The 58036-nt window shown below is 32.1% G+C and overlaps 1 protein-coding gene across 1 annotated transcript; it reads left to right on the top strand.

Annotated features, from left to right (window-relative positions):
* The first annotated feature begins 24173 nt into the window (after positions 1–24173).
* Positions 24174–39805, top strand: LOC134254615 (P2Y purinoceptor 1-like). Its single transcript, XM_062737146.1, has 3 exons — positions 24174–24324; positions 37454–37526; positions 38601–39805. The coding sequence occupies exons 2-3, from the start codon at positions 37490–37492 to the stop codon at positions 39599–39601; spliced, it is 1038 nt and encodes a 345-aa protein (XP_062593130.1). The 5' UTR covers positions 24174–24324; positions 37454–37489; the 3' UTR covers positions 39602–39805.
* The last annotated feature ends 18231 nt before the right edge of the window (positions 39806–58036 follow it).

Below are 58036 nucleotides of genomic sequence, written 5' to 3'. Positions count from 1 at the left end.
TTCTAGTAAAACTAAAAAGCTAGAGATCAATTTAATGTAGAGTCTTTTGTCAATCCTGTGGTAATTAAAGCTTCTAAAAATTTACTCAGTAGCTTTATTGTTTCACTTCTTTAAATGATCATGACAAGGATAATTGACGAAGCAGTGTTGCTGAGCAAAGCTTATGTAAATATCGCTTGCTCTTACACTTTGGTCTTTTGTAGTCAAAGGGTTTTTCCGTAACGGCGCAATTTATTGAACATTTTTTCTCCGATGTTAAGTGTGCACTTTAACGGTTTCATATATAACACAGATTACCGAAAGGTGTGGGCAGTGAGAAATAGCGACAGATCTCATGTAATTGAACCCTGGAAGAACCAGAATATGGTCCCCAAGATGAGCAAGCATCCCCTGTTGACCATCATACTCGACAATAGTATTTGATAAGATATCCGCAATCAAATTGTGTATTTTTCTCATCATTTTTTTCCTACTTATAACATTATCCCATTTAGAATATGTGCGGAGGAAACACGGACCGGACCACCAAAACATCAGAAGTGGGATCGGTGACCGGCGGAGTAAGATCCCATGCTATCTGATCACTTGCTGTGTGCTCCTTATATCTAGAGTCTTAAGTCTGTCTATCAATCTTTCATTTTTGGTGATCTTTCGAAAGGTTCTTAAAATATGACTTAGTTTAGAGTAAATTCTAAAATCTTGATAAATTTCTGCAATTTTATCAAAATTGTGTTTGAACCCTCAATTTTTTGAAGCATAAATGTCTTTAATGTTTTATACGTGCGTAAAACAATTAATTAGATATATGTCATCAAAAAGAATTAACAAACAAGAGGCCCATGGGCCTTATAGGTCACCTGAGCATTATGCAACAACCTTCCAATGACTGAATTTGATTCATGTTTTAAGCCAGATGCTATAACATTCAGAGGCACCATTGATCATTATAACAATACATTTAGCAGTTGCTTAGTTTGGTTACTTGATACCCAAAGGCAGGGTAGGGGAGCAAAAAATGCATGTCAACTAATCAGTAGTGCCCCTTTCACACATGAACCCCTGACCCTTAGGCCTAGATCCACACATTGCACAATTTTTAAAAAGGCATCCTAGCTTTTAAAAAATATTTGATTAATACCAAGGAGCAGATTTCAAACAATTCATTCATTTTCAATATATACAAGTACACCCCCCCCCCTCCGTCTATGGTATCCCTGACCCAGGGGCCTTGAAATTCACAATTCTGGAAGATTAGGACCCTTGCTCATCATAACTATATAGGTATGTTCACCTGCGTAATACCTAGGTGCAGAAAGGAAAATTTTCAAAGAATTCATGTATTTTCACTATAATATCAATAGAGCCCCGCCCAAACACCAGAAACCCAACCCTGGGGCCATAAAATTCACAATTTTGAAGGGGGAATCTTGTTCATCATTACTATATACTTAGTTTATTTAATACCTAGGAGCAGAGAAAAAAATTCAAAGAATCCATATATTTTCACTATATAATCAATAGAGCCCCGCCCTAACACCAGAACCCCTGACCCTGGGGCCATAAAATTCACAATTTTTGTAGAGGCACCCTTGCTCATCATAACTATGCACTTACTTAGTTTATTTAATACCTAGGAGCAGAGAAGAAGATTTTCAAAGAATTCATGTATTTTCACTATATAATCTATAGAGCCCCGCCCTAACACCAGAACCCCTGACCCTGGGGCCATAAAATTCACAATTTTGGTAGAGGCACCCTTGCTCATAATAACTATGCACTTAGTTTATTTATTTAATACCTAGGAGCAGAGAAGAAGATTTTCAAAGAATTCATGTATTTTCACTATATAATCTATAGAGCCCCGCCCTAACACCAGAACCCCTGACCCTGGGGCCATTAAATTCACAATTTTGGTAGAGGCACTCTTGCTCATTATAACTATGCACTAAGTTGGTTTATTTAATACCCAGGAGCAGAGAAGAAGATTTTCAAAGAAATAATGCATTTTTACTATATACTTATTTAGCCCCGCCCTAGCACTAGAACCCTTGACCCCAGGGCCATGAATTTCACAATTTTGGTAGAGGACTCAATGCTGATTACAATCATGCTAACAGTTTGACTGCTTGATGTCCAGGAGTAAATAAGAAGATGTTTAAAGATTGAATTAATTTTAGTGGTTTTGGCACCACCCCTCAGGCCCCAGGGGGCAGGGATCATGAAATTCACAAGTTTTGTTCCCCTTCACCCATAGATGCTTTGTGCCAAATTTGGTTGAAATTGGTTCAGTGGTTGCAGAGAAGAAGCTGAAAATGTTCAAAATGTTAACGGACGACGCACGACGCACAGACGCACGATGACGGACGAAAACAGATAGCAATAGGTCACCTGAGTTTACTCAGGTAACCTAAAAAGACTGAGATATGATGAAATTTTTTTAATGCCTTTTTTCTGTGCATTTAGAGAAAATAACAAGGTGTTTTTATAATAAAGCTAAAAACTATCACCGTCACTTAATCATGGAAATAATTATTGTCTGTAGAACTTCATGGATAATCATATGTATCTGTATTCCCAAGGGATTTTCAATGAAAAAACAAATAGAACCAGACAAATACGTTGGACAAGTTTATGAAGCAATTGATAATATAAATAAGCTAGTATGTTTTGTCCAAGGACAAAGCTGATGTGGCTGTCCTTATGAGAGATACACATCAATATGTCGTCACCTTTTGGAATGTTATTAAATTATGCGGCTGATTTATCATGTAGTCAATTTTTATTACAGAGGACATCAAATAAATGAACACTGTTTACTTAAGCCAGGATATTGTACGTTGCTTTCAGAGCATGTTAGAGAAACATTGCATCGCAAGGTTGGTCCAGGTTTAATCATATGTTTGACGAAGACTACCTTCAAAGTTTCCCTACTGATCGTGAGAGAGTGACATCAATATTTTTACAGCGTACAATATTCGAAGATAAAAAATGGAATAAAACTAAAGCTTAATGGCTATCCTCTGAAGGATTCAGTTATGAATTTGATATCGTTAATGATTGTTTCAATAAGAAATGAGTTCTTGTCAAATAATTATGTAGCCAGTGATGTCCGAACTTCTTCACCTTGCACATAAATCATATTTGCTTTCTTCGTTTCGCACATTACTTATTGTGAGTTTTATTAAGGAAGATTTTTTTCTGAGAGTTTGATCACAAGCATCAGGCATACATAATTTCTAAGTTCACTTATGCACAATCAATGGATAAAATGACAGGATAATCCCAGAAGATGGCAAGGACATCAATTTGTCAATATTCCACGAACTGCGTGTACTGTAAATTTAACTCATTATAAATAACAAAATGGATTTTGGCATCCGTAGAACAAATTCGCATATAAGGCGATACATTTCATAGCTTAACACTAACAACGTGATTATTTCACAGTTTCAAAAAATTAGAAGTCGATCTTTTTTAGCCGTCAGGTTTGAAATGTTCGTTTAATTTGACGTCTTATAAAATTTGAATAAACACGTTGTAAAAGGTGATAGTAGAAGTTTCGGCAATATCCAGTTTTTTTATCTGAAGATCTAGACCTCTTATGTATTTATTTTGACCTACCCTGCCTAACTGTGATACTGAAGAACAATTGCTTTATTACACAACCTATTTTATAAGGCATTATTATATTATTATAACGTACCATTATTATATTAAATTAAATATCTTTTCCATAAGAAGTTCTGAAAATAAACAGTTATCGAAATTTTAAAAAATCTAGCTACAATCAATACAACATGCATGTATCACGGAATTGAAAATAAATCATAGTTTATAAAATCGCTATAGATATGAAGGAAAAAGAATTTGGAAGATGTGAATATGAATGGCACATCCAAAGGATAATGTACGTTGGTTTGAGCCAATTCAGGGAGAAGGGACCAAAGCGATTGATCTTATTTAAAAGAGGTCTATTTAAATATGTTAGGTCCTTAAAATTATTAAGTTGAAACTTGTTAGAAAGATTTTTTACGCATTTAAGGATTATATAAACCGTTCAGCATATGTACATGTAAGTCATAAAGGTTTTTCCGAATAAGCATAAACTTAAAATGCATCTCTTGTACTGAATAAATCTTGAATGGAAAATGTCATGATTCTTTTCTAATCTGAAAAAATGATCTTTGTAAATCTAAGCTACAAGATCAAATTATATGGAAAATTGTATTTAAAAACAGCGCATTCATGTCACTCATTTTTTTCTGCTACATTGTAAACGTAAGCCTTTTTCGTAACTTGTTCTATTGAAAATAACCTCAGTAGGTACCTCTCTCTCTCTCTCTCTCTCTCTCTCTCTCTCTCTCTCTCTCTCTGTGTGTGTGTGTGTGTGAGGGTGTGTGTGTGTGTGTGTGTGTGTGTGTGTGTGTGTGTGTATATTACCATTCTCTGTCGCATCTTTTTTTAAGATCAGTAATGTGAGTAGTTCGTAGTCATATTTAGAATAAAAGGAATAACCTAGGAAAAGGTAAAAAAAAAATATATCGAAATAAATACAACCAAGGGTTAGACTGTATTTGTGTAATTGCTAAAATTTATGAAACTTAACATCAAATTATTTGTCAGCAGCCTGCCATGGTTTAAAGTTCTGTTGTATGCAGAACATGTTCTTGCATGAATTATATTGCCAAGTAAGGAGATTTGACGATGGAAAAGCCTGCGTCATTATAATTATGTAATGCAGTTAATGTATATACTTTGCCTTTATTGTCTTATTCAGTAAAACATCTAAATTTGAACCAAATGTGATATACTTTTTAGTGTTATTCATTTTGTGTTTAAATTGAATGAATGAAGATAATTTTCTTTATCATCTCAATTCCTTATTTACGGTACTTTTTCTTAAATTAAGCTTATATCTAATGTGTTCTAAGGCTATATATGTACTTCCTATTGTAATTTGATATTAATCAGAAAAATAAAATAGTCGTAAAAGTAATATATAACAAATAAAGAAGTAAATTGGGGTGGAAAACATGGTTGTTCATGCTATGTTTGATATAAATTGAATATTTATTCTCCATCATTTATGTTTTGAATTTATCAAAAAGATTTTAATAAGATGAAATGTAAAGATGTATCTTTTTACATTGAGCAGGAATCTATGCAATTACATGTATATTAGTTTTCACAGATGAGAAAGTCTAGAACATATTAAAAGGGGTCTCTTACTTCAATGTAATATCTGTTCTGTTATGATATTGATTTCTATCGCCCATCAAAGGTCACTGCAATGCTGGTTCAGTTAACTTTATTCATGTTTTTTTTTATCTATGAATATACTGGCCACTTCTTTTGTTTTCATTATCTCAAACAGCATATTGAAATTAGTATAAGGCCAGAACAGATAAATTTCTTTTTATTAATGAGAAAGGAACTTGTTTCTGCGATATATAGAGTAATTGCTATTCCTTCATTTTCTGCATCCTCTCTTCCTGGAATTAACGAGTGCACATGGAAACGGAAAAAGAGGAGAATATTTCCCAGGAAAATAATAAGGACAGAAATGATAATACTAATTGACAAAGATCATGATTTAAGTTCTTCATTTTTGTAAAGCAATTATATATAGCACCTTGTGATTCCTTGTATTAAATACGCAATTTTATTTTTTTTTAAATAAGCAAATGTTAATAAACTTTTCCAGAGTACCATATAAGATTTGGTGCCGAGCGATCAATAGCATAATAAGATGTGTGTTATAATATGTTGATCAAGAGTCTTAAAAAAAGATATAATAAAATATTACTGATAAACATACAAAATTTTACAGTATTAAATCTGTGTGTTTGTTAGAACTACTTTGTACTTACATCTGCTTGTATATTTTTTAATGTATGCTCAAACTATTTCATTTTACATTTTAAGAAAATTTTTCTTTGTTAATAGTTTTTTTTTCTTGCGACAGGAAGTTTATTAACATACAGTAAAGTAATGTTATTCAACTTAATAGATGTTTGAATTTTATAAGTTCCTCGCGAATTTTTTGATTTTGTATTTCTTAAAAAAAATCTTTTTGCTCACAGAAAAATAAAGAAAATAAAACATTTGATTATATAAGTGATGTTACTAATTTGTTAAAAAAAATTATCGGTACAAAGAATTTTTCTAAGTTACATAAGCATGAGACGTTATACAACCATTCCTTTAATATAAATCAAGGACCATAGACAACTTTTTTTTCAGTTAGACAAATTTCGGTAATTTCCGCATTTTTGGATTGATTATCCACATAATTACATTGTTCAAACCAGTCCACTTGTTGAAGTTATCTGAAATTTATATTGAAAGATACCGAGGATCTTTATACGTACAGTCTTCATTACACTAACTGTGTTATTTGTTGCTTTATTTGCAAATTTGTTGTCAATTTAGATATATCATTTTTCTTCATTTGCTGAGAGTTGAAATATACCATGAAATTGAAATAAAAGACACAACAGAATCAAAAATATTATGATCATTTTCACAATTTCTATATATATTTTTACTAGAGATGAACTTTGATGATATTAATTTTGAAAAATTATCAGAAAAGTGATGTAGACGATGGACAAAGCTGACTTAATTGCAGTTGTTTTTACATTGAGTAATTAATTTGTCCTTAAGGCAGGATTCTTCTCACACAAAAAATTAATGAAATTTTCACAGAATCAAGAAGTCAATATTATTAAGAGATGGTATCAGTTAGCTACATTTTGACCGTTTTATATTAGAGTCAAAGTCAGGTCAAGGTCATTACCTTTTCCCTGGACATTACGAATAAAAATGACTTCATCCAATCATGTGATACGGTTTTCTATTTAAGGTCAAGATCTAGTAAATGAAAGATGCCTACAGATTTATCAAATTTAAGAAATAAATTTCTTTGATGATGCTTTACAACTTAAACTTGGTCAATAAGGTGTTTCGGAGCATAATTTGTAGGTAAACAAGCTGAAAAACCATATTTTAAACTGTCATTTTCAATGAAAAAATAAGAAAACCAGTCATAAATACGGGAGTTTTTTTTTTCATATTTGACAAAGTAAATGTATCCAAATTGCCTACAGTCTCTTAGAAAATGGTAATTTCTATCTTCATGACCCCATCTTTAATATAATATCAAATTTAATATAGGTATCGGGATTACTTTTCATATGATTTCAAACTTTTGAAATGTCATGAAAATACCCTATTTTCTACATAATTCTGCTAAAGCTGTAAAGTACGGGAAAATGAAAGTTGAAATTGATTATGACGTCATAATGGATCTAGCACCAAAATATTAGTCTAAAGTCATTCACTAGATCTTGACCTTAATGTTAAAAGATACTACCATATAAGGTCTATAAGATGATATTACCAAATTGAAGCAAATAGTTTAACAAAAATAGATTTTGGCTAATCCGAATTTTCTCTATTTTTCTTAAATTTTTAGGATATTTAAGTTATTTTTATACGCGCCCTATATTTAAATTTTTCTTATTTTCACATATGGTAAAGAAGTCATATAGAGATACAAAATGATATAAAAACAAAAATTTTTTACCGTTTAATAAAAGAGTAAAAACACTTTCTACGGATTTTTGGCTCATATCTGTACTTAGATCGGAAGCTTTGAAAAGCTAACATAATTGTAGTCTGTTTGGAAAATCATATTTATTTGATATACTTTAAAACTATAGCCCCTTATTATTAATTTAGCTAACATTTGAAAAATACTTTAAGTCTTTGATTGTGTAAAAATATGACTAAATTCATTGTTCTATAATAATTTTGAGAGGCAGAAAAGAAGATATTTTCATACGCCACCATTCCGCCAAAAATATAGTCCCTGCTAGTTTTCAAACACAGTTTACCATTTCTGTTTAAAGTTGTACAATTGTGATGAGGAAAGAAAAAATTGGTGCTTTAAATCTCATTCACCTAAATATATAAGACATATCAGCAAATATACATTGAATGTTTCATCTAGTCAGAAATCCTACCTTTACATTCCGTAAATCAGTTATGAAACATAAGATTTGCACTTTTTTGTTGGCTTAAATTTCGATTTCATCGTGAAAAAAAAAATCAGCACATAAATAAAAACGTTTTTATTGATAAAAAACATAGATATATGTGAAGGTGGAATAGAGTGGTCAACACCTTTTTTCTTTTTTTTCTTTTTTCTCGAGACATTGAAAGATATGTCTCTAAAGACTGTCAAAGAGATATCATTTTTACACCAACTTCAGATTATTTGTATAGAGTCAGAAATCGTTTGAGTGAAGAACATTTATTGATGATTAATTGCAAGATATAAAAACCTGCTTCGATCCATTTATGTTATATTTTGCAGCAGAGTGTTTGTGAAGTTTCTCCTTCACAGCAAGAAATAATTTGTGAGAAGTAAAAGATTCGAATTAGTAGATAATTTACTGGACTGTACAATGAAAATCTAAAATGTGTATTGATGAGCTCAGGAGGAATATATTTTGAAGAGGAAGAACGAGAAAACATAGGAGGATTTATATATTCAATATTTTGTAACTGAAAAGTGAATTTGTAATTTAAAAGCTAGAATAAAAAACAAAATAGCAATGATGATGTTAATTACTATGAAAAATAATTCAATCAGATACAATGAATTTTTAATTTTCTGATACCAAATTAAAATATAATTTCTTTTTTTTTGTTGCAAAGTATTTGATTGTTAGCAAATGCAATATAGCTTGAAGTACGTTGACTTCTTCGTACAAATTCTTAGGCCATTATTTCACAATGAATTTCTATGGATTTTTCTGTTTGTCTGATCTTGACAAGGAGCATATGACGGTACAATGGACTTTAAAGCTTTAAAAGTGTTTTATATTTTTATGTAAAAAAACATACTATTACCGGTAATTTCTCATAACTGTATTAATTTTTAATAGATAAATTTTGATATATTTTCACGGGTTAGATAATAAGCTATCAATGAGGTCAAAATAAAGAGATTATGTTTTAAAAGATTGAAGTTCTAAAGACTCAAACTGGTTTATGAATAATGATAGAAGGATAAATAAAATAAATTGTAACCTGATGTTTTCTAAGAGGTTTTAAATAAAAATATAGTTTGATATAAGGTTCCGTCTGGTGACCTGCTCAAAAATAACTGTTTTTTTGTTTTGGTATAAAAACAATTACTCATACAATAAATATTATATTAGAAGTGAACTGTTGGACTTTCTTTCTGTTCTATTATGAATTGTTTATATTTAAAAACTTGAAATTATGTTGGATATCATAGAAAATATAGGTGAACCATGTAAGTTACGTGTAATGTTGGAAACCTCTAACAAAAGAGGCAGAAAACAATGATCGATGACCGGCAAATATTCATTGTCCCAAAAAGACGACTTTAAAGTCGAAATGAAATGGTACTTTGTTTAAATTTCGAGACACAAAGGCGTTTTCTCGCTTAGCTAACATGATGATTCCTTAATTCCAGGTCCCTTAGAGAAAGGGAACGTTGCGTGAATTAGTTTCGGTGTAGACAGAATGAAATTAAAACAGTACGCGGGGACATCACGTTGAGCAAAAGAAACATTTTTGATTGCCAACACGTTTTTCAATTTTAGCATGTCAAGCATTTATTGTCTACTTTTTTTTTTCATTTGAACAACATGTCTTTAAATTTTAAAAACGGCTTAAAAAACATTATTTTTTAAAAAATTTTAATAAGAAAGAATGAAAAAACATTCATATACTTATCATAATTTTTTTCATGTCTAATTTTAGACGTTTTGCATGTCGAAGTAAGCGACATTTATCTTTTATTGTCGGCCGACCAATTTTGTGTCCATTCATAACGTGGCCAATTTTTTTTTTCATTTGAACAACATGTCTTTAACTTACACTTTTAAAAACGGCTTAAAAACATTCTATTTGAAAAAAATTTAATCAGAAAGAATAGTGAAAAACATTCTGATATACTTATCTCTGTTTTTTATATTTTTTTTCATTGAACAGTTTGTAAAACACATGCACTTTGATGCCCAATTTTATAAATCAGCCGTTAAAAAAAGAAATAAATTTATTTTTTAATTCAAGGACATGTGACAGCTAAATAGCTTGCATATGTGACTGAATTTTGGCTCAAAGTGTAGCTCACTCTGATCAAAAATATATATTGATACAGATGCATGGATATATTTTTTTTGAGGAAATAACATACATAAGATGCTTGAATATTCTTTGCTGCTTAGATATGCGCCATTTGTCGTTTTTATACAATTCCATACAAAATTTTGCACACATTGTAAAAAGTGAGTCACAATTTTATAATATTCTGCCACTTTGCCTTGCAAACATTACTCGTGTCACCTATCTGAATATAGATCTATGAAAAAATATTGCTGATTTCTCAATTTATTTATTCAAGTCATATTTTTAAAAACTTTAGTCACCATCGTCTTAAAATATGCACTTTGAGGCCCAATTCTATAAATTAGCCATTAAAAAGTAATAAGTTTATTTTTTAATTCAAGGACATGTGACTGCTAAATAGCTGCAGAACTCTAACTCTCCGAAAAAATATATATTGACAGACCGGAGAGCTACAGTGCCACCCATTGAAAAAACTGTATCTTTATTGCGCAAAAAAAAGTGCACTGTTTCTCAATTTATTTTTCCATATTTTTAAAACTGTCATCTCAAAATATTATTAACCGTGTGTTTTTAACATATTCTTTCACTGTTTCCACAACAAAACACTCCTTATAATTGTTTTTGATAGCCCTCCTGGCCCTGAATTTGAGATCATTGAAAATTTCGCCTTTTTATACTACCATTTTTGTTTGCAAGATATTCGGTCCAGCGTGTTTCGTACAGATGCAAAGTACGAGAGTAATTGATAGAGGAGTAAGGACATTTTTAAAATCTAGTGTTGTTTTTTTTTTCATTTTGCAATAAGCACTTTTCTGTGCGCAATAAATATACAGGTTTATTTTACATGGATGGGACTGAAGCTCTCCGGTCTGTCAATATTATACATTTATTGACTATGTTCTAGGTCAACATGCGTTTTGTCGGACTTAAGAACCAAACTATCGGCCTCAGGCAGACAATTTGGTTCGAGGGTCGACAAAACGCATTTTGCCCGAGAACATAGTCAATAAATGTTTTGTTATACCTTTCATTTTAATTTTTTTGAATACATGTAATCTGTACTGTCTTCCGTTATGAAATCTCAGGTCCGTCATTTTTGAACACCAACGAATGAAAAGGTGATTAAGCTCCGCCCATTCTGTGACGTAAGCGGTCTAACATCTCATCGACCGGTCCAACATCGATTTTTTATGCCTGCTCAGCAAATCATTAGAAATGTTAGACTTTTTTCGTATAGATTTGTATAGGAACAAATTTTTAAAGGTGTAACAAATATTTTTTCGGAGAGCTACAGTTCTGCAGCTAACTGCTTAACAGATTTTTTAATTCCAGTAAGTTTTTATCTTGTATACGAATGGAATAGACAATTTAAAATTATTTCTTAAAAATCTCAGTTTTATATGTTTTGGATTCATTTCATGGGGAGATGCACTCAGTCACACCTCATGCTTTGTTATATAGGCAACAATTTATTTTATCTTAATTAATAAAGGTACATTTTCTGTCGAAAGAACACAGTGGTTTGTTCCACGTTCATATTAAGTAAATTGAATGACTAATTTGTCTATGCACCTGCCTGCATGAGTCCCGGCTTTTAACGCGGTAATTTAGGACGAGGCCCGACCTACCTCTGAACCTTTGTAATCAATTATTTTTTGATAAGAGATCTTTGAGTTATTATAGTACGTTAAAGTAATTGCCAGCTTGAACATTTCGCTATTCAATGAACAAAAATTACTAACTTAAAGGGATCCTTACTTTTGTAAAATAAATTGTATACTTACTTTTGTAAACTAATATAGGCGTTAGCTACTAGTATCTAAAGCAGGCTATAAGAATGTTTGTTTTTTATGAAATGTATGGATATAACAAACAGTATTCAAGCCCAAATACAAATCAGGAGCGGAGCAAACACGGATTTCTAAAACATCAAAGGTGGGATCAGGCGCCATGGATGAGTAAGTATCCCCTGCCTACCGGTCAAATCCGCTGAGTGCTCCTAGTGAGCTTGTTAACGCCATATTTCATGAATATTAAAACATTTTACCAACTCTGATATTTAAGAGGTCTGTTTTTGCGCTGCTTCAGATTTGTATCATTTAAGTGGTCTTCTGAACCTGAATATATCATGATGATCACCATATCTCCCTAATGTTAAAAAAAATTGGAAGTATTTTTTTTCATCTAATTAGTCTCTTCCATTTGGGATTTTATGTGTCTTCTTCATTCATTCCATTCAGGCAGTCTGCCCCAGTTAAGTTAGTGTCCGGGCAATTATTTAACGCTTTTATGGATTTAGCTGGTTTTCAGTGTGTATGATTCTTTATGATTTACGTATCAAGTTTGATGTTTTTTCAATAACTATGATTTTATCGGAATCAAGACCCATATCAGTAGAAAACTCATTAAAACTCATGTAATAATCTCCGTTTGCTTGTTAAAAACACATCCACCATGGTATCTGACGTTAAGTGAACCCTTCTTACAATGTATATCAATTTATGACATTGACTGTTTCTGAAAAGAAGTATAGATTTTTTGTTTAAAAATGTATTCCCGTCATTATCACAACCTTAAACTTTTAATTAAAACATACATCTATCAGATAGATTTATTCTTGTTTACTCGTTATTTCTTTGGCAACTTTGCACGGACATTGGCTTAATCAATTGAAAGTCACTGTTTTAAGGTTTGCGTGTTAAAAAGACTATTTCTGCGAAATAGAATAACGATTCTTAATTGTTCAGTTTTTTAAATGTTTGTTTCATTTATTGCAGTTTTCTTTTGGTTGTTTTTCGCTTTTTTAATATTGAAGATTTTGAAAAAAAAAAAATGCTCAACCAATGAATTTAATGAACATATTTACATCATACTTTTTCTATTAATCAGAATATAGTAACTGCACAATAAAAAGACCGAAAAATTGTAAAACGGTTGTTGTGCACTCTTATATCCCTAACAAAAAAGTACTATAGTAAACTATAGTTTACTATAGTTTACTATAGTTAATCAAAGTTCCAAAGTTTTCACCATAGTAAATCAAAGTTCCAAGGTTTTCACTACAGTAAATCAAAGTTCCAAAGTTTTCACCATAGTAAATCAAAGTTCCAAAGTATTTTTTTCTATAGTAAATCCAAGTTCCAAAGTTTTCGCCATAGTAAATCAAAGTTCCAAAGTTATTTCTATAGTTAATCAAAGTTTCAAAGTTTTTACTATAGTAAATCAAAGTATCAAAGTTTTTGTATTTTGTTTTATTAAGATTTTTATTATTATTAGTCTGTTTTAAGGGGGATGATATTGGTTTGCTTAGGCTGGTTTTGTTGTTCATCTTAATTTAAATATGCAAAGTTATTAATTTAAATTCAATATTTACATTTAACAGTAGAAAAAAAATTATCTGAAGTTAAGGAAGCAAATATTTTGATTCTAAATGACGGAATTTTTATCTTTTTATAATTTTCCCCCATAAATAATAATAAATATTGCTTATTTATCGGTGCAAGAGATAATTTGTACATTAAAATTCATTTCTTGTGCTTCGTTCTTTTAGGGAACAGGTCGTATTTTTAAAACGTTCTCTGAAACTTTAAGGAATCTTATTCTTGAAATTTCTTAAAATGTTCTGAATGGGAAGCAGAAACATAATTCCAAGGGTTTTATAGTACATAATCAAAGTTCCAAAGTTTTTACTATAGTAAATCAAAGTTCCAGTAAATTAAAGTTCCAAAGTTTTCACTATAGTAAATCAAAGTTTTTCAATATAGTAAATCAAAGTTTTTACTGTAGTAAATCAAAATTCCAAAGTTTTCACATAGTATCAAAGTAAATCAATGTTCCAAAGTTTTAACTATAGTAAATCAAAGTTCCAAAGTTTATACCACAGTTATTCAAAATTCCAAAGTCTTTACCATAGTAAATCAAAGTTCCAAAGTTTTCACTATAGTAAATCAAAGTTCCAAAGTTTTCACTATCGTAAATCAAAGTTCCAAAGTTTTAACTATAGTAAATCAAAGTTCCAAAGTTTATACCACAGTTATTCAAAATTCAAAAGTCTTTACCATAGTAAATCAAAGTTCCAAAGTCTTCACTATAGTAAATCAAAGTTCCAAAGTTTTTACTGTAGTAAATCAAAGTTCCAAAGTTTATACCATAGTAAATCAAAGTTCCAAAGTTTTAACTTTGGTACTATAGTTAATTATAGTAAACTATAGTTAACTATAGTTTACTATAGTATTTTTTGTTAGGGATGTAACATCTTGTGATTTAGTTATTTTTCTATAGCTAGAAATATATGTCTAACTTACTAGTATACTCAAAGACGCCTTTCTAAGGAGGAAATTCTTCAAAATCATAGGTCAGTTTTGAATATTTTTAATATTCCTACCATTCAGAATGAATTTGAACTATCCATATCTATATTGGAACCCAAAACTTCATAAAAATCCCTACAAGGATATATATCGCGGGTTCCATTAAATATTCTACCAAGCCTCTTTCTTTTCTTTTTTTTATAAAATATTAACAGTAGTGAAGGAGAAACATCAAGAGTACTGTGCAACAATATACTCAAGTGGTGGTGTAAGCCAGATATGGATCTGAACATTCCAAGAAACGTTTGGAAAATTTGGCATTACAAAATTTAAACAAAATCAACAGCATATATACTTACGAATTTTCAACTTTATATACAACCATTCCCAACTATAAATAAATATAAAGGCTTTTTTTTATACCATTGACGCTGCTTTTTTCATACAAATAGAACTCATAAATTATTTACTTTGTAATTGGTCATTTGTAAAATTATTTTGTTTAAAAACATCCAATTGTACCCAAGAATCAGATACTGTTTAAGTTTGCAATATTTGTTCTAAAAGATTTCGAATGAGTTGCATGATTCTCACAAATTTATGAGCTATGAATTTGTATGTCCAAAGTTTCAGTAACATTTTAAACCTAAGTGTTCTAGTATTCTCATTTGTACATAAATATTCATGTCAGAACTCTCCCAGCTCTTACCATTTTATAAATTAAAATATCAAGACTGTGGTCAAGTTTATGAATTATTTTAAGTAAATTGTTAATTCAACTGAAAGCACTCCACTGATAATCTTAAAATTCAAATATGTGCAAAAGTTGCAGAGTAAACACAAGTATATAGACTGAATATTATTATATACCAATTTATTTTGTTAACTGGCAAGTAAATCACCATTAAAGCCTTATTTAGGTAACCTGTCAGAAGTAGCAAGTAGGCGTAATTGAAAAATATTGCAGGATTCAGTTAGGCCTACTATTTCTTTCACAGAAAACTACAATACTTACCATTATCTAAACGAAAACATATTCGTCAATAAGCAGTTAACAAGAATGATCAATCCTTGTACTAAATGATCAATGATCTGTCATTTTCCTCAAATTAACAAGTCTATTTCCCTTATTTACCCAAACCCCAAATTTAATTTTTTTTTCATACCCCAAATGAATAAAATTATCAAATCCTTGCTACTAGTGAAAATAGCCTTAGAGGTGAAGAGTGCAAGAGAAAGAATAAAATTGATTAGGTGTATAAATCCCAGGGAATACATCCATGCCATGTCCTTAAAAATGCTAAAGCAAATACCCATTTCCCTTGAATAGATTGTACTGTGCCAAATTTATTGTCCAACATGTGCACCAAGAAAAAATATGAGCTCTAATATGAGCAACTGTCCTACCTTTGATAGCCATTGCATTTAATAAAGTTTATGCAATTGCCAGAGGAAACAAGGGAAAACTACAAACTTGAGAAACTCTGAATATAAGTAACTAGTACTTTTGTAGTTGGAAATAAAGCATAAGCTTCGTCCTGTTGATTGATTGTGTTGTTTAATTTGGAGGACAGTATTTTAGCCAAATCTGGAACTTAAACCTCAAAATTCTAATGCATTCATGATATGTTTGATGGATGATGACAGCCTGATTTATGGTCAACATAACCCTTAACCTTACTGAATTTTCCATTTTAACTATAAAGCTGGAACTGTTACATCACTGTTGTCGAGCCCCCTCCCTGTTTCTTGTAACATATCTTTTTTTTTAAAAATCCCCCTGTATAAACTAGAAATGTTCAACTGAATAAATGCTGCAAGAAATAATAAACACCAACACCGATTATAATGTTTTGATAAAGTTTTCTGCTACCCCCCTCCCCCTCCCCATTTCTTTCTTTAATTTTTTTAAATGATTTTTTTTAAATTAATGCGCGATTAATAAATATTACAACAAAAATTCATAAATATTCATAAAGCATAACCAAGTTTCAATAAAAATTATGCCACATGTAATGTCATGTATGTTGACATTAAATTTTTTTAAATCCGCGCCAAAATCGTGTATTTCCCCGAAAAAGCATAATCCATCCATGCATCTAATCATCAAATAAGATATTTGTCGATAATAGCGAGCGCAGTAGCGAGCGTCGCGAAGCTCGTGAAGCGAACTCAAGCAACATGTATCTTCTGCAGTAAGTTTCTTTTTATTTGAACAAAATGTTTTTAATTTAAACTTTTTTTTAAAAAAGGCTTAAAAACGTTCTTTTTGAAAATTTTCATTCAGAAAGAACAGCAAAAAACATTCTGATATACTAATCTGTGTTTTTGAAAAATTTTATCAACTGTATGTAAAACACATGCAGTTTAAAGCCCAATTTTATACATAATCCGTTAAAAAATTAATAATTTTATTTATTGTTAATTCAAGGACACGTGACTGCTCAACAGATTCTAGTTTTTATCATGCAAAGGAATAGAATAGACGATTTGAAATTATTTTAAAAATATCACTTTTACATGTGTTGGATTCATCCCGTTGGGAGATGCACTCCGTCACACGTACCTTATGCTGTTATATAGGTAACACTCATTTTATCTTAATTCTCATATCTTATCTTTTATCTTGATAATTAAAAGTACATTTTACTGTCGAAAGAACGCAGTGGTTTAAAAGTACATTTTACTGTCGAAAGAACGCAATGGTTTGTTCCATGTTCATATTAAGTAAAATTAAATGACTAATTTGTCTTTGCATCTTTCGTTGCATGAATCCTGGCTTTTAACGCATGCAGTCGTGTAGGACGAGATCCGACCTACGTCTGAACCTTTGTAATAAATTATTTTTTGATAGGAGGTTTTTTAGTAATTATGGTGCATTAAGATTATTGCCAGCTTGAACATTTCGCTATTTAATGAAGGGATCCCAATAAGTATTTCTATGCAAAATAAATTGTACTCACTTACTTTTATAAACTTATATAGGCGTCAGCTTTCTAAAACAGTCTATTAGAATGCTGACTTGTGCTTTTTATTAAATGTATGAATATAACAAACAGTATTCAAGCCCAAATACAAATCAGGAGCGGAGAAAACACGGATCTCTAAAACATCAGAGATGGGATCAGGTGCCAAGGTGGGGAGAGCATCCCCTGCCTACCAGTCACATCCGCCGAGTGCTCCTTGTGAGCTTATTATCGCCATTTTTCATGAATTTCAAAAGAAATTTCTCACCTCTTACATTTTTAAGGTCTGTTTTTGCTCTGTTTCAGATTTGTATTATTTGAGTGGTCCTATGAACTTGAATATATCATGATGATCACCATATCTCCCTAATGTTAAAAAAAATGGAAGTATTTTTTTCATCTAATTAGTCTCTTCCATTTGGGATTTTATGTGTCTTCTTCATTCATTCCATTCAGGCAGTCTGCCCCAGTTAAGCTAGTGTCCGGGCAATTATTTAACCTTTTATGGATTTAGCTGGTTTTTCAGTGTGTATGATTCTTTATGATTTACGTATCAAGTTTGATGTTTTTTCAATAACTATGATTTTATCGGAATCAAGACCCATATCGGTAGAAAACTCATTAAAACTCATGTAATAATCTCCAGTTTGCTTGTTAAAAACACATCCACCATTGTATCTGACGTTAAGTGAACCCTTCTTACAATGTATATCAATTTATGACATTGACTGTTTCTGAAAAGAAGTATAGATTTTTTGTTTAAAAATGTATTCCCGTCATTATCAACAACCTTAAACTAATTAAATTACATATATCTATTCAGATCGATTTATTCTTGTTTACTCGTTATTTCTTTGGCAACTTTGCACAGACATTGGCTTAATCAAATGAAAGTCAGCCTGACAATACTGTTTTAACGTTTGCTTGTAAAAAAAAAAGACTAGGCCTATTTCTGCGAAATAGAATAACAATTCTTAATTGTTCATTTTTTTTAAATGTTTGTTTCATTTATTGCAGTTTTCTTTTGGTTGTTTTTCGCGTTTTTAATGTTGAAGATTTTGAAAAAAAATTGTTCAACCAATGAATTTAATAAACATACATACATCATGCTTTTTCTACATGTATTAATCAGAATATAGTAACTGCACAATAAAAAGACCGAAAAATTGTAAAACGGTTGTTGTGCACTCTATACTTATACTAGTATACAACATCTTGTGATTTAGTTATTTTTCTAAAGCTAGAAATATATGTCTAACTTAATATACTCAAAGACGCCTTTATAAGGAGGAAATTCTTCAAAATCATAGGTCAGTTTTGAATATTTTTAATATTCCTACCATTCAGGATGAATTTGAGCTATCCATATCCATATTGGAACCCAAAACTTCATAAAAATCCCTACAAAGATATATCGCGGGTTCCATTAAATATTCTACCAAGCCTCTTTCTTTTCTTCTTAATAAAATATTAACAGTACTGAAGGAGAAACATCAAGAGTACTGTGCAACAATATACTCAAGTGGTGATGTAAGCCAGATGTGGATCTGAAAAATTTCACGAAACGTTTGGAAAATTTAGCATTACAAAATTTACGAATTTTCAACTTTATATACAACCATTCCCAACTATAAATTAATATCAAGGCTTTTTTTATATCATTGACGCTGCTTTTTTTAATACAAATAGAACTCATAAATTATTCACTTTGTAATTGGTCATTAGTAAAATTATTTTGTTAAAAACGTCCAATTGTACGCACAAATACTCTGAAGTTGATATTGAAAAGATGCTCGAGTTTCTGATTGACATTAATGTCTATGTCTTCCAACAAGATATTTGAATTTCCATGAGTACCAATTGAGCCCTGTCATTAGCAGACCTATTTTTGTATTCATATAAAGCAGAATTTGTCAATAATTGTAAACATAAAAAAGGGAAAAGATGCCGTGGCCTTTTAACTTGACATTTAGATATATGGACGACGTATTGTCAATTAACAATAGTTTTTCCGTCTGATGTAATTTGAGCTAATTTTCACATAAAATTGACTTTTTTAAATCGTATCCCCCCAATTTTCATGGTCTTTTCTTTTCATGTATTTAAGATATCTTTGACCAATCTGCTTAAATTCAGCAAAAGTTTAAGACTTTAAAATAATTTTCTTGCTCATTAAATTTTCAATGCCAGAAAAATTACATTTTGTAAGCAGAGAAAGGTCAAAGAATTGATTTTGAGAAGAAATTTGAAACTTTTTCTAAGTCACAATTTTAAAGTGTCTTTTTAAAATAGCTTTATAGTTTATTTTTTTTCCATGCTTTATTTAGAGAAAATTATTGGAGGGAAAACGTCGAAGTTGTAATTTATTATTAAGACACCAATTTCAGTGTAAAAAGGTCATATTAAATATACTGTAGCAGCAAAAGAAGCATATTTACCCCCATTTTTTTTATTTGATTTTTAATTAAGTTATGTGTGAAGAAACTAAAAATAAACTTGACAAAAAAAGTTTAAGACTAAAAGTCAGGAGCCAACCTCGTCAAATCATCATTTCGTTATTTATTTGGACGATACAATGACCTTGTCAGCAAATACAATTAATCATTAAGTCAAATGCAGAGTGACGTTTTTCATACTTATTGAAGGCCATTGTACACACTAAATTGTCGACAGATTTTTCCGGTGGGGGGGTCGCTTTCATAACAAGGAGCATACGACAGGTTCGACCTGTCGGCAGGGGATGCTCACTCCTCCATGGTACCTGATCCCACCTGATGTTTTGGAGGTAAGTGTTTGCTCTGCTCCAATTTTGTATTGTTTAAAGGACTTTTGAGTTTGAATACTGTTCGTTTTCCCCATATATTTCATGTATTAATATTAACAAATGACAATATTGATGATGTGATTTTAATCAATGAATGAATTCTTTTACTATAACCATCTGACCTTTGTTTACCCAAAACCTCTTAGATTCTTATCTGATCGCTGTATTCCAAAGATTTAGAGTTTTGAAAGTAAGCAATGAAACATTCTAGGAAATATATATGTAAAACATCGGTATCATTGCATTGCCTTGGCTAATTGATTGTCAAATTAGGTCAAGGGTCGACATTGATGAATTGATTATCAACAAAAAATGTTTTGTCTCATTAATCAAGGAAAACTATTCCTGATCTTGCTCAATTTGACGAATATAGTTGTTCAAAGATTTCTGTTTTAAATTGATTTAGCACATAACTCTAATATTTGTCGAGCCATCTAATCTAAAAAAGTAATGTTAGTTCCGTTTATAAAAATAACATACATCCCAACCATATTAATCCTTTGTATAAACATCTTTCAGTCTTTTAAAAATTTCGCAATTAATTCTTCGAATATTTTTTCTCTCTCAGATTTTATTAGTATGCACATTCTAAATTTTTGTAATCCATCTTTATGAAAGGTTCCTAACTTTTGCGATTATAGGCTTTGTAGACATTACATTTTGATCCTTTGGATAAACCTATTACCAGGTTAACTATCAGGATCAAAATAAGAATCATTTATGAAATACTATTTAGTGCCTTAATCCGTATATCACTCCAATATTCTCTTTTCATAACGATGCTATATCTTTTTATTGCTTCATTTAAGGTACCTTATATACCTTATATCATTAAAGCATAAATGTAGCATAGCTTATACCCATCTCAGCTATTCAATTTCAATCTACACAGAGAGATATTTAAAACATTATATTGCTTCCAAATCACACAGAGAAATTTATTGCAATACAGCTTCTATTTTTTTTTATTTGAATAATTCCCATTCCGGTTTTTTTTTTTCAAAAAACAATATTTTATACAGAATTAATTTCTCATATAGCCTATAAGTTGAAATGCAAATTAATATAATAACATTTCCACTTGAATGTGATTCTTTTGCGTTTTATCATAATTTCATTGAATTCACAGGTGCTAATTTAAAATTAGATGTTGCATATATGAATCACAATAAAGCTAAGTTTTACTGCAGGCAAGACATACCGGTACGTACAAACTTTCAGATCTCAAATATATATTAATACATATATAATACGTATGTCTTGACACAAATCATATTTTTATGTTTTTTTTGATCTCTTCTCATTCGTCAATTTAATCACTTTTAAAATATACAGATAGATTGATTCATTGTATATTGTTTAACGTCCCTCTCGAGAATTTTCACTCATATGAAGACGCCATCACTTGCCGGCGGAGAGCTGCAAAATTTGTCCTATACCCAGCACTCAGGGCCATTGAGCAAGGAGGGATCTTTTTTGTGCAAGCACCTACTGCGACACGGGCCCTCTGTTTATATGGTCTCATCCGAAGGACCGATCTCCACGTCCCACAGTGGGATTCGAACCTGCGACGTAAGAATCAACTCTTTACTTCTCGACTCTAGAAGTATGCTCCAACCACTGCGCCAAGCGGGCGACTATGCATATAGAAACTACAAATTGAAACGATTGCTTATATCCAAAAGTATGTCATGCATGTAAAAACATTAGGGTGTAGACTGAAACAGTAGCTTCACGTAATTTTGCTTTGTGTTGTTAAATTCTTCATTTTATTAACCAGCGGGAAAATCAAATGTATTTTCGATGAAAAATTCTTTAAGTACTCATAAATTCCCTTTTTGTTCTCTGTAATCTATTATAAGACAAAGACCAGATGAAGGAAACGCTTCCTCTCTCACAGGAACGAAATAATAAAGTATTCACCAGTATTAACATTGGGATATCCCTGTTTGACGTTAACACCTCATTACAAAATCCACAGATTAAAAAAAATCCTCACAGAATGAGTTCCATGAGCATAATTATTATTAAAATATGATCACACACATTGTTATTAACCGATTTAACGTTTTGGTTGAAGGGTCTATTAAAAGTTTTATAAAAGCAAATGAAACAAGAGACACGTGATCTACATAGTACATGGCTAACCAATTTTACATTCTTCTTGCAATTGCCAGGCACGTTATTAAAAGGAGGCATCTGAAGAAAAAAATATAACAAACAAAAACGGAGGAAGGGTGTTCACAACTCTAAACTCTTTTGAGGGGCGTGGGGTGGGAGGAATGTACAATTTGTCATATACATAGTTTTGAAAATTTTAATTGCAAAAATTAAATTCCTACATAACAAGATTCTGCATAGAGTATTCAATGAAAAGAACGAACCTCAGACATCTTTCCCAAATGACGGGTGCTTGCAGATTTATTTGAAAAATTGTCCCTTTATTATTAAGATATGATAGATGAAGTGCTGATCATATATTTGAGTCAGAGCAAATGCGTACCATTGTTTTCAAATTATTATATAGTTCTCTGTTATCATGAAAATAGTGTTCGTTGAAATCAAATATATACCATTAAAAAGAATTCTAGTAATGAATTTGAGAATATATAGAATACTTTTGTACCAAATCTAATTGAAATTAGTACAACACTGTAGAGGGAGTTGTGATTCGAAAGAATATCCCAGAAATTTATATTTTTTGTAACTATGGTAACACCATTTATCGAAATGAAAATCCAAGATTAAAAATTATCATTCTGATACATAATGGACTAATTTGGAACCATGTCTTAGTTAAATAGGACCAAACAAATTGGTTCTTTTTATTAAAAAAATGGTTTAAAGACAGGCAGAAAGACGCCGGACACCCATACTAAATACTAGTACTCCACAAATAGAGTGAACTATTAGTATGCAGAGATAGAACAGTGTTCAAACTCAATAGTCCATTAAACATTACAAAAGAGGAGTAGAGCATACACGGACCTCTAAAACATCAGAGGTGGAATCATGTGCCATAAACGAGTGAGTATCCCTTACAGACTGGTCACATCAGCCGTGTCCTCCTTGTAATGATCGGAAAATAACGGGGAAATCCGTCGACAATTCAATGTGTAAATTGACAAAACTGTTATTCCAATGCTAAACTAAGATTCCGTATAAATGCATTGAGGCCACGCCAAGCTAGCTATTTGTCCATTTTACATAATGATATTTGTTTTCTTCACATCAGTATACTTGTATATCATTCTTTTAGATTTTTAAAACGATATTAGTTGTCTTGTGTAAAGGATTTTTTAATTTTTTATATATGGATTTTTTTTATAGAAAATGAATATAGCTTTTCCCTAGATTCGATTCTATGTTTAAGTTAATTGCAGTTAAGTTTTACAGTGAATTTAACATACTTGATTCAATCCATATTAGAAAGACCTTTCTATGATACATTTCTTCAGTTCTGATGCTTAATACTCACAGGAAAAATACCAGTAATTTCAAAGAATTAAGTTTATTCAACAATTAATGTATGTTGAAAAATTTAGTTAAAACTGGATAAAAGAAAGAAAATCTGTAAAAAGTCAATAAATGTTAAACTGATCAAGCACAGAGGGATGGATAAAAAGACAACGGACCTACTTCGATCAAAAAGCTCAAATCATGAACAGCCTAAGGCTCTGGTGAACTAACTTTTCAAACTGACGTGGAATTTATCATGTCAATAGAGTTCCTAAGCATCCTCCGTCACGCAGTGTAGGGGAGTGATAGACAGAATCACCGCAGCAGTTTGTGTCTGTAATCACTGAGAGCAGGAAATAATTATAGAGCGCGGGAAATAATCCCTAATATTTACCTGGACAATTTGATCCGTTCACTCCTGTGATGTGAAGTAGACAGACACGAACTTTGTATCTTTAAAGTTATATTGTATATATCTTTCAACATTCCTATGGTCAGTCAAAGACTGTATGAATATTGAATAGTGTTTTTATCTACTGACATGCTTCTACGAAGGATAAAATATGGAATGATGATGGAGTAAATACAGTTTCTTGTAAGTAATATTTACTTCACATAATATTATATTTTATTATTTTTCGTAAGAAATTTTAATTCATAGCTCTACCTATTATATGTATATTGTTTTAATATATAACAGGTAAATTAACAGGTAGGAATCAAACCAAAGGATAAACTGTTCTTTGTAAAACAAGTGTCTTCTCAGCATTTTTTACTAGAATTTTGTTTTGATTGCACTTTTATCTAATTTGGATTCGTCTTTAGGAATAAGTATTAATTGACCATATTTTCAGTTTCAATGTAAGTTATATTTTTGGCTTATTATAAACAAATTATCAGTTTTAATTCATGTTGTTGATGCTTTTTTGCTTTTCTACTGTAAAAAAGGACTTCTGTAGAATTTTTACGATTTTCCAACTCACAAAAACCTAACTAAGTACATTTCCTGTACAAAGAAAATCTGCATGCACTTTTACAGTTTTAAATTTATTTAAAGTTTAATCAATCCAGAACTACTTTACTTTCATGAAATGTAACAGCTTGTATGAATACAGAAACCCAAGTGTTAAACACGACAGCTGATAGACTGCTAACAGATAAATCTACGTTTTAAAATATACTTGTATTATCAAATTGTACAGAGAAAACTATTTTTGAATCACCTTTGCTTTTACTTTAAAGTATTACATGTATACCTTAAATTCATATTGAAATTAAATAAAAGACATAGAGAAACCAGGAAGATAAAAGGATAGTCCTTAAAACTTTAAGATATTGGAAGTGTTTTAAATTTGAAAGAAACGAAATGTAAATTTGCTTAATTTACTTCCTGATGTTACTTCTTCTAAGAACATTAAAATGTATCAGCACTCTAGACGTTTAAAAGAGCTCTGACAGGGCTCCATTACTTGACAAGGTATCTATATTAATGATAGGTATTAGAATGAAATAGACATAGAGAATGATCAATTATTAATCTCAATAAAGCCAAAATCACTTATAACGAATGCAAAGAGGAATAATACGGCAAAGATTCCTAGATACATGTATTTTACAATTTTTAATACAATATATGTAATGTATACTACTCTATTTTACATCTATCTGTTGATGGAATCTAATACGTAGTTGGAATATGTAACCCCTGTCGTTCGATTTACTCGAAATAAGGCCCGTACATTTAAAAGTAGACAGAATATTCAATGGAAAAAAATTAATTTAAAACCGAACGACTTGCAATACGTATGAAATAAGTCAGTCGAATTACTACTCAGTGATAGGATACTATAAACCAACTTTTATTCGCGACGACTTTATTTCGCGATTTACCAGGAGTAAACTAGTTTACCACGATTAATATTCGCGACCAAGCCTTTTTGGTCTGTTGTTCATAGACACAGAGACTTAAGAACCGGTTTGCGGTGAGAAATATTTGCGATGACGAGACTCTTGCGAACCTCGCGCGAAAATTTCTCCCACACGAATAAAAGTTGGTTTACAGTATACACATGTACTAACATTAGCTAACAAGGTCGTTATAACGTCGGATTCCTTGTATCAGCTACTCACATGTCAGTAGCCTGTCTTTATTTAAAAATCGATAGAACATGCTCGTGAAGCACATACAAGCTGGAGACATTTTAAAACACCTTATGCAGGTGATAGTAGGATATTACTACACATAAAAAAATGATAATGACAGAAAAAATGCATTCATCTGGTTTATCATATACAATTAAGCAGACAGAAAAACATCCAAATACTAGTATTAAACAGATGTGAATATACTGTGTTGCCTTTTATTTCGCTTTCACTGGAATATATCGAGTTGACATATGAATAAAAGTGACTACATGTATTGTTAAATAATAAATGACGAGTTGTAGGCCACAAGAACCAATTCTTTGTATGTAAAAGTTTTTAAATGAAAGAGTTTACGTCAAGTCATATTAATATCTTGATCACAGGACCTGGATAATCGACTCAGAGTAAATTAGAAACATAGGATATTAAACTTTAATAAATCTTCTCATTACCAGGTATGTAAATAATTGCAGAACAGGTAACGAGTACTTTATGCAAGCAATAAAATTCTCGCGGATATTAATATCTTGCTGCAAAAGTTTCTCCCAAAGATTCAGGGCACGATGTAAATATAGAAACTAATATAATACATGTGAAAATTTTGATACATGTAGACAATTTTCCAATAAAGATATGAAACAATTGCTAGTCCCTGATATTTAGCATTGTATCCTTTTTTATTATCGTAATGCATAAAAAATTGTGATTCTTCATGTGTTACAATGGTACTACTGTTCCCCTTACAAATAGAACAAATATATACATTGACAAAGGAATTACCTAAAAAAAACATAGCAAGCCCAAGTATTTTTGAAATATTTTCCTCAATATTTATTAGCTTTCTTCCCTAAAAATGGCACTGCTCTTTTTATTAGGCAAATTATGTTACAGTATCATTACAACCAAGCTTTATGATAAATGGCATGACTTTAACTTTTCAATGGTCAACTTCTCATATTTCTTCATCGCTTGCAAACGGGGGTAAATATCTCACAATTGTTATAATACGCAAGAGCATGCTCTAAGTGGGAGCAATTTCTGAAGCACAGTAAGTAATTGACTATCAAGTATCGTTTAAAGTCATCATTTCGTAAGCTCTATGATCGATTCAATGCCCTTGTCTGCTAATACGATTAATCATTAATTGAATTCTTACCGACGTTTTTCATACCCATTATATGGCCATTATTTACACATTGTCGGATATTTTCATTATTTTCCGACCATGACAAGGAGGACATGACGGATGCGACCGGTCGGCAGGGGATGCCTACTCCTCCATGGCACCTGATCCCACCTCTGATGTTCTGGGGTCTCTGCTTCTAATTGTGTTGTTCAAAGAACTTTTGAACTTGAATTCTGTTGTTATCTCTATATATTTCAAACATGTGACGCTGCAGATCAGGATCTGGTTGCATGAACGATAGTTAAATTAACTTCAAGTTAATGCCGTAACAAACTGTTAAATTTTTAACGATAAGTTACATGTACATAACTGTCAGTTAAATTGTTGTTGTTCGAAAGTCAATTAAAGTTTAATTAGTTAACTCAGATTTAATTGATGTTTTATAGTTAACTCTCTGTTAAAATCGTTCGACGCGTGCACTTCCCTTACCTATGGTGAAAGATTACTGACGTCATAATTAAAATGACGTCAACTTGTAAATGTGAATTTGCTAAGGAAAATTTACTTGATATATGTTATCCTTTTATCAGATATTGTTTGATATATTATTACAACTTAAGTAGTTTCTTCTAGCATGAATTAACATTGAAATTTCAATTGACACGCAATATAAACAATACAGTTACAACGAATACCCTGTACATGTAGTTTTTTTCTGTATTTAATTCTAAGACGAGGCGTTGAATTTGAAACTAAAAATAATATTAATAATGAAAAACTCTCTAAAAAGGGGGAAAGGAACACCCTACCCTTCTTCATTTTTTGTGCATGGGGTTCATGAAATAAAAGTTTTTATCGACTTACATGTACACGTATCAATATATTGATACAGCCCTAATAATGCAATCATGCCTAAATTGAAATCAGGATCAAATGTGTGTTTTGCTTATGTCAGACATTTATATTATCTCTGATTAAGTTCTTCCTTCAACGCAAACAAGTTTTGAAATGATAACAAGTCGAGAATTTTGATTTTAATGTGTAATTAAATATTTAATGTACCTATGTAACCTAAGTTAAATCTGTTTGTTAAATCACAAAATTAACTAAGGTTTAACTGGTAGTTAACTTTTGTGCAACCGATTTAACTCGCTGTTAATTTAAATTTCACGATAATGCAAAGTTAACGGCTAATTAAATTTAACTATCGTTCGTGCAACCGAATCCTGACCATTTTGATATTTAACGGCCATTATCCTAATTCCAACCAAGATTACGGTAAATTCTAACAATTAGAAGCTAATAATTGTTTTCTTTCCAATGCGGTCACTATGTCTTCTACCAATTAAATGATTAGTAGATATTTAAGAAGTATTTGTAAGTATCCGTGAAGCATCCCTCCTGTTTTGTGCAGTCTTCTAGTTTGACCACTGAAGTTGTGATGGATATAACAGGAAACTGTGAGTTTGTATTTTGATGCGTTACATGTAAAAAGGTTGCGTTTTATTGTAATCTAAAATGAAAATGGCTTTTTCGCACACGTTTAATCTGTTCGTTATTAAATATTAAAAAATGTCCCAGAAACAAGCTCAGAAGTCCATTTAAAACAATACAATTTAGAATCAGAGCAAGCGCAGACCCTCAGACCATCAGAGGGGGATCAGATGCTTCACGTAAACGGAAAAATTATTGAAGACAATTCAGAGTGAAAATAATACCCTATAAATTCGTATGGAAATCTTCAGTAAACATCTGACTTAATGATAGACTGTACTTGTTGACAAGGCCATAGTATCGATCATGCTATTGTCGAAAGGTTGATGTTTTACAAGTGTTGATCGTCTTTCCAAATCAAATAATATAACTTCATGAAATATTTCAGTATGGTTTGCTCTACAAGAACATATTTACAATGTTTCCTCATTTTCTATCTAATGCTTAGTTATATAGGTACTTTTCTGTTTCTTTTTCATTTCCGTATAATTCGAATCTTAATTTTATTTATTGATTCCCTATGTTTTGATTGGACGAGAACAAATTCAAGAAAAAGTTTACACATCGATGAATTTTTCAATCAGAACTACTTTCTTGACTGTTGTTAAAACAATGAAAACAGATACTTCTACTCCGTTTTAGTTAAATTATGATTACAAGAAACTGGAAATAAAAAATGAATGAATGAATGAATGAAAAGGAGATAAACAGGTCTGACAGCCGGGAATATTATGTTTATGTCACTGTCGGATCACGAGTGTTAATTTTAAAATATCGCTGATCATGATGTCATTTTCTCGACGTTCCATATCAGCTCAGTTGGTATCGTTGTGATAGGGAAAAGAAACGTACCTCAGACTCTTGCCTTTTTAGCATCAAATTCATATATTTACATCCTACAGATCCCATATTCTCCCTAAATCTTATAGAACGTTCGGTCTGCAAGTTTCGCTATGACGTTGTCGTTAATGTCAACATGGCCATGGCCAAGGACGAATTATTCTGGAGAATACGCGTATTTACGATATTTGTTGACTTACACAACATTCAATGAGTTTTTATAAGTTTATTTTATTGATTGTTTTGACAATTTAAGTTGGATTTTATCGATATTCATCTTGTATACGTTTCTTTGCGGCATAAAGTATTCCTACGCCGTACAAAATAACGGATTGTATGGCGGCCTCAAAGAGAAATAATTTTAATAATTTAAAAAATTCGTAATTGGAATTATAAGAATTAAACGTTCTTTTTTCAGAATTTATCGATGTGTAAACTCTGCCTTTTTACTCACAAACTTTAAATAAAAGTGCTTCGCACTTTTATTCAGTTTGTGAGTAAAAAGGCAGAGTTTACACATCGATAAATTCTGAAAAAAGAACGTTTAATCCTATAATATTCCACTTCTGTTGTCATTAACCTTGTATCATTGCCTTAATATAACTACTCTATATAATATCAGAACGGCATCGAGTTTTTTTTTGTTTTGTTTTCAAAGCAATTAAAAGCTTTTTACAGAATTTGCAGTAAATCAATATTATATTGACACGTTGTTGCACAATCTTTGGTTGCTATCTAAATGGTATTTACTCAACATTATAAATATTAAAGCTGCAAGCTCTAATTACCAAACATTTAGCTTACTAATGGTGAAAGAATTTTCTAGACACAGATTAAAATCTTGAAAATCTGTCCTCTTTGAGAACTCCGCAGAACACCTTTTAATATTTATATTTTTTTTCCTTATCAATAAATATTAAATTTTTTTTTTAGTTTTGGTCAAAACTTTATTAATCTCTTCGATGAAAAAAAAACAATGTTACAAGACGAATAAAGCGTTATTTCTTGAGTGGGAAAACAAAAAAGAAAAATGCAGAAAAAGTTGATTTTTTTCTTTTGTAAACGTCAAGTATAAGACATTGCTACTTCAGTTAAATTTTTCCTATATAAAACTGTGTTAAAGATATGTTTTGTTGAGTGGTAAGAAAAATTGATGTTTGACCTCTTAGCGACATAGTGTACTTGTCGATGAGACATCAGACAGCTATGTCTTTTCATGTATTTTGGGAATCATCTGTATTCTATTACTTACATCAATCGCAAACATGGATATCAGCGCAATGTCAAAATAAAAAGCATTGCTGTTGAAATAATAGAGAAAGCGAACAGTATTCGAGATCATAAGTCCAATAGACAATACAGAATTGGAGCGGAGCGAACAGGGACCTCCAAAAATCAGAGGTGGGATCAGGTGCCATGGAGGAAGTAGCATCCCCTGTCGAGAGGTCATGCTCACCATGTGCTCCTTGTCATGATCTGGTAATAACAGAAAAATCTGTCGACAATTGAATGTGTAAAAAATGGCCTAACAATAAGTATGAAAAACATCTGTCAGCATTTTATTCAATGATAATTGTATTTGATGACAAGGTCATTGTATCGACCATAGAACTTGCAAAAGGAAGACTTTAATGAGACTGCTGATATTCTTGTTTCAGCTACCTGTTCGTCAATTATTAACATCGTCTGAGAAATTGTACATACCTAGAGCATGCTCTTGAATATCAGATGAACTGAGAGATATAGACCCCTGGAGTTTGCAGGTGATGAAGATACATTGCTGCATAAGTAAGGGGATTTGACGAATAAAAAGTTAAAGTCATTACGTTTAGCATAAAGCTTGGTTGTTAGATTACCATTAATGCCCTTTTCAAGTAAAATATCCAAATATGAAACAAATGTATCAGACAATGTGGTATCTTTTATCTCAAGCTCACCGAGATGTATCGTATCGACATAAAATGGAGGGATGTTAATTGACAATACGTTGTTAATATATCTAACTGTCGAGTTGAAGGCCACAGCAAGTGTTTTCTTGTTTTTACGTATATGATTATGGACAAACCCTGCCTCATATGAACACAAATAGGTCTGCTAATAACAGGGCATAATTTGTACCCATGGAAATTCCAATAGATTGTAAATGTATAATTCATAATAAACAATGTACGGGTGGCACTCCATTTCTGAAAGGTTATAATGGTGAGGACTGATGTTTCTTCTTTTAAGGAATAAAATACGACTTGTACATTACATGAACCATGTTATCTCTGAATTGCTACAACGATCCTTTAATTGTAAATCATATCAATGCTTATGGTGATGTTTGCCTGTTATTATATTCCAACCAATGTCCATACTTTACGTTCTTCAAATCAATTGACGTTGACATGTTTGCGACCCTACGTCGTTTCAAAATATGGAACTCGAGAAGTAATTATATTTAGCATCTTCGGTTATGATACAGATAACTTGATAAGTAATACACTTGGGTAAGAACATGTTCAGGTCAAAGTGAGAAACTTTTTTTTCTGAATGCGCCCCCAGTGCTCCATTAATAGATCTGCATCTTAATCCGCCAGAGAAAATCAAAAACTTTTGCACCCAAAATAACGTGGAAAATGATGGCCGTATGCATATTTATAGAGTTGATATTATAGGCAATTGAATATCAAATGCGGATAAAAGTTCAATTCTTATGTATATTGATAACATGATGAATTATGAGCTAAACTACATTGTGTCGAGTTTTATATTAATAAGGCAGAGAAGGATAAAAGGTCCAAATCCTTTCGAGATCAATGCAATTGTCTTTATTCTCTCAAGTTTTTCTGGAAATTTAAATACCTGTGACTTAAATTATAAATAATCTATATAATTTAACGTTTCAGAATCAAAATAATAAATTTACATACATGTATAAATTATATAATTATCAACGTTTTTATATTCAGTTTCATTTCTTTATCTTTTTTCAAGAGTTCCATATTCAACAAAAAATAACATGAAAGATAAAAATACACTCTGCCAGTTTCTTTTCAGCAGATTTCGTTATATTAATATTTCATCAAATATTCAAAGAAGTGCTTTTAGTAGCTAAAACATCCCCAAAAAATACTTTTAATGAAAATGATATGTTTTAATACCACAAAATGCTTTATTCGTTGCATGAGATTTAATACTCATGCCTTACTGAAATCATGCAGCTTAAAATTGATGAAAAGAATACTGCTAGTGATTATTGAAGAAATGTTATATAATCTCTGCTTAGACAATTAGGTAACAATACCAAAGCTAATACAAGGCTATAAATAATCATTAACCATCAGCGTATACTGTAAGCCACTAACGGAAACACCCTTTTCGTGCAAATTAAAATCGCTTGATTCTTTCATATAGTCCATAGGAAATTTCAGTAAATGTGTTCTTTCAGAAAAAAAGCTGTTTGTGACTAAGTGATCCCTTGGCCAGGTATTTATAAAGTTTTTGTGTTTCAAAAAAGTACAGGAATATTCATACATGTGTTAAGACAATCATGTCCCGTTTGGCTCTATTTCAGAAATAAGTGCTTTTGAAAGGTGATTATTCCAACTTTAAAGTTGGAAATTTCAATTTGTAAGTTGGAACTTCGATTTTAAATTGTTTTTCCAACTTTAAATGTGGGGGGGGGGGTTAAACTTTAAACTTGAAAATTGCAGTTTTAATCTTGGATTGTACGACTTAAATTTTGATTTTTTCAACTTTAATTATTATGATTTATTTTTAATTTAATTTGAATTTTTCTTACCCTTTCTTTTTTTTTTTTATGTCTTCGCCTTTCCAACGACCTTTCATAAAACGTTCGATTTTAGTTTTATATTTTTGCATTTTCTTTATTTCTCTATGTAACTTTAAGATTACTTTATAAAGGATAAAACTGCATACAGCTCTGTGAATGAGAGCATTTAAATCGTACATTGTTTATAGGTTAAACATATATAAAGAACAAGGGATGGTTTCCATACAAATCTTGCCCTGTGATTTTCTAAAAAATGAAACTGGTGTAAAAGATGAATTCTAATGCTTTCTGAATCAGTGAAATTCCATGCAGAAAAATCATACAAACCATTTTTCTCACATGTATTTTGAAATACTAATTGTGACGCTATAAACATGTGCATTTTCCGGTATTTTCTTCAAAAGTTGCAGAAGACGCCAATTTTCAATAGATTTTCTTTCAGAAAATGTTGTCCACATGCATCGCCCACAGAGATTTTAAGATATGTGATTTTTTCATTGTTTTTTTTTTCACAACATATCAAAAAATAAAAGTAGGTGACAGCTGTGGACACTATTTTCTAAAGGAAAATTACCCTTGAAATTGGCTGATTTGAGGCTTTTTCTGTTAAAAATACAGAAATGCATCACATTGATTACGTCATATTTGCAGAATGGTAATCCTTTGTGCCATATTCTTTCCTGATTTATCACAGTCATGTACTTTACTAATATTTTAGCCAGTTTTAAGACTTTTTGATGACATTACATTTTTAGGGCACAATAAAGCGAAAACCATACCTTCTTCTTTGTTGAAAATAGGTTTCAACAAACGAGAGGGAGACTTCTGTTTTTAAGCTTTATACTTTCACAATTGATCAGAGTGAAAAAAAATTGAAGAAACATCAGATTTCTTCTTCGATGCAAAGGCATTTCAATGTATATTCCCACTTATTAACAAAGTGAATGAAAATCAACAATATCACGCGAGATGAAATAAGTGTATTTAAACAGGAAACTTGCACTTGCTAATAAGAAAATCTGTCTTAAAATGCACCAGTAAGAAGTATCCATTTTATTTTTTTTCTCTCGGATTGATCCTCGGAGTTTCCATTGATTTATAAAGAAATTGAATATTGTGAGCCATTTTTACAGGTTGTTAAAAAGAGCAACATACTATAGTAGCCTTTGAAAATAGAAATCATTTGACCTAAATATTTCTTCCTTGAATTCTCCTAACAGCAAACTTATTTTCCGTGTTACCTAATAAACTAATTACGTCCAGGGAAGCTTACACAATTTGAAATAGTTCGGGATCTTTAATCAGGATGGATCAGTGGATAGAAATCAGAGGCACAACCACATATTTGAGATAATCAAAAAGAAAACATCAATGAGATTTCGTAAAATAAAAGCTATGTATTACTACAGAATCCTATCCACAGGGAGTCTAGAAAAATAACAATGTAAATGATAAATTTTTATAGCTTCATGCTCGAAAAAGCAAGGATTTTTAGTACCCTGAGCAATATACTGCTCCTGATCTGAAAATGTCACTGCTCTCTGGACATTTTTGTGATTCAAATGTCATTACACAAGGGCATGTTAATGGGAGCAAACACACCAAAAGGGACATCTGTTTCTATTCTGTTGTTAATTCTTACAGATGACAGCATTAGTTTCATAAAATACCACTTAAATGATAACAATTCAAAATGATTTTTATTGAACTACATGTATTTGGTAGATTTAATGCCAAACGTTATCACTCGGTCTATCTAAAATTCTAATTAAGATAGGGACTATGATTCATTAGAATAAATAAGGGTAATTCAAATGATTTACAAAGTAATAGGAAAATATACTTTATACATCATATTCATCAGTGTTAATAAATAATACAAAGTTGAGATTGTGAACAACTGTCTCCGAAAAGGCATTGAAAAAACGTAAATAGATTTTATTTCCTATCTAGCTTGTAACACGAGCTTTGATTGGTTACAAAGTCGGGTGTAAATATCCGTGCACCCGACTTGAGCCGGGTGTAAATAAAACGTGACGTCACAATGTATACATTCTCCATGATAAAAGCTAAAAATCATGTTTACAAAGCATTTTTATGGGTACAAAGGAAATAAATTCGTTATCCAGGTCCAATCAAGGGTGTACGGTTATTTACCCCGGGTTGTATTCCATACACCCTTCGGCCTTCGGCCTCAGGGTGTATGGAATACAACCCGGGGTAAATCCCCGTACACCCTTGATTGAACCTGGATAACTAATAGTATTCACGTCTTTGCCTTTTGATCATAGATCTTAGTTTCCTTTCTTTATCCTTTTGAATGTTGATAGCAATTAATTTCCAGAATTTTGAGCATCGTTCATTATTTACCATGTTTACGACCATTATAATCCTTTGAAAGCTAGGACAGCAAAAAAGTCAGATCAATATTTTATGGTTCCAAAATAGGAAGCAAAAGGGAATGAATAGGATATCATTGCTGAATGTGCTAAAATCTATATTAGGCCATCACAAAAACTAATCAACTTGCTCAATAGAACGACTCTTTTTTCATGATTCCAGAAAAATGATGGTTATAAAACACGGCATGTTATTTGCATAAGAAAGTGTACTGTTCTGTCCTAATTTGCCGACTGTTATATTTATTTTAACTTTTATGCATAAAAATGCCTGTGTTCATTCGTTCCTCAAGCATTTTTATGTCATACCGGTTGTTCATGTTTATTTTTTCTTAGTAACCGTTTCATTTCTGAAAAAAATGCTAAATTCTAGGAACCGCCGGGATCGGTTCACTTTTTTCATTTTAGGTATGTCACTATGAAAAAAATCTCGAATTGGACGTAAAAATCATCCACTGAACATTATCTGTTAACAAGACTATCAATAAATTGCAAAACACATGGATTAGCTCCTCTCTCAGTCATATATAAATTCTTTTTATCAGTTTAAGGACAAACGCAATGTAGTTTGAACTTTATTGGCTTCTTCCTTAGAGTTGAAGAGTTCCACTAAATAAAAGACCTGTGTGCAATACGTTTAATGTCTATATATGGTTTTGTAGACCTCTTCTAAAACAAATTTGAATAAAAAAAATGTATTTCGAATTTATGTTTAGTAATCTTTGTAATTTTTCCTTTGAATAATGCAAGAATTTTCATCATTTGATACCTGTTCCAAACTCCTCGTAACAAATGCTGATTTTTTGGCTAAGAACATGTAAGAGTGCTATGATTTCAAATTTAGACTATCTTTAAAAATCATCAGTAGGTAGAGTACGCTAAGTATGTACTTAAGGTTCCAAAACAAGACAACAATACACTGTTACAAATATTAGAGTTATTCCGTACTAAATCTACAAGTTTGCATCTACAAGATATGTTTTATCAATTTTTGTTAACTCACTTTCTAACTTCGTATATACTTTAAGCTGGTACAGCATTATCTGTCTCATCATAAACAACATGTCCATTTTCAATTGATAAAATCAGAACATTATCCTAAAACTTTTTTATACCCCCCGCTTGAAAAGCGGGAGGGTATATAGTAATCGGTAATTCCGTCCGTCTGTACGTCTGTCCGTCCGTCCGTCCGTCTGTCCGTCTGTCCGTCCTTCCGTCTGTCCGTCCGTCCGTCTGTTACGCTTTTGGGTACCCATCTCTTATCCGCAACTCCTCTCATACCACTGAATGAAATTTGATGAAACTTTCACAGAATCTTTATTACATATTGCCATTGTGCACCTCCTATTTTACTTTTTGATCCGACACATATTTTGGGTTTTCCGGCCACAGCAAAACATGGACTTTGCCATTATAACTATATGGAGGCGGGGGGTATCATTTAGTGAGCTCATCGCTCACAATACCTCTAGTTGTTTTTTTTATCTTGACCATATTACGGAATTTATACATTCATTCATCGGTATTTACAGATTTGGGTTTTTTAGCGAACCAGTCAAACAACAACTATATTTTTATATTTAGTATATGATTAATTTATAAATGTATTTTCATTTTTGGCACGTTTTTAATGATTTGATTCGAACATTCTACACATGTGTAATAATGTATTCAATACAATAGTTCACCCTTTATTCTACTTTAGTATGCTGTGCCATACTATGTTAAAACATCTTCTCACCATTTTGTTGAAAGGAAAAACTTTCAGTATCAGTGTAAAAAATGGGAGACTAGGCAACTTTTGTCATTCAACGAAGCAGGACCTTTTGTAGGTTTCCTGGTATTGTATCGATAGTACGTATAAAAGTTTCGCTTTACTTATATAAGAATTGTGTGCTGGATTGGAATTTAAGCTTGTGTATATCTGCTTTTTTTTCTATAGGTGAATGCGCTACGCGTTTCAGAAGAATCCTATGCAATGCAGTGGAATTTAACAGATAATACGACATCTTTATGTAAGTTTTTATGGTCATTTCTTTATCCTATTATGATTTGAGAAAGTGTGTTTCAATCAAGTTTACAAGAAACATATTGACGCAAGCGTCAAAAATCGGCCGCAAACCAATTAATTGATTCTTTCATGAAACAATTAGAAACTGAATTTTCATATTTATCTGTTAATTAATATATCCCTGTGACATTAAACATTTGACTGCGACATTCCAGGATTTTCTTCAGTACATATTACATGTACATTGCTACATGTACTATGTATAAGCAACTTACTCATCGTCCTCTGCGTCCCTGCACGCAGTTTATTTGGTACAGACGAACTCTGGAGCAAGTTTGATGTTAAAGTAGGTTTTTACATTTAACCATTAAAAGTTAAACTAACGTTTAAACTTACCTAAATAAAATCGTAACAACTGTGTGGGGCTCCTCGCTCGCTCAGAGGATGTTCCCCAAACTCCCTCTAGATCCGCCACTACATTTATTCTCTATCTTGTTTTGGTGTGAGGTGTGGCGGGAAAAGGCTTGGCATATTGTAAAACGCGATTTATCCTTGTCTGTTGGAAAAAAAAATCTAATATTCTGTCTGATAATAAATTAAGATTTAGTCAAATTTTTGAAAAAATTCCGTATTAAATGTACACTGTATGTTTATATTTACACGTCGGTTTAAATTATATATACAACAAATCCTGCTGAAGTAGAGAAAGTAAATTTGTTTAAACATGAATATAACGCGGTCTTTGCTTTAGACTATGCCCAACATGTCTGCTTATTTCTCCGCACTTCAGTCTCGTCGGAGTTTGTCAATCAGGATTGGATAAAACATTTAACCCATTTTTTTTAATAAAAATTTTATTTTATGATTATATGCGTTTTTTGTTAAACATTTAGACACTCTTTCTTAATATTCTATTTCATGAATGTTACATATTTTTTATTCAAATTGTTCTAACTCCGCAGAAACGCACGTCGACCTAAAACTTTCATATCAAATAACCGACCGCCTCCTGGCGGCCGGTAATAATACTTATAGATATGGTTAATAATAAATTTATCTATGACAATTTTATTTTCAGTGAATGTGCCGGAAATACCAATATGGGGATTCTGGGTAAAGCAGATTGCGACCCCGATTATCACTGTAGCTGGACTTATCGGAAACAGTCTATCATTCATGGTTATGGGATGTTCAAAAAGACTGCAAAAGAAATCGTACAGTCAGCTTCTTTGTACGCTCGCCATCTTCGACAGTCTAAACTTGGTGATTAATCAAGTTGACCTGATTGACGAAATGATTTTCTACAAATCTGGAAGTAAAACCAGTCTTTATGGTGACTTTCCAAACAGTATATGTAAATTATATAACTTTTTAAAATATGTATTTCTTCTTGTGTCTTCATGGTTGGTCGTTTGTCTTTCAATAGAGCGCGTACATGCCGTATGTTACCCATTTAGACGGAAGTTCGTCCATCGCAGAAATAGTGTAGCAATACTCGTATCTGTAACAACTGTTATTCTTTCCTTGTCGCAGATTTTTCGGATTCTATTTACGGAAAATGTGAACGGGATATGTACGGCAATAGAGGAATATTTGACCCTTTATGTTTATCTCCATCAGTATGGCTATCATTTGGTTCTCCTTTTTGCTCTTCCCTGTGCCATCGTCATTTCCTGTAACTTTGTTGTTATTCAAGAAATCTACATCATTCGAAAAAACGCGGGAAATGGCCGCCCGCGATCTTTAAACAGTACAAGGAAAGCTACCACCATGCTATTGTTAATTGGATTTGTGTTCATTATCACCATGCTGCCCCAGTTCATTTGCACCAGCATCATCTTATACTATACCGATGAGAGCAGACGTCATATTGGACAATACATTATTATAAAAATGAGACCCTACATGGAGTTATTTGCTGTCATTAGTTATACGAACTACTGTATTAACTTTGTTATTTATGTTTTGTGTGGAAGATCATTCCGGCGTGAATTAAGGCGCATCTTTAAACGAACTCGACGCGGAAGTTTCTTTGGTGGAACACGGACAAGAACTAAAGAGGAGGTGATAAGGTTATAATGATATGCACAATCAGCAGGATAAAAACATCTGATGACAAATGTACGCTTCTACAGATAAGCGTGACGATTTCCCGTTATAGGAACCATGTGTTGGGTGTTAATCACGTTAATCACCAATCGGAATAGGAAGCTGCATGACCCTACATATAAATATATTGTAGAAATCAAGAGAAGCATGGGTTATCCATAACGACTCGGTTAATACCGGTATGTGCTTCCAGACAAGATCAACTGAGTACACATGACAGTTGGAATGATTGATGAAACATGTTTAATTGCTACAGATGTTTGCTTAAATGAATAAGTGCCATGAAGTTCAATTGCATTGTTATTGTTATAACGCAGAATATGTTTTGTAATATTCTATTGAAATGTTGCTCTAGAAAGCTCTGATCCATATGTACTTTTTGTTTTATTAATACATGTATATGTATCAGTACTGTTTATGATTTCAATTAATCTAAACAATCACATGATGAAAATGCACGTTGAAGCTTTGTTTTAATTTTATAAAAGAAATCCGTGACAAATACATTCAGTGAAAACTGAAAAAAGTTTCAGATTTCTGTTGTGTAAAATATGACTTCATGATCAATTTTCGACTAAAACAAAGACATTATTTAGATACAAAGTTCAATACTGGTATATTTCAGGTAATGAATTAGCACTAATTGCAGCAATAAAATACACAGGTGTTTCTTTAGAATGGCTCCCCATTCTTTCTAGGTGATTACATTCCACACTGTATGTTTGTTCAGTCACGTAACTTTGAGTTGTTATTGTAATAAAAAAGTTATCGAAGCTAGACCTGGTGACTTCTGGCTTAATACGACGAATTTAAGCACAAATAATCCAGCATAATTATGTTTAAAATAAACAACCGGCAAAATATAAGAGATTTTTTATCGAAGATGGTATAAACGAAGGGCATATATTTATTGACTTAAGAGTAATGAATGCATCATTATTGGATTTTTTTAAGAATCCGAAAAGTTACAAAGCAAAAAGGATGTTTTGTATACCATTGCTGATACAAAATGCAATTAAGGTACAAAAATAAATCATGTTATCTTTTGGGCAATCAGAATCATAGTTGTGACACTAATTATGAAAAAACGTTTTCAAAGATTAAGATTTATATATCAAATTCTAATGAGTTATTGGTTTTAAAAATAAGCAATGATTCATAGTCCTTTACCTGTAGAGATAACCAAATACGATTTTTATTTTCAAATGAAAATAAATCATAAAGGTTTGTTTATTTTTTTTTAATTACTGAAAAATATAACAAATGATACACGTATCAGCTGAAAAACTATTAGAAAAGGTTCTGTTCATGTACTGATAAAAAAAAATCTGATAATTTTTCATTATTTCTTTTTTCTGTTATTTGATTATTTTTAAGAAACAATTGCATTTTATTCCTATTTGTATTAATAAACAAAAGAATCACATGTTCATTCATATCAATGGAATTCTAAACATCTATGAATCTTTTTATAACTTTCAGTTGCGATAAAGTTTGTTACAATGTACATGCAATTAACATGTCTCTCCGCGCTATACTTTTCCTTTTGATGTTTGATGTGCTCGTAATTGATGTGGAAATTTCGTTTTCCTTTGTTTACGATGCCTCCCTTTCTGTTGTTTCAGTGTCCTGTTTTTGTTTACCTAATGCAAATTGGTCACTCCATCTGTTCACATTGTTTATAATCTCTCTTTATGTTGACCACTAAGCACTGAAAAGTTCTTTTTTAAATATCAAAGTGTTATCGAGGGTATTGCAACCAAATTGCTCTATACTTTTAATTTCTCTTTAATCTTCAATTAATCACATAACTTAAAAAGTTTTCCGTATACTTCAAATGCTAGACTTTAGAAATAAGCTTTAGCTAATATTATTGTTATTTTTAATTATATTTTATCATTGATATACATATCTCTACCAATTTATTTCCTATACAAAAATTAGATTGTTACGTAATGTTGACGTCACATTAATTAAACAAAATTTTGAATTGTAGCATAGCATTACTCTATAAACGGGCAAATCATTATCCTCGATGTGTTTGTTGACGTGAATTACAATATCATTACAGGCATAATTCCATTGTTATGTTCCCCAAACGAAGTTGGGGAACATATTGTTTTTACTCTGTTTCTTATTATGTTCCCCAAACGGAGTTTGGGAACATATTGTTTTTACTCGGTTTCTTATTATGTTCCCCAAACGGAGTTTGGGAACATATTGTTTTTACTCGGTTTCTTATTATTATGTTCCCCAAACGGAGTTTGGGAACATATTGTTTTTACTCTGTTTCTTATTATTATTATTTTTTTTCTTATTTGTTCTCCGGTACTTTTTTGTCCGCGAGTGTTCTCAGAAACTGTCCACCCAACTGAGCTAAAAGCTTTTTAGGGTTAATAGGTGTGAAGTGTAGGTGTGCGGAACGAAGGTCATTTTGCGCGCATACGCCTGCACGTGCGTGCGCGTGAAATGAGTGAATTGACTGATATACTTAATATAGCTATAACTTTTACATTTTTTGATGAAATGCTTTGAAACTCATTACATAAAGATATATTAATAGTGTTAATAATATGACACTGTCAAATTAGTCTAGGTCACCTACACGTTTGTTGCATCGATGCATGGTCTCACACCAAACGTCTAGGAGCATTCCACTATAAATATTTTTACTTCATAACGAGGCTTATCCAGAATTTGATAAAGCCTGTGATTGGTTGAACAAAAATAAACATTTGACAGCAGAGTTTTGGCTGATCTTAGAATCGACTTTCCTTTAAAAAACATCACAGAAAGTATACCTGGAGAAATTAGCAAATAGGTTTGACATATTTGCAGTGCTAGCTACGGGTTATGGGAAGTCACTGTTATACGTTATTTAACCGAAAATAATGCTTGAAGTTGAAGATAAATTACAGTGTGCCGTATTTATATAGGTCATTAGTCATCTGGTAAACACAGTGCGTATGCGGGTGTAGGAGTTTGCAGATGACATAATAATCAGTCTAAATGTTAAACTACACACTTTCTAATCACTTGCTGAATTTAAAAAAAAAAGAAATGTATAGAATATTTGACAGTATATGCTTATTTACTTTTTACATTTAATGACTTTCAGCGGAGTCGCCATATAAATTTAGAGTTAACGTTCTTTAACAGCGCCGCCCCGTGGTGAAAATTTTATCTACAGTATGCTCCAAGGCGTTTGAGTGGGGGGTCAAACGACTTGCGTGACCTAGGCTACTGTCAAATTAGCAAGAAATCACGCGCATGCACAAGCGCTGCAATCTGATTGGTTGAAACAAAAATCTCAATATCTCTTTTGTTTTTCGACGAAATGCTTTGAAATTTTAAACATGGTCATGAATTAGGATATCCTACAACATAATATAGAAAAAAATTCATGAAATCACGCGCATGCACGTGCGCTGCAATCTGATTGGCTGAAACTTTAAATTGCTATATCTCCTTTGTTTTTTGACGAAATGCTTTGAAATTTAAAACATAGTCATGCATTAGGATATCCTGAAATATAATATCCAAAAAAATTCAAGAAATCACGCGCATGCACGTGTGCTGCAATCTGATTGGCTGAAACTTTAAATGGCTACATCTCCTTTGTTTTTTGACAAAATGCTTTGAAATTTAAAGCATAGTCATGCATTAGGATATCCTGCAATATGATATACAAAAAATTTCAAGAAATCACGCGCATGCACGTGTGCTGCAATCTGATTGGCTGAAACTTTAAATGGCTATATCTCCTTTGTTTTTTGACGAAATGCTTTGAAATCTGAAACATAGTCATGCATTAGGATATTCTACAATATGATTTAGAAAAAAATTCAAGAAATCACGTGGATGCACGTGTGCTGCAATCTGATTGGCTGAAACTTGAAATGGCTATAATTCCCTTGGTTTTCAACCAAACAGGATTGGATTTAGAACATAGATATATATATATATATAAGGGCCTCCTACAAGAAGGTATGGTCAATAATGCACGTGCACGCACATGCGTGCACTTGGAATGAGTGAAATTAAAAATACACTTGAATTAGTGATTTTTAATACTTTTTGACTAAATGCTTTAATATGTAACGTACATTTAAATATATAGAAAGTGTAGACAAGATTATATAATCACTACGCACGTGCATTCACATGGGCAGGCGTGCAATGTTAAAATTTGAATATAATTGGTATCCTTTTGGGAAAACATTGTTAAAGTAAAAAATGCACAGATGGTGTCCTATTTAATAAGGCTTACAGGGAATATGGCACCAAAAGGGAGTTGGGGAGCGTTTGGGGAACATCTGTAACGGTTCCCGTTACAATTAGCACTAGTTATTATTATTATTATTCTTTTTTTTCTTCTTTGTTCTCCGGTACTTTTTTGTCCGCGAGTGTTCTCAGAAACTGTTCACCCAACTGAGCTAAAACCTTTTTAGGGTTAATAGGTGTGTAGTGTAGGTGTGCGGAACGAAGGTCATTTTGCGCGCATACGCATGCACGTGCGTGCGCGTGATATGAGTGAAATGACTGATATACTTAATATAGCTATAACTTTTACATTTTTTAATGAAATGATTTGAAACTCATTATATAAAGATATATTAATAGTGTAGATAATGTGACACTGTCAAATTAGCACGAACTCACGTGCATGCACGTGCGCTTCGCTCTGATTGGCTGAAACAAAAATCCCAATATCTTTTCTGTTTTTTGACGAAATGATATGAAATTTAAAATATAGGCATACTTTAGGATGTTCTACCATATGATATATAACAATTGTCTTGAAAACACGCGCATGCACGTGTGCTGCAATCTGATTGGCTTAAACTTGAAATGGCTATAACTCCCTTGTTTTTCATCCAAACAGGATGGGATTTAGAACATAGACACATATTATGGACCCCTACAAGAAGGTATGGACATCATGCACATACAGGCACGTGCGTGCATGTGCGCTTCGTTCTGATTGGCTGAAACAGAAATCTCAATATTTTTTCTGTTTTTTGACGAAATGCTATGAAATCTAAAATATATACATACTTTAGGATGTACTACAATATTATATATAACAATTATCGTGAAAACACGCGCATGCTCGTGCGCTGCAGTCTTATTGGCTAAAATTGTAAATGGCTATAACTCCCTTGTTTTTCAACCAAACAGGATGGGATTTAGAACATAGACAGACATAACAGACTCCTACAAGAATGTGTAGTCCTCATGCAGCGCATGCACGTGCGTGCACATGAAATGAGTAATATTAAAAATACACTTAAATGAGTGTATTTCTTACATATATGTAATACTTCTGGATTAATTGATTTGATATTAAGTATATTAAAATATACAAATAGTGTAGACAAGACGATATGGTCATTACGCACATACATTCAGATGAGCACGCGTGCAATGCTAAAATTTAACATATTTTTTGTATTCTGCTGGGAAAACGTTGTTCTAAGTCTAAATCGCATAAAGTGTGTCTTATTTAATAGCGCTTGCAGCGAATATGGCACCAAAAGGGAGTTGGGGAGCGTTTGGGGAACATCTGTAACGGTCCCCGTTACAATTAGCCCTAGTTATTATTAAGGTCTTCCGACTTCCTTCGGAAGACCTTATTGTTTTCCTTCTGTTTTCTAGTATTATTATTATTATTATTCCACTTTTCGTAGTACAGGTCATATCTCCGCTGTGCGTGGTTCAATTTGAACGATTTTTTCAGGAATGGTGCATCATGTTAATATCTCCAGGGGTGTCCCTCACTTTTTCGAAATTTACTTCCGTTCGCGTTTTTTGGGGAAATTTGTATTTTTTAAATGGAATTTTGTCGCAAAAAATTCTCGAGAACAGTAACAGATATAAAACTGAAACTTACGGACATGATAGAAAATCGAATGTAGATGTGCTGATCGACCTTCATTTTTCGTCGTTTTGACTTCCGGTCGCAAACGGAAGTGAATTCTAAAAGTCTAATTTTTCAACTTTTTTGTTTTCCACTATTTTTCTTTGGAAATCACAGGGTTGATAGAGTATCTTTTAAGAACTCTAAATATGTTTTCAACATTTTCATGCGTGCATTTATTGCAAAGATATGACCAATCCAAACTTTGTCTCACTGTCGAGGGTTCGAATCCCGCTGGGGGCGTTGCAATTTTTTTTTCTTTGTTTCTGTCTTTTTTCAGTTGCATATGTCTTTTCTTTCTTTTTTATAATGTATGGTAGATTTTGTCGATTTTTAAAAGCTATATTTTGAGATATTTTGTGGAATAACTAATAATCACGATCTATGTTGAGAGACTGCTGTCAATGAAAGTAAACGATAAAAATACATTCTGAAATCTATTTCATGGCCTGACGGAGCAGAGATTTCTAACGAAAAGTCAGGCGGAAGACCTGCTTGTTGCCCTAGCAACAAGAACGCATCTAGTTATTATTAAGGTCTTCCGTCTTCACGGAAGACCTTATAGTTATTCTACTGTTTCTTATTATTTTTCTTATTTTTTTTCCAAAATTTTGTGCACGCGATTTCTCAGCAACCATTCAATGGATTTCAATGAAACTTTCAGAAATTATGCGCATTAATATGAACTTAATACATCTGGGAGGAAATTTGATAATTCGCTTTTGGTGCCAAGTTATGGCCAGTTTCCTGATTTTAAAATGCGATTTTGTCGCGCACTTTTATCGAAAATGGCTGAGAATATGAACTGGAGACTTATCTAAGAGCATAGGGCATGGTTATTAGATGTGCGTAAGCCCAATTTCCTGCGTCGTCGGTGCTTCCGGTCGCTACCGGAAGCGAATTTAAAAAGTGCATTTTTTAATTTTTTTTGTTTTCAAATGTTTTTCTACGATTTTAATTATCTTAAAAGTGACTCTTATGCGAATGAGAAATATGTAATTTGTTTAAGGATTGAAAAGGGCAATCTCGAGATATTTGCATTTAAATATTTGAAGCGGTGTTTTCAATGGCTGAATACGTAGCGCGTTGGATTGTCACGCGAGCGACCCAGGTTCGCTCCCCCGAATATCCGAATTTTTTTTTTATCACTTTTTCATCTCAATTTTTGGTGTTTTTAATTCAGAATCGGACGGAAGACCTCTCGTTGCTCGCAACGAGTTTCATATCTAGTTATTATTATTATTCTTTTTTTTCTTCTTTGTTCTCCGGTACTTTTTTGTCCGCGAGTGTTCTCAGAAACTGTTCACCCAACTAAGCTAAAACCTTTTTAGGGTTAATAGGTGTGTAGTGTAGGTGTGCGGAACGAAGGTCATTTTGCGCGCATACGCATGCACGTGCGTGCGCATGAAATGAGTGAAATGACCGATATACTTAATATCGCTATAACTTTTACATTTTTTAATTAAATGATTTGAAACTCATTATATAAAGATATTTTAATAGTGTAGATAATAAGACACGGTCAAATTAGCACGAACTCACGCGCATGCACGTGCGCTTCGCTCTGATTGGCTGAAACAAAAATCTCAATATCTTTTCTGTTTTTTGACGAAATAATATGAAATTTAAAATATAGGCATACTTTAGGATGTTCTACAATATTATATATAAAAATTGTCATGAAAACACGCGCATGCACGTGCGCTGCAATCTGATTGGCTTAAACTTGAAATGGCTATAACTCCCTTATTTTTCAACCAAACAGGATGGGATTTAGAACATAGACAGATATAATAGACTCCTACAAGAAGGTAAGGTCATTATGCACGTACGTGCACGTGCGCTTCGTTCTGATTGGCTGAAACAAAAATCTCAATATCTTTTTTGTTTTTTTGACGAAATGCTATGAAATCTAAAATATGTACATACTTTAGGATGTACTACAATATGATATATAACAATTGTCGTGAAAACACGCGCATGCACGTGTGCTGCAATCTTATTGGCTAAAACTGTAAATGGCTATAACTCCCTTGTTTTTCAACCAAACAGGATGGGATTTAGAACATAGACAGACATAATAGACTCCTACAAGAAGGTATAGTCCTCATGCACGTGCATGCACGTGCGTGCATGTGAAATGAGTAATATTAAAATACGCTTAAATGAGTGTATTTTCTAATACTTCTGGATTAATTGATTTGTTATTAAGTATATTAATATATATATATAGTGTAGACAAGATGATGTGGTCATTACGCACATGATTCAGATAAGCACGCGTGCAATGCTAAAATTTAAATACATTTTGTATTCTTCTGGGAAAACGTTGTTTAAGTCTAAATTGCATAAAGTGTGTCTTACTTAATAGCGCTTACAGGGAATACGGCACCAAAAGGGAGTTGGGGAGCGTTTGGGGAACATCTGTAACGGTCCCCGTTACAATTAGCCCTAGTTATTATGTTCCCCAAACGAAGTTTGGGAACATATTGTTTTTACTCTGTTTCTTATTATTATTATTTTTCTTCTTGGGAAAATTTTTTCCGCGAATGATCTTGTAAAGTACACATCCGATTAAGGGGAAACCTTTTTAGGATAAGTAGGCATGTTATGTAGATATGCGGAACGAAGGTCATTTTGCGCGCACGTGCTTGCAAGAGCGCGCACGTGCAACACGTGAAATGACCAATATACTTGGAATTGCCGAAACTTTTACATTTTTTGATGTAATGCTTTGATATTTAGAATATATAGACATATTATAAATGTAAATAAGATGACATTGTCAACATGCCATTTTGCGCGCACGTGCTTGCAAGAGCGCGTACGTGCAACACGTGAAATGACTAATATAATGGATATAGCCGTAACTTTTCTATTTTTTGATGATATCTTTTGAAATTTATAATGTAAGTATATATTAGTAGCGTAAACAAGTTGACATGATCAAAAAAGCAATATCTCACGCGCATGCACGTGCACTTCGCTCTGATTGGCTGAAACTAAAGTCTCTATATCTTTCTTGCTTTTTGACGAAATCCTATGAAATTTTGAACATAGCCATGCATTAAGATATCCTACAATATGATATATAGCAATTATCATGAAAACACGTGCATGCACGTGTGCTGCAATCTGATTGGCTTAAATTTTAAATAGCTATAACTCCTTTGGTTTTCGACCAAACAGGATGGAATTTGGAACATAGATAGATATAATGAACTTCTACAAGACGGTATGGTCACAATGCACATGCATACACGTGCGTGTACGTTCGCTGTAATCTGATTGGCTGAAACTTTAAACAGCTATATTTTCCTTGGTTTTCAACCAAACGGGTTGCGATTTAGAACATAGATAGATGTAAGGGACTTAAACAAGAAGATATGGTCACCATGCTCATGTATGCACGTGCGTGCACATGAAATGAGATAAATCAAAAATACACTTGAATGAGCGTATTTTTTAATACTTTTGGATTAAATACTTTAATATTTAGTATACAAAAAAATATATAGATTGTGTAGACAAGATGATATGGTCATTACGCACATGTATTCACATGCGCACGCTTGCAATGCTAAAATTTGAATGAACTTGGCGTTGTTAAAGTCTTAAATGCATAGATTTTGTCCTATTTAATGAAGCTGTTACAGGGAATATGGCACCAAAAGGGAGTTTGGGAGCGTTTGGGGAACATCTGTAACGGTTCCCGTTACAATTAGCACTAGTTATTATTATTATTATTTTTCTTCTCGGGAAAATTTTGTCCGCGAATGATCTTGTAAAGTACACATCCGATTAAGGGGAAACCTTTTTAGGGTAAGTAGGCATGTTATGTAGATTTGCGGAATCAAGGTCATTTTCCGCGCACGTGCTTGCAAGAGCGCGCACGTGCAAAACTTGAAATGACCAATATATAATGGATATAACCGTAACTTTTCTATTTTTAGACGAAATGTTTTGAAACTCATAATGTAAGGATATATGAGTAGTATGCACAAGATGACATGGTCAAAATAGCAAGATCGCACGTGCAAGTACGTGCGCTTCGCTCTGATTGGCTGAAACTAAAGTCTCAATATCTTTCTTGTTTTTTGATAAAATCATTTGAAATTTTGAACATAGTCATACATTAGGGAGATCTACAGCCCGTAATAAAAGAAATATCATGAAAGCATGTGCATGCACGTGTGCTTGCAAGAGCTCGCACGTGCAACACGAGAAATGTCCAATATAATTGATACAGACGTAACTATTTAAATTATTGATGATATGCTTTAAAACTCATATTAGAAGTATATTATAGAAGCATAGACAAGATGACATGGTCAAAAAAGCAAGATCTCACGCGCATGCACGTGCGCTTCGCTCTGATTGGCTGAAACTAAAGTCTCAATATCTTTCTTGTTTTTTGACGAAATCCTTTGAAATTTTGAATATAGGCATGTATTAGGATATCCTACAAAAAGATATATAGCAATTATTTTGAAAACGCGTGCATGCACGTGCGCTGCAATCTGATTGGTTTATGCTTTAAATAGCTATAATTCCCTTGGTTTTCAACCAAACAGGATGGGATTTGGAACATGGATAGATATAATGGACTTCTACAAGAAGACATGGTCACCATGCACATGCATACACGTGCATGTACGTGCGCTGCAATCTGATTGGCTGAAACTTTGAACAGCTATAACTCCCTTGGTGTTCAACTAAACGGGGTGGGATTTAGAACATAGATAGATGTAATGGACTTCTACAAGAAAGTATGGTCGCCATGCTCATGTGAGCACGTGCGTGCACTTGAAATGAGTAAAATCAAAAATACACTTGAATTAGCGTATTTTTTAATACGTTTGGATTAAATACTTTGATATTTAGTATATTAAAATCTATAGATTGTAAAGACAAGATTATATGGTCATTACGCACATGCATTCACATGAGCATGCGTGCAATGCTAAAATTTTAATGAAATTGGTACACTTCTGGGTAAACGTTGTTAAAGTCTCAAATACATAGAGTTTGTCTTATTTAATGAAGCTTATAGGGAATATGGCACCAAAAGGGAGTTGGGGAGCGTTTGGGGAACATCTGTAACGGTCCCCGTTACAATTAGCACTAGTTATAAATTGCATTGGAAGATTAAGAACATGTCCGCAACAGGTATTTTTATTATCTTGGTTTAGGTTTTACAAGCTATCTTTAACGATCATTTTCAATTATGGTCGTGGTAAATATTTTCTCGCTTGTGTATGTACATGAACATTTGTTAAAGTAAGCAAGTGTAAATAGTTCACAAGAAGATGTTTTGTTATTTGTCTCATTAAAATTACCAAAATTCATTTTACTCTGAAATCAGTTACATGTATATAATTAAAAAAAAGGTCAGATTACTCGTTTGCTTACAACGTTATTAAGACACATTCATTAAAAAATCGACTTTTATGACTTATTATTTGTTTATTTGTTTAACGTCGCTTTAAGAGTTTTTTACTCATACTGAGATGCCACAACTTTCCCCTCAAAGAGCTGCAAATTTGGAGATACCCTCAGCCTATTAGCCTTTTGGGTAGTACGTTTTTTGTCCCAGCGCCTCCTGTGATATGAGATCTGTGTTTATACGGTCTCATCCAATGCACCGGTTTCCGCGTCCTGCAGTGGGATTACTTTTCGTTTTAAGAATCAGATTGATAAACATCTATATATAATTTAGTTGCAACTTCTTCTATTAATGAACAGAGTGAAAACTCAGTAGGTGCATTTAACAGTATTACAGATTTCACTGATCAATAACCTTTTGATATCTTTTATATGGCATTTTCTGCTTGTGTAGTCTTCCTGGTACAATCTAGATCAATACGGTAAGATGCATCTAACAGACAATAATGTGGAGTTAAAATTCCTTTGCGTGTCCCGATGTATAAATTTCTTATAATGACCATATTTCTTTGGAATTTCTCTTTTACATTGTTAAGAGTTTCCTTTACAAAAAACATGATTTTTTCTTGTTTTACGAGACATTGCACTTCATTTACCTAATGCCCTCTCGTTTGTGCCCTAATCTAGGCATGGTGTTAGATTCTACATAACGGACTGAAATTTCATAATCTTTATTGACTCAAAACCTCAAAGTATAATTTTCTGATTAGAGTACAGCTGTAATGGTTTGTACGTATAAAAAAGAAAGAAAAAAGTAGATCTTCGACTTAAAACTTTGCAACAGCAATAAAAAGAAATATCAAATATGTATTTTATTGTAGTCTACTTCTTTGGCAAGTCAAACCAAAACTATAGCAGGAGTAGCGTTTTGAGAGTAAGTTTTCACATTAATTTCTAATTTAAATTGCCATTGCAAAACAGTTCAAAATCTAATACCGATGCATAAAATTATGTGTCTTATTGTAGTCTACTTGTATGCCAAACTATAAAGAAATCAGACCAAAACTGCAGCAGGAGTAGGGTTTTAAAGAAGTTTCACAGAAAATTCTATTTTTAGTAACCATGACAACACCATTCATCAAAATCAAAATCGGATATCTAACAGTACTCTACTTGTTTGCAATTGCCAAGTTATATTAAAATCCGACCAAAACTGTAGGAGTAGTGTTTTGAAAAATTGTTAACAGACAGATCTAGACGGACAGATAGACAGACAACTAGACGGACAACGAACATTTTACTATCGCATCAGCTCTAATGGTCTCTGACCAGTAGAGCGTATAACGAGTAAAAAAGAGAATAACATACTACTAGGCATTTTGATTGTAAATTACATTTCCTTTTCTGCAGTTTAGAGAAAGTCGTGATATAAAATGCATTCCCTTTATTGACTTACTCCCTTGCACCTGATCCGATCTTTGCAATTTCTAAGGGTTTGTGTTTATGCTCTATTCACAGATTTTTTTTTTAATAATTCATATATTTTTTAAATAAATCTTCACCTTTTCTTATTGAATTTTATCAATTTGGTTAATTTGGTCGTTTATTATTTTTCATTTGAATCCTTGCGAATCATTCTCAATGTGTTGTCATAGAGTTATATACTGGACTGTCTAAATGGAATAAAAAACTCTGTTCTTAAAACCCTCTGTCTTTAAGGTATGCCTTTGTTCAAGAGCAAAACATGCCACACATCATATATGTATTAAGTGCATCAATGTTTTAATACTAAGAGAGAAATTTCAGTCAAAAACATTTTTATTTTTATTTCAGTTTCAATCTAGTACACTTAAATTAATTGTGAAAAAAAATCCTATCCTCTGAAATATTCGAATCATAAATGAAACTACATAAATTTCTTCCAATAAAAATTGTGGAAATAAGAGGCTAAAAATAAAAACTAATTTTACAGACTCATTTTCCATTAGCTTTCAAATGACATCAACAATAGAATTGAAGTGACATTGTCCTATAAATATTTCCATTTCTAATTTTTTTTTCTCTGATAACTCTGAAAGTTTGACAATGTGTCCTATAAATATTTAATCTCTGTGTCTGACGCTAAAGGCCAAATATGCATGTAAATCTCGTGCGGCTGCCTGTGGACGTCGGTTGGCGAGGACTATTGAAATTGGCATGGAAGTCATCATGTGATTTAAATCACATTTTTAAAGTCCACAATTTTATTTCACAATGAAATGGAAATATAAGGAATCATTTCAAATTTGCATAACGGGCTTCGCCCGTTATGCAAATTATCCCAAATATATACCCTCCTAACTGAAAATTGATTTAGATATGGCACATGGCACATCCAACATTTCAAATTTGCGAAAAAAAAAAATTGATTCAATAAGGAAAAAAAAATTCAGCTTAAACAAGTATTTGCAAGTTTAAATGATGTCTCAAACAATGATCGAGCTTTAAAAATTGCATTGAATAAAAATATAACAAGGCATAAATCAACGACCATCGAATATTGATCTTGATCTTTTGATTTCTCCATGCATATGTTTAATTCCAAGTATGGGATCAGGTGACATTTAAGGGTAAACATCCCCTCGACATGCCACATCTGTCATTAGCTCTATGTATTTATCACGTAATCTAATTATAGTGTTCAAATTAAGTATAAAACAAAGGACTAGCCATTTTTCAAACGCTAATCACTTCTAATCACCCATTCATTCTGATCACAGCCAGACGTTCTACGTGAATACAAATCTGATAATTTGACGTTATAATTATGCTAAAATAAGTACGTTGTTAGGAATCCAATAGATAGATCAATACCCTGGATATATAGATTCTCTAGCTAGAGTTCCACATATAGCTGACAAGCACGAAAAAATACTTGTTTTACAGGAAAAATCAATACAAAGTAACAGAACAGTAGTAAGATTCAAAATCCACTTTGACAACGAAAGCCTGAAAGCGCAAACACGTACCTGTCAAGACAAAGCTGTTATCAAGTGCCAGTGAGGAGTTAGCTTTTCCTGTCGCACCCACCCTGTACCCTATGTCATGATCGGGTAAAGGAAAAATCCGTGGACAATTAAATGTAAAAAATTAGAGCCTTGCTAAAAGACACCAGGAAGCATTCGGCCAAAAGATAAATTGTACATGCAAACAAGGAAATTGTATCGGCATTAAAATTTGCGTAATGTTTACTTTAATTGAAATTGATAAAATCTTTGTATTATCAATTTATTTGTCAATAAAGTGTTCTACTTTAATAATTATTTGCCATTGAGACATAAACCCTATATGAAGATGGAAAAAAAATGAAGATAAAGTACAGTGATCAGGTTTTGAAACAAAAAACATGTACAATTTCCTAAACAAGGGAAAAAAATGTACAGGTCCTCAAAAATTCCTGAGATAAAATTTGCCGAGGAGTATGTTTCCTCTGAACACCGGACTCACCTGCCCTGAGACCTTTCTATTGATCAAGTGGGCGTAATATTCCGAATTCAAATTAAACAGAAATACTAATTAAAATAATTGCTAGTTTTATGGATTATTTCAGTCAGATTTGGCCCATTGAATGATAGGTTATGTTGCGAACAAGGTTACTTTCATGATCGACCAAGAAATTAACGGTTAAAAGAATTGATCATACTAAGATCATGCTTTTCAGTATCGAATAAGTTTGTAGATAAAATCAACATACGCAGGTGATAGCTGATTTTATTACATAAATAAGGAGATTCGACGGGGAAAGCTGAACTCAAATCGTTTATCAAACAGTTTAGTTGTTAGATGGTCTATAGTCTGTAAAACATTCTTTATAATATATGAAAAAAGTTTTGAACAGCCTTATTGATGTCGTTAATTTCAAGTTCATTAAAATATATCGTGTCAAATTTCGAAGTGACTAATGTCAATAAAAAATTTCTTCGACATACCTAAACTTAGACTTCACAGCAAGTGATTTTGTCTTCTCGTTGATTAATTTTTAAATTGCTTCTTATGAAAATAAAAACAGGTCGGCTAATAAAGGTGCACGGAGTGCGGAATTCTACTATTTTGTTAAAAGATTGCCCTGTAAAATAGTTTTTGTTAACAAACTACATTTATGCGTTGATGTACTCGACGCTAACCCCCTGCTTATATTATTGACACCTCATTAACCCCAGTACCGATTCCGCAGATAGGATATTCTAGCACAAAAATAACATTAAAACATGATTGCGCTAGCTAGTGTTGATACCAACCGTTTATGCTTTCCTTTTTTAAGGAAGGTTTAAACGTGATGAAGAAACTCTCCTTTCTGTGGAATTCATACTATTGGTAGAGATGAAACCCACGTCAATAAGTAGGAATCATATGTAGCCTCACACCCTCATTAGGTCTATGTAATCAAAGAGAGCAGACACAACCAGACAGACTCGGCAGGAATGTTCTGGTGTTTGATGAGAGATAAACAGGATCATTTGGGATAATTTTATACAAACGATAATGATTTTTTTTTTATGAACACTTTATTTGTCTAGTAAAATCCGGACATTTTTTTTCTCAACTGATTATATCTGATGTTTTTTTTTACTTCAGCTAAAACATCTAAACTAAAATAACAAAAATGGTAATATAAAGATTTAGGTCTAAATCGAAATTATAGCAGTGCAATTACTAAATCATGATTGAGCAGCAAACTTTGATGATTAGACACAACTCACATGCTATATTTAGTTACGAGGATAAAAGTATTTCGTTGATTTAAACATTTTAAGACGAACTGACAAATCTATCGGTTATTTTTTTTTTCTACTTTAATTTTAAATATTCATGGATATATAAGGTATTAAAAATTTATTTATGAAAATTGGAAAACAAAATAAAAACATGCATTTGCCACTACATGTATTTAAAGTTTAGATCTGCAGTTACACCAAAAAAAAAAATACAGGGACACAAGAAACTAAAAATGAAAAAAAGGTGTGAAAGACCAAAAACTATGGAATGTCATATACGACAGCCAACTGCTTACTGCCAACTGCTGACTGCATACTGCCAACTGTCAACTGCTTACTGCCAACTGCCACACATATTTGAATAAATTTTTATTTTTATATTGATATTTATGTAAATTTAAAAAAAGGCGCGGATCTATAGGGACATTTTTTTCCAAGAGGGTCACACTGGTAAAAAAAAATTCCAACCCAGAAATTTCTTGACAAGAAAAAAATACATAAAATTTAAAGTGCTTTCCTAAATGTGAAAATTTATTTCGGCCGGGGAGAGGGGGTTCTTATGCGTCATACCTTCATGTGTATGACATTTTTCATACAAACTTAACACGAATCCACATCTTCGGTTGGGGAGGGCAGGGGGGGGGTTCTAACGTCCCTTTTAGTTGATTTATTTTATACATTAAATAACTTTTAGTTGGTTTAGTTTGTGCATTAAATAACTTTCAGAGGGGTTTCCTGACCCCTCTCTCGAGATCTATGCATGTAAAACATATTTTATTTGTTCAAACAAAGAGATATAAATGTTTGATCGGCGTTTTCTAAGTGGAGGGTCCAAGGTCAGTTATACCGGTAGTTTGTTTAGTTTATTTAACGTATGACTGTACAAATTTTAAATGCCCCCCCCCCATCTATGCATGTGAATCATTATAATACACAGAGATACATCTTTAATTTGAGGAAATTTTTAACTATAGAATATAATGGAAAACGGAAATTTATTTTCAAAACTTCTTTCTCTGCGAAACGACAAATCTTTTTTATTATTATTCTCTCTTCAAAGGTTTTGGTGTCTCCGGGGGAGGGGGGAGGCTTCTTAAAGATTAAAAGCAGAAAATAGTCATTTTATTACTTATTTAAAATAGGAAAACAAATTAAAAAAATAAACAATGTACTTTATCAACAGCATATATTGAATATTACATAAGATAAAACATATCGGTCATTTTATTCAATTCACTTTTACCAGGGTGACCCCCTTGGAAAAAATGTCCTGGATCCGTGCCTTTTTTTTCCCCCTTTTTTTGTGAAAATTCATATAAATATCAATACAAATATAAGATTTATTCAAATATGTGTGGCAGTTGGCATTAAGCAGCTGACAGTTGGCAGTAAGCAGTCAGCAGTTGGCAGTAAGCAGTTGGCTGTCGTATATGGCATTCCATAAAAAACAGATAGAAAAGGATTTTTTTCTAAAATAAAATTCATATATTAGAAGATATTGAACAACTAATATAAGAAAATAATTTTGATTTCAATTCGCATATTTTTTTGTTATTTGGTATTCATTAACATGTTGAAAACTTGATCTATTTAAAACCTTTGCAATAGGCACGTTTTTTCTTTTTTTCAATTCTTATGCTAGGTTAGGGTTAGTTTCTTAAATACAATAAATGTATATAACATATTGAACAATAACGAATATTAATATCAATCTCAATGTAGCCTTGCAAACCTGTGGAATACATTTATCTTTTTTAATACATTCTGATATCCATTTTGTACTTAATTTTCATCCTTAGAGTGTCCACAATTTAACAAAAGATTAATTCCAAATGACCAGAAAATGTATTCGGTTCAATATACTTAATAGCATCTCTTGAAAAAAAATATTTATTTCCCAAATAGTCCTCTTTGAGCAAATTAAAGTTACCGGGGGTCATGATTTAAACAAATATTAATCCGCACCATAATGGGATATTTGCATATTAATGAGAAAGCGAAACATGATTAATCTCATAAATCGTACAAACAACAAATTAAGAAGAGGAGAAAAACACGAATCCCTGAAAACAAAGAGGTTCGGGTGTGATTTATTATGAATTTGAATTGGGTGTTTTAATATTTGTGTTTCTTGTAAATACTTTATCTCTGTTGCTCGACATTCTACCCTAGGATATGATGAAAATGAATTTGAATATAAATTTGAATATATTTTTTGTGGATATTCAAAAGAGCAAACTTATGGGTTCGTTTCTAATTGATTGTATTATAATTCGAGTTCAAAGCAATATATTGAATTACCGTCGGAATGAAAATTAAATTGGTAACTAGCAAATCGTCGTCCGT

This window comes from Saccostrea cucullata, unplaced genomic scaffold, assembly GCF_032062105.1.
Source record: "Saccostrea cucullata isolate Sc308-1 unplaced genomic scaffold, CSIRO_AGI_Scuc_v1 ctg354, whole genome shotgun sequence".
Classification (NCBI taxonomy): Eukaryota; Metazoa; Mollusca; class Bivalvia; order Ostreida; family Ostreidae; genus Saccostrea; species Saccostrea cuccullata.
This window is presented reverse-complemented; position numbering and strand designations above follow the sequence as displayed.

Excerpts from the sequence above, each read along its gene's own strand:
- LOC134254615 (XM_062737146.1), top strand. The coding sequence starts at position 37,490 with ATGCAGTGGAATTTAACAGATAATACGACATCTTTAT. Across the intron at positions 37,527-38,600 it reads AGATAATACGACATCTTTAT|TGAATGTGCCGGAAATACCA; the intron begins GTAAGTTTTTAT and ends TTTTATTTTCAG.